Source organism: Talpa occidentalis, unplaced genomic scaffold (genome assembly GCF_014898055.3).
Source record: "Talpa occidentalis isolate TD23 unplaced genomic scaffold, MPIMG_talOcc4v2.1 talOcc4.8, whole genome shotgun sequence".
In the NCBI taxonomy this organism is placed as follows: domain Eukaryota; kingdom Metazoa; phylum Chordata; class Mammalia; order Eulipotyphla; family Talpidae; genus Talpa; species Talpa occidentalis.
Genome location: NW_023605194.1, coordinates 117,306,673 through 117,378,761, shown reverse-complemented (window position 1 = coordinate 117,378,761; position 72,089 = coordinate 117,306,673).

The following is a 72,089-nucleotide window of genomic DNA, read 5'->3' as shown; positions in this document are numbered from 1 at the left end:
AGGATGAGAGAATTCACCAGAGTCAGAGCGGGGAGCAGAGCAGGCAGACTGAAGAAACACACTGCTGAGGGGATCAGCGGGTGGCAGGAGAGGTCTGCGTGCCATGTGGGACCCTCACCCGGTGGCCGGGGATCGAACCGACACTGCAGAGGCTGCGGGCAGCTTCGCAACCCAGCGCTCAACTGCTGCGCCACCGGGGAGGCCCACATGGACATTTCTTAAGGACACGGGTGGCTTGTGAAATTTCCATTCTGAAGCAACAGAATAGCCACTAAGTCTGGGGATGGAATATTTAAGCAAGAATTCAGGTAATTTGTCAAAGTAAATTCTAGTGAGTATCAATTAATATTCACTTCTTTCCCCAGCCCCCAGTTTTTATCCTAAGACCTAAGCATTGTCACTGCTGAGATGTTAGGATCTAGATCGCTTTAAAGGAGTGAGTATGAAGGAGATAATTGCATGTGGGTGAGACCGTTACATCTGGAGACGGATTACCGAAGCCAGGAGATGTTGATACAGACAGGACGGGGTTGGAAGGGAGGCAGACCCACACACGTCGACCGAGTCCTCTGCTTCTCTTTGGCCTCCACAATAATGGCCTCAGGCACCTTGGTGGCGGGCGGGGTGTTGTAGCAGCATCCACGGGAAGAGTTAGGATCCTGCAGTTCTGAATCATAAACAGGGCGTCTGCCAGAGCTGCCTCAATGCAAACTGCAATCAAAGCCAATACACACAATTATGTACTTCGCCGGGATCATTTTAGTCTTCTGTCTTGGAACTCTCTTACTAATCAGAACATTGATTTCCAATGTTTCAAAGACCAGCTCGGTGCTCAGGTCACACCGATGCCTTTCCCCGGATGTCTGAGTCCTCTGCTTTAGTCTTTCGAGAATGAAGTCTTTTGCGACTGCATCCCCAGCCATGCACTTCACGTCCCATGAGCATCCTTTTGTTATGAGGGTGTTTTCAGACTTCTCAGCCCCATCCAACTTGAAATCCTTCCTGTGCTGTCAGACACTGTCTCTAGATAAATACAATTAATAGACGCTGGTAATAAGATGTTCTTAACAAAATAGTTCTAAAAAATAGTCACTCATTTTCACTTCAGACTGGATTTGTCAATAGCAAGAATATACGGAGTTAGAAATAGCAACCCGGGTACTAAAGTTAGATCTGGCGTGCTCAGCCCCTGCTCCATCCAGAACGTCATTTTCAAAACAATGTTAAAAAGATGTGAAAAAAATAATTTCTCGATGTATTTGATAAACTGGTAAAATTTACTTACACGCGAACACACTTCTGTCTTTAATAATCAGGTGTGATGGTGAAACTCAGCTCGCGGCTCTGTGGGGTCAAGTGGCGAAACGCTGCCCCAGGTAGGTGCGCAGGTAGATGGATCGCTCCAGAAACCGGTCAGCACCACCGACTTGCTCGTCTGCACCGGCCGGCCTGTCCCGTCCCAGGCCCTGGGGCAGAGTCTGGACTCTGTAAAGGTTTAACTTAATGAATGAGAGGCGAAGTGTTTCCATGGTTTATCTGATACGATTTAAACTCGTGCACTACAAAAAGGTTTTTGGTTTTTCTTTTGAATATTTTCCTAATTGTTTCACTATCTGTTATTTGCATTCCAAATTTAATAATCAATTATTACCAGAATCTAGTTCCTTAGATGAAAAGCTTGCCGGAGGAAAACTTGAGGCAATGGGAAAAGAGAAAATAATAACCTGTTTGCGTCTCTGCTGACTCTCATCAAACAAGACCGTGTCGCTAACGGGATTGGCGTGTCCTCCTGGTTATTATGGATTAAATCTGAGCAGCACAGCAGCGCTTGTAAGCCCCAGCACGCAGTGCTTTTGATTCTTAAAGGGGAAAAAAAAGAAAGAATGCAGGAAGAAAAGTGAGTAAAACATTGGTAATTTGTTTAGCTGGTGGTGCAGACTGTTCTCCGATCAAATTTCGGTTCCCAGTGGAAGGCATCAGTTTTAAATTACACAGCAAGCAGGCAAGGGGAAGGAAGCAAACAATCAAAACCTTCCCAGGAGGGAAAGAATAAGGCGAGAGCTCCAGAGATCCCATTTAATAAATAAACACCTTCATTTCTGTAAGTTAATTTCGCCACAGGAAATAAGTTTAGTTTTAATTATATTGCCTGGTGTCATGTTTTATAAAAGGTGCTCTCGGGTGCATTGACTTCTCTTATTAAAGCTTTGGCTGTTTCCAAAAATGTTGCATGTAGATCAAAGCTCCGAGGAATAGTAGCATGATGCACAATTACTGGGAATGCGATACGTTCATCTTGTCCCATGTTAGTGACAATTAGATGGAAACAGCGTGCTGCATTTCATGTGCATTGAGAGAGTGGTTTGCCTTGAGTTCTGCACGCGAGACGGAGGGGTAGCACTGTTTGCACTATGGGCTCAAATGATGTGGCCAAGTTTGAGGAAAGGCATGTTTAGCCATTTCATGGTTAATTTTCATGACGTAGATGCCATGTCTTTAAAATTATATGTAGATTTAATTTATTAAAATGACAGGTAGCTTTAATTTAAATGGGATATGAACAGGAAGGGAGTATTTTCATGATTTTTTTACAGTGAGGGCCTTTGCAGCAAAGAAACCAGAACCTTTCAGACAAGTCTTGGACCTTAAAGGATGAGAGACTAGACAATGAGGAGCTTCCAGAAAGATTGTAGTATTTATCTTAAAATATGTTTATGTTTCTTTTTTTAAAAAAGATTTATTTATTTACGCATACAAGAGCTGGGGTGCAGGCTGGAGGAGCAGGGTGTAGGAGGATTCACAGAGACAGAGCGGGGAGCAGAACAGGCGGAGCCACTGAAATCCACTGCCGAGGGGAGCAGTGGGTGAGACAGGTGAGGTCTGCTGTGCCGTGTGGGTATCTCCCTGGCCAGGAATTGAACTCCTGCTGCTGCAGCTGTGGACAGCTTCATAGTGCTGAGACTTACCCCCTTGTGCCACCAGGCAGGCCCTGTTTATGTTTCTAAGTGGAGTGGAATCACTCACGGCTCCTGGAGCAGGTAGTTTGCATCCAAAGATAAGACACGAGGGAGTAGACGCCCCACCCACATCTCTCTGGCCCCTCTCCTGGGGTGTATGCCGGCCTCCTGCCTGTCGGGGCTCCCCCGAACTCTCAAAGCACCGTTCTGAAGCCGGGGCTCTGAGGGGGCAGGTGTTGCTGTGTGTCATAGTGATGCATGGCTGACCCAGAACGTGTGTGTCTGCTTTCAGGATAATGCGAATAAAAACCGATGGGGCCTTATCAAACGTTCGGATCTGTACTTAAAACACGCCTTCTATGAGCAATTTTAAAGGTAAAAGATCTTGTCTCTGCTCTGGCAGAACACTCTATTCTACAGTCTGATTTGTTGTCTTATTTTTGCTCTCGAGATCAATGCTAGGAAGGTTAAGGAAAACCCCAGAGCCAAACACAGACGTTCATCCCCAGCTCACGCGGTTTTCGTGATTGTATGACGAGTCTCGCTCCTTTTAGCCTCATAACTAAACAGCAACAGCGAGTAAAGGAAAAGAAACCGTTGACTACGGAAGATACAGGGCAACCATCAGAATAAGCAGAATATGGTCTATACTCACATTTTGGTTCTTGGGAAACAACTTTCATGTGAAATGTTTCACTGTCATGAGAACCCTCTGGGAGGAGGTAAATATCAAACATCTGTGTCCAAACTCACATTTATTAAAATCTCGGTGCGTGGAGCATCTGGAGGACTTCTGAGAGGAGTAATGCGCGTCGTCCCCTGAAATCGCTCGGGGTGGGCTGGGCGGGTGTGAAATGGGAGCCGGAAGATTCCCCTGGGATGTGGACCAGACAAAACTAAACCAATAGAAAGGCGAGAAGTCTGACCGCGCAGCTGAGGCCCCCCGGGTGCCGGGTGTGAGGGAAAGTGTGTGGAGGGACCCGGTGGAGCGTGGTGAGGACTGTGGGTGCTTCGGGGGTGTGTGTGTAGTGACATACTGCTGAAGAGGCGTGACCCTGTACCCCTAAACCATAGTGCTGTAATTCAGCATTTCCTCAATTAAAAATAATACAAGTAAAATCCGAACAAACAAGGTTGCTGAAGCCGGGCTGGGCATGTGACAGGGGCCTCCCTGCGCGTTACTGGTCCTTCTGTAAGGGGGGCCCTGGAAGTGTCTCTTTTTCCGGTAACCTCTGTCACGCTCACCTAGGCCAGCTCTGGGGCTTGGGGATGTGTCTCTCCAGTGATATTGCCACTGTAGTAACTGGAAACATGGGGTGGGTGCCAGCCCCCCAAGATTCTCCCTGTGTCTGAAGCCAGAGGGAGCCCCCGTCCCAGCGCACAGCAGACACCTGCAGTAGCTCTCTGAGCTCCTGGCTGACATCCCAGCTAAGTGACGGGTCTCACTGATTTACCAACAGCCCCCGGTTCTGGGCCAGCCCCTCTGAGTCCCACGGACAAGCTTTCCTGTCTTGTAATGACAGCACCGTCCACTCACCCTCGGACCATGGCGGCCCCACAGAAGGCACGTGCCCGCAGTTCCTCCCCTGTTCCTTCTCTAGGGGAGTGAACACACGTTTTCTTCTCCCTGCTGAGTCCTCAGGGCAGCCCCGTCACAAAACACAGGCGATGTGGACACTCAGCGGCTGGCTGGCTTGTGTGCCTCGTGTATTCTGGGCGACGCAGGAGCAGCGCACAGCTCCCGGGGTGGCTGAGACTTCAGGTTTAAACACCATCTTAGTGGGGCGTAGGGGGGGCGCAGGCCCTGTGCAGTGGAAGTGGTGGCGGCAATGATGACTGCGCCCCTAGAATATATGGGAGGGCGATAACTTGTAAGCGTTTGCCTGCCTGGGTGTGGCCTTGACTTCCTGGCCCCTCACCTGGATAAAGTCAATCTCCCTGGTGGATGAAACGCCAGGAGAGAGATTTTCAACACCTGAACTCCTTCCAGAGGCGCTGCCTTCAAGCAGAAGGAGGGAGTGCAGAGAAAGTCTCTCCCTGCGCTTGCTCTCCCGGCACCTCCCACAGGTCAGGGTAATCAGGGCACAGATGAGGTGCAATTCAGGCGTGGGCTTCCTCAAGTCCCACACTTGTATTTTGGGTGATGCGTCCTGCCGCCCTCCTTTAAAAAACAAAGCAAACCCTCTACATGATTGAACCGAGTCAAGTATCATTTTGATGATACTATTATTCTGCCCGATGTACCCGCGGTAGCAATGACATAGTCTAGATCACTGAAAAGACTCGCAAGAAGACAAGCATTATCTCTCCACAGCACCCCTTAAGGGAAACAAAGGACACCTAGAAAGAAGCTCAGAAAAGCCGAGACTAGGCTAAGGGAGGCCCTCCCAGCACTTCTCAGCCTCACTGGGCTCTGACAGGCCTTCGTGTCTCAGGTTAACCAGCTGGAACCAGGCCGCCCCGTCACTGTCGACTGTCCATAGAAACCGTGATGATATAAACTCAAGCCACACGTTTTCTAAAGACAATGTTGAAAATCTGCCGGCTTTACTCCTTCTAGCACAGGTTCTAGCACAGAAGACCCATAAACGTTAGCAGGACCAGTTTCAACACTGTGTCCCAGGGACACGCAATGATGCATCCGGCGTGCGGAGGTTAATCTTGTCCTTACAGTTTTCCTGTTAGCGTTGCTCTGGCTGTGTTCCACACGTTTCAACATTTTTGCACTTTCACTATTATGTTCTTTAAAATAGACCTAAAATCCATTCTGGCTACCTAATTGGAAAGTGGGCTCTTGTTTTTCTGAAACATAGTTTTTTTGTTTTGGACATTTCTTAATTTCCAAATACATAGCAATGTTCTAATTAATTGTATGTTTAGTTCTAAATAATGATTTAGATCTAAATAATGACTTTAATAAAATAATTTCAATACATTAATGTTTAATTTGTCTCATGGTTGTCCTAGAGATTAGCACACACATTTCAATTATTGTTGCTAACATTTAGATGCTGTTTTTATCTTCTTCCTATAAAAGCAAGAAATTTATAACTTTTCAACTGTGTCTGAACTAATGGTGTCAGTACGTTAGATATCTACGCAAGTAATTAAATTCAACTCATACTTCACACAATAGGAAATACTTAAATGATAATGACTCACATACCTAAGTAAATTTAAAACCAGCTATTTTCTAGAAGAGAACATAGCAGAAAATCTCTGTAACCACAGGTAGCACAAAACTTATTTAAATAAAACAACAAAATTCACAATCCATACAAGAAAAGATAAATTGACCTACATTTAAATTCAAAATTCCAGCTTTTGAAAAGACACTATTAAGACAATAAAGACTCATAGGCCAGGAGAAAATATTTGCAAATCATATATGAAAAGGAGCTGTGTCTATAATATATGAAGGCACTCAAGGATCCACAATAAAAACTTCAAATTAAATGTGAAAAAGATTTAAAGTGACACTTCAGCAGAGAAAGGTTAGAAGGGACACACCAGTCGTTGAAAAGATGATGAACCTATTTAATAATTAGAGACGTACAAATGAAAGTCACAATGAGAGACCATCGCACTCTCATTAGAATGATTACCACTTTAAAGATTTACCACACTGTGTTAATGAGCATGAGAAGAACCTGAAACTTGTGCACTGATGATGAGGATGCAAAATATTGCAGCCATTTTGGAAATCGATGTGACATTTTCATGCAAAACTAGTCACCCTCCCAGCCTACAACCCCGTCATCACACTCCTGCTTTTATTCGAGATAAATGCCAGCAGATTTCCATCTACAATCCTATACAGCATACGTCCAACGACTGCACGTTACTTTATCTCCTACAAGTTGTCAGGTTATGGCAACCCAGTGTCCATGGGCGCCATTTTCCCCAGTAGCATGTGCTTAATTGTGTCTCCAGCTCACATTTTGGCAATTCTTGCAAAGTCTCAGAATTTTTAACAATCACAATAGCTGTGGTGGTCTGCGAGCTGTGGCCTCTGATGTTACCGTTGTGCTATTTCATGCCTGTCAGCACAGTTTCACTTTGGACATGTGTACGGTCAGGAATGGGCACAGGGCAGGTTTTCTAGGATCCAGCAGGCCGGGTAAAGGAGGAGTCCTGGAGCCCTCTGGGGTTTTGGCAGGTCTTTTATTGGGGTTCACCAGGCATATGGCAGGCAGGGGTTCTGGGGGGCTGGGAGGCCCAGCAGGTCTTCACTCTGGGCTCTCCGGCCTTCTCTCAGCTTCTGCTTCTCCACGGCTTCTCTTTTGGCTTCTGCTCGTTCTTGGCTTCTGCTGGCGTCCCCGTGACGCTGCCCTTAAAAGCCCAGTCTCAGCCCAGGTGAATCCCATCTACCTAGGCCCACACCCTGCTCCAGGTGCCTCCATCAGGCCTGCACTCAGGACCGCAAGGATCCATCATCTACCCTGATGGCGGGAGGGCAGAAAAGCCTGACATTTTTCCTTACCCTACAACCTGCCACTGACAAGTGCAGTTCAGTGCAGCTGGCCTATGTGAAGGCCCTGGTGCCGCCGGCCTGGTGACCGTGAGGCCCTTGTCCTTGCTCTGTTTGTCCTGCTTCTGTTTCTTTTCTTGAAGAATGAGAAAAACCAGGTGAAACTAGCTGAGACCAAGATGGAGATGGAAGACAGCCGGGCTAAGTCACAGCCTCCTTACTGTGGTAAGAAGCAACCTCCCCAGCGCCATGTCCATCTAGTCAAGACCAAATTTGGAGCAAAAAGTGGGAGTGAAGGCAGCTTCTGGAAACCTCCGCCCATTTTTCTGACCTAGACCCTTTAACCTCTGCCCTCCTCAGTGCGCCCACGCGAGGTCCATTACCCTTGGGGTCAGCATAAGACGTTTCTGCAGGAATAGTCAGTACGTGCCTGCAGGCTCATGTCTGCAGGTGCGATGCCCCGTCTCACCCCCTGAGGCGGGAGGGTGAGCGGCTGGCGCGTCCATGGCCTCACTGCTGCCATCACGGGGCCCTGTGTTTTAGCCACACATCCGAGCCCCATGCGCTTCTTCTGGCTGGGTATTTGGGGATAATTCATTTGCATGCCTGACATAGACCTGAAATGATGTGAGATGATTTTTATTGTCTGCATTTTTCCTACAGTTGGAGCCACATCCGCCGAGGGCTATTGTAGGGCAAAGGAAAAATGTCAGGCTTTTCTGCCCTCCCATCGGGATGGATGAGGGGACCCTGTGATCCCGAATGCATGCCTGGTGGCGGCACCTGGAGTGGGTGCACCGGGGCTAAGACTGTGCTTTTTTTTAAGGACGGCGCCACGGGGACCCCAAGAGAAGCCGAAAGAGAAGCTGAGAAAGAAGCAGCAGAAGCCGAGAGAGCAGCAGAGAAGGCGGAGAGCCCAGACAGAGTGGGGACCTGCTGGGGGCTGGGCGGCCTGCCAGCCTGCGGCCCCCCAGTACCCCCGCCAGCCGTGAACCTGGAACCCCAATAAAAATCTGCAAAACCCACTGAGGACTCTGCCTCCTCCTTGACCCGCCTGCTGGGATCAGGAAACCCGCCCCGCGTCCAGTCCTGCCCCTGCGGGTGTGGACTGTTCCCGTGGGGCCAGCCTGGATTTTTTTTTGTTGTTGTTCTCTTTTTATTTATTTTTTTTATTAAATAATAAATTTTATTTTTATATTCCCCATACAACTGCACATGCCCCATTCTGACCCCAATCCCTCCCCTCCCGCCCCCCGCCCCCCAAAAAGTGTCTCTGGTTCGTAGTTTTTTGTTGATTTTGATTTTCACTTTCTTATAGTTATTCATTTTCCTGGTCCCTTATTTAAGTTTTCTAGATTCCTGCTATGAGTGAGACCATCCGGTATTTTTCTTTTTCTTTTTGGCTTATTTCGCTGAGCATGATCCCTTCCAGCGCCATCCATGTTGCTGCAAATTGCAAATTGCTGGATTTTGAAGGACGAGCTCATCAAAGAGCTGCGGGCCGTGGCCCGCCGTGACCCTCAGCGACCGTCTCTGCTCCTCGCTGCTCCCCGGGGCCCCCCACAGGACGCGGGCGCCGCCTCTGCGCTCCTGCTCCTGCTCCAGACCGCTCGGAACCACCCGGGCAGGTCGTCGCGTCGCGTCTGCGGCGGTCTAGGGTTCTGGGGTCACTGGAGGCGGCTGCCGAGGAGCGGGCGGCCCCGCGGCTCCCCTGGAGGGTCCTCGGGACTGGCGCGTGGGAGAGTCTCTTTGGATGACACCTGGGGGGACAGGGGGACGGAGGAATGTGGGAGCATTTGCTGTCCCCGCCGCTCGCGGGCCGAGGGAAGGGGCGCGGCCCGAGGGCCCCAGGGCTCGGGCTCGGGGTGCCCCCCCCCGCTGTCACACCCGCCCCCGCGAGCCCGGCAGCTCCCCCCCGCCCCCCGAGGCCGGCGGGGCGCCCCCTCCGGGCCGGGGCGCCGGGGCAGCCCGACGGGCAGCGACCCCGGGTGGAGCCTGGGCGGGTCCCCGAGGCCCGCGTCTCTTGGGGCGGGGCGGGAGTCGCTCTGCCTCGGGGTCTGAGTCCCAGTTCCTATTTACCTGTTGTCACAGGTCTCAGCCTATGATACGGCAAAAGATGTAGTCCAATAAATCCATATTAATCTATGCAAGTAAAATATAAAAATAAATATAATGAGATAAAATAATCAAATTAATATCATTTAAAGGTTTGGATGACTTTAATAAAATGTAAGCCTGATCTTTTATCATGCACCAAATAGTCAGGACAAGCATTTAATACCCATGCAATCAAAAATAAATTATATATGGTAGCATATGCCAATTGTGTTTTAAATAATTACCATAAAGGCACTTGTAAGTGACATTTTAATTGCAAAACTACAAAACTGTACTTTGAATATTTAAATTATTTTAAGTACATTATGTATTACTATGATTTAATAATAATCCATGGAAGGTTCCTATCAGTGTTCAAATAATAATAGTGCTAGTAATACAGACTCGGGATTATAAAGGCTGTAGTAGTCATTTAATCGCTGCTGGTGAATTTGGGAACTAGATCCTACATACTATTTGCTGATTCTAAAGTCTTTGTGCCTTCCGCATACCATAAACTGCCTCCCTTTAAGACCACGCTGTTTAACTTTGATTTTACAGAAAAAGATAAATAACAACAGGTATTTTTAGGACCCTAAGACATAGGGGAATTAATAGATGCTAAATTAAATAATTAAATGACCACATCACTGAAAACAATAAAATAGTTAGTGAATTTGCATTCCATTTCATCTTTCCCTTCTCCTAAATAAAGATAACCAATAGACAAATACAAAGGATTTAGAAACTGAATGGCATTTATGGCCGATGGCATGAAAGTTTGTCAAAACAGATACCACTTTTTAATTAACTTCTCCTTTATAAAAGTTGGACACGAACGTTTCCAGGTACATGAACACCTAAATAAGTAATTTACTAAGTAAACCAATTGTGAGCCCATTGGAGGGACAGGTTCTCATCTTGTAAGTGTTTCCACTTAAACCTGAAAGACATATTAGCAATAAATCAATGTGGACACAGTGCAACTCATTGTAGAGTCAATGTCATAATTTGGCAAGATGGACATGTTTCAGTGTTTCATTGATTGTTTCATTCATTTGTAGAATGTTAACTCTCTGCCAGAAGCTAAATCTTATACTATTACAAAGAGATTCTGGGTAGATTCAGAAGTGCGTCAGGGAACCTGGGGTTGAGATGGTACCGACTCGGGCCTAATCTGAACTAATCTCACAGATCGTGCCAGGAAGAAACTACACACTCTCAAAACATCTCGCCCTGTATTGGGCTCAAACGTAAGTTCTGATTATGTCCAGAAGGGACTGTCGTTGCTGTTTTACTTCTACCTCTAAAACAGCCAGAAAATAGCTCACCAAGATCAGCTATACTGGTAAAGAAGCAATTTCAGAATATGTGGCAAGTTCTGCTGGGAATGAAACATCGCGGTCTTTTGCTTCCAGGTCTTGGTGTTTCCTAACAGATAAAACACATCAGAAATGAGGGAATGTCCCGTGCGCAATAATTAAGGGCAGTGGTATTTTCTGATTTTGTTCAATATGGGATTTTAAGGAATGAAGGAATTCCTGAACACTTACAATGGACAGATTTCCCCTCACAGTTTCAAAACCATTCTTTGGATAATTTGGTTCATCATGTATGGCGTAGTCCAACATGTAAACCTAGAATTGAACCAAATTGAAGACCTTAAACCCCAAAACTGGAATACATGATATACAGTTTAGTATTTTTAAAAATGATAATCAGGGAATAAAACTACTTAGTAACTGTTTATCTAGTAAATTCAGTGATGTGATGAAACAGTTGAGACAAAATTAATTCACACTTGTAAATCGCTAATTTTGTTTGCTCTGCAAAAGCATATAAAATCAACTTTTTTGCTCTGAAAAATATCGCATTGAAGACTCCAAGCTTAGAGGATGGGATGGCAGGAGAGCAAAATAATCTGTCACTGTTCCTTTCTTTGGCATGTCATTCTCTCAGTTAATAAAGTTATTTCACTTAAGCAACTAAAAAGCAACTTCTATGTTGTTCATGCTGTGAGGCCAAAAATAGCTATCCCTCCCTGTGCTTCTTTTGACAGAATTAAATTGCATTTCTGATGTGTCAAACTGGAGAATATCTCCTTGGTTTCTGACAAGGTGCAACACAAATATATGTATAAAGTAAATCCCAAAGTGACAAATTACAAGTGTGTTCTTTTTAATATTAAATACTAGCTATCAATTCACACATTTGTCCAGCAATAGCTTGGATTTTTAAAAAGTGGCAAGTGGGAAATATCCTAAGTGATATATGCTCACATCAAGTGTGAGGAAGTCATTTTTTTAACCTGTCTTATCTTTCAAAAATCCAAAACCTCTTTTAAATTATTTTATAATTTTAGAGCTATTCACAACCTAGCATTTCTATGGGGCTTTATAATTTTCATAGTGTCATACTGAGCTCTACATGGTATAGATCATCATTATAGCATAGTGACAGGTATAGAAATTTAAACAAATTCCTTTGGCCTCGACAGTCTTCAAATTTAAAATAAACAAGGCAGAGATTATCATTCTATATCATACTTATTTTCTAAACCATGAAGTTAAATAATATATGCGTGTCTATCGAGGGAATGTGCCTGAGAAGATGGTTAAAGTAGAAAGAGCCAAGTTAGGCCTGGGGTGGAAGGGAGGCAGGAGGGCAGAGAGGGCGATTGAGAGGAGAAACAGCTGACGCACCTGCTGTTGGAAGCAGCCAGCAGACAGTTCTTGGATCACTGTGAGGTAGTAGGTCTCCTGAGAAGAATATCCCGTTTGTACTTTATAAGAGGTCTCGTCTAGTCTATGCTGTCATTTACCCTGATGGCTCTCAGCGAGCCAGATGTCTAAGCTGAAGCTAGCGACCGCCGTCCTTCTTGTGAGCCTGGACAAGGTACAGAACTTCCTTTCATCATCTCTAAGATAAGGAAAACACAATTAACTTCTAATTAATTTTTATTAAGGACAAATGAAGATAATCTCTCTAAAATTTTTAACTTATGATAATATATAAAAGCCTTCAAAATTACTTACCAACTAATGGATCACATCAGACTCTTCTTTAGAAAAACATTATTGACATCGCTTGGGTCCATAACATAGGTTTCAGGTCTCTGTTATATGTTAACATCTGAACATAGTGCGTGATGACCATCACCCAAAGTCTGGGCGCGTCCACCACCCACTGACTCCCTTTGCTGAATCTACTGCCTCCCTTCAGACTCTTCCTGATGACAGAGTAGACACAGAAGACTCACAAAGGTGTGATCATTGACAGCAGAGTGAGTGACACAGAGGTTGACAAACACACGCTTAGGACTTCATAAAGGAAATAGCAAGAAAATAGAAACCATGAAGTAGAAATCATAATATCTTAAATCTGTGAGCTGGAAGAGCGTAAGTTACACAAACTACATAAACGCTGATGGTCTGTCACTGGGGCTGTTACTGCCGCCATCACTATCCCTGTGAAAGACTGTGACTCCCCCAGCTCTTATGACAGAAAATTGTTTCAAGTACCGAGTGTGACCAGACCTGGGGACAGTGATGAGCGGGACAGAGACGAGCAGTTGTAAGATGATCAAGTGAGGAGTTTCTGGTGAAATTGCAGTGATGATCCACTTCCCTAACACACGGGGTTTACTTGCACAGCTACTGATTCATGCCCCCCACCCCCCACCTCCATTTATCCTCGTAAACTAAAACCCTTACTGATTGAAGGCCTGGAAGCATAGTTGCGTTTTTTGCATTCCAGAGAAGTCTAATTTAACACTCTCCTTAATCTGTGACAGCCTCAGTGTAGACAATAAGAGAATCTGTTTGCAGGCAAAGGAGAGAAGTCTCCAGAAATAGACTGAATGTTGAGACAGAAGGATGCAGTGCAGGTCATCACAAGTAGAGTGACGGTTCTTGCTGTCCCCTTGCCACTGTCATTTCCCTGGACGGCTCTCACTTTCTGTAATATTCATTCATTTATTCAATCAATCAATCCATCAGCAAGTGATTACCAAGTGCCTGCAGTTCGTACTATTTTGTGTGTACAACCTCCTGCAATTCCCACAAAGCATCTATGCAGTAGCTACTTTTCCAAACTCCATTTCACAAATGAGAAAGCTCAGGCACATAAAAGCCAAATGAATTTTGCAAGATAACACAGTTTGTAAGTGAAAGGGCTGGATTTTCTGCCCAGGGGATCTGACTTCTGCATCTTTGCGTTTAACCTCAACATAACTTTGCTCCGTGCTATGAGGAAAACCTGCTCATTTTGAAGCCACTCTTAGATTTTCTGATCTATTCAGGTGAAAGAATACATCTCTAGCAGATGCGTTTTTTTTTTAATTTGTGCATTAAATCATTAGTGTCTTACGACATTTACTTTAACGTCATAGTTAAAAATACCTCCCCAATGCCCAGACTCAATCTTTACATCCAGTGCTTTTAAAATTCTCTTTTGAAAATGACATTATTTTGGAATCCATTTTGTGAAAATATGAAAAGGGAGACTGAAATTCTTTTATTGGAACCAGTGGACCTAATGATAATGAAATTTAACCCAATTAGAAAATGTGATCTTATGATGTATTAGATAACCTCATCACCACGTCAGTTTTCAAGTTTTTCAGTTTTTGTTTCTTTTCTCTTTTCTTTTCACTTCAACAAAGTAGAGTACATAATTGCAAAACAAACAAACAAACACATGTTTAATTACAATACCTAATTGTCATGGCTTTGACTGAAAGTATCTAATAAAGCTGTTCCTGTTTATGTCAATGCCAGAGAGTTTATTAGTGTTCGCCCCTGGTTATTCTCACAAATATGTCAGTGAAAAGGCTACACATACACACAAACACACACACACATTTTATAAGGTCACATGAAGTGTCTATCTTTTTTTTTAAGATTTATTTATTTATTTATCCAAGCACCGGGTACAGTCAGATGAGCGGGAGGGTGAGAGAATTCACCAGAGCCAGAGCGGGGAACGGAACAGGCAGACTGACGAAGTACACTGCTGAGGGGAGCAGTGGGCACGGCAGGAGAGGTCTGCGTGCCATGGGGGACCCTCGCCGGTGGCCGGGAATTGAACCAGTGCTGCAGAATCTGCGGGCAGCTTCACAACCGAGCGTTCAACCGCTGCGCCACCAGGGGAGGCCCTGAAGTGTCTATCTTGATGCTTTTATGCTAATCATCATTTAATGCCTTTAGTGCTATTTAGTCTCTACTCAAAGAAAAATCTTAACAATGAATAACTTTTTAATTCTTCCTTTTCAATACTGATGTCTCTATTTTTCATTAAATTTGTGACTAGAAATTTTAATCTTTCGTTTTTAATCTTACAGATAATCTTTTATTTCATTTTTTTCATACTGGCCATTGTTTATACAGGCAGACATTTGTTTTAGAATATTAATTTGCAAGACTCAGCAATCAAATGAATTCTCTTTCAGCTGATCAGTGTCTTTATTAGGCTTTCTGGCATTAAATATATACTTTCAAGTAATAAATGTTTTACGCTCTCCTTCTCAATTCTGATACTTTTCCTTTTCTCCTTTGTAATTGTGGCAACTACCCTTTGCTGAATGTAAATATTGACGAGGGTGGGAATCCTTTGCGATTCTGACTTGAAAGGGACAATTTATCTACCTTTTCATACTCTGAAGATGACATGTTGGTTAATATATTGATACTTGTCTATGTATCCTAGCAATTTAGAAATTATCCAATTTATTCCAAACTTTTTAGTATTCAATAAATATATTTTCTCTTTTTAGGGCCTCCCCTGGTGGCACAGGCAGTTGAGCGCTGCACTGTGAAGCTGTTGGCAGCCTCTGCAGTGTGGGTTCGATCCCAGCCGGCTGGAGAGATACCCACATGATGCAGCAGACCTCTCCTGTCTTGCCTGCTGCTCCCCTCAGCAGTGTAACACAGTCAGTCTGCCTGTGCTGCTCCCCACTCTGTCTCTGGTGAATCATCTCACCCTCCCATGAATCTGGCCTATACCCTAGCACTTGTATAAATAAAATCAATCTTTAAAAGAATATATATTTTCTCATTTTAGCATATGCTCTTGAGCATTTACAGCAAAAAAATCATATATTTTAATCTAATGATAGACTTAATCGCAGCAATTCATACTCCTTGAATCCTTGCATAGTCTCCACTCGTGCACTGTGCCATATTACTTTTTAAATTAATGTAGATAAATATGGTGCTGTTTTACTGAGGATGGCAGTCAAAATTGAGATTAGTTTAACTGATGATATCAATTTTTGGTAACCTGGTGTGGAGCCAGAACTATAGATATACTACCTTGTAAAAAAAGGGAAACATTTCGGTTATTTTTCCCATACAATTCCCACCCCTCTTAAAAAAGGGAAACATTTCTTCCACTATTCTTGTTCGCCTTTGCTGCTTATTTTCATCACCAGAAATTTATTGCATAGAATTTTAAACTAAACTGGAACATAGACATAATTGTATATACGTGTATGTAAAGTGTTCTGCTAACAGCTATCAATTAAGCCATCTAAAATAGGTGATTATTAACCACACAAGGTCTCCTGTAATAGACATTCTGGCATCGTGGGGTGCACTGTCCTGGCACCCTCAGTTCGTTGCATAGTGCCATCACTGTCATGTCTGGGTTCTGTAATTTCCGCTGGCCTGGAGAGGATTTCCTTAGTTCCCTTGTGTTTTCTCCCACACACCTTTTCAAATGGAATCATGTGCACTGATTAAAAAAAAAAAAAAAAAAAAAAAACAAAAACATTATCTGATGTTTCTAAAGAAAGAACTCTTGAAATTTATTTATTATTCCCATTATCTGCATTTCCATTTTTCAGTGCTTCCTTTTGAAATTTTATTGCAAACAAAATGACTGCAGATGTCAATAAAATAGTCAGCACGCATTTTGGGGGTTTGTTTGTCGCTTCATTTTGGTTGAGCATATTGTGATTTAAGATAGTGAAAGCTACAAAAGGCATTTTACTAATGCCTGAGTAATCCATTTGCTCAAATTATATTAATTTAATGTTCAGTCATAAAATAAATGGAAATCATTAGCATGATCAGCATGTTGGTATTGTTTACAGACTGAAGTATAATTTGCCTAAGAAAACAAGAGCTGCAGGAAAGAATACTATACATTCTGGATTTAATTGGCAGCTACTGGTTATTTGAATTCCAGAGGCGGTTTTTAATGCTTCAATTTACATAACTTCATGTGATTCCATGCTCATAAAAAGCTAGAAATTGGCAGCCTGGGAGAACAGTATCTCCAACCTGACCACTGAGTCACCCTACAGTCAGCTTCCAGCGAGCTTGCTTGTGCTGGGGCCAGCGTGGTCCAGCACAAAGTGTCCTGAGCCAGCCCGCGCCTCTCTGGTCTGAGACTTCAGCCTCCAGAGCCCTGGGAAATGAAGCTCTGTTGTTTATAAGTCAGGCATCCACCTTATTTTGCAAGAGCAGTTCTAAGGGACTAAGACAAATACATTATTATTGGAGTCTGAGACATCTTTAAATATGTTACAGTTGTTTAACCAAGGCATCTAAAAAAGTAATTACTTTTTTGCCAGAGGAACTCTTCAATCTCCACTCAAGTACAAGATATTGAACAATGAACAGATTAAACAAAAATAAGCTTTTGAACTATAAGACCCATTATTGGTTACCAGGACGGAAGTGAGAAGGGGTAGTAAGTGAATTGGGAAAAAGGAGAAAATTGTACCGTGAGGGACAGAATTGGAATTTAGTGGTGAACTTATTATAGAGTATACACTTACTGATGCTCAAGATGACACCTGGAACTTACACACTATTACTTAAAAAAAGGATACAGATATTAAAATAAGGCTAACAGTAAAAAAATTAGTGATATCTTAAATATATTTCCTGCAGTATCACGGAATAATTAAATAGAACACCCCTAGGTCCACTTTCAAAATAAATCTAATCTTTGGTAAATTAATTCATTTAAAAATATAACTTGGGAAGTAAATTTAAAATATTGGCATTTATTCAATAAATTCCTGAAGATGTGAAGTCACGATGATATATTTCCTTCCAAACCAGTAACCGTGTCTATTGTTAGCCATTGTGGTTTACAACGCGAGTCAAAAATCAAACCACCCAAATTAATAAGTGAGCAAGTAACTTACACCTGTCTCAAAAAGCAAACAGACAAACCGCTGACAAGCTCCCAGATGGGCCCTCACTGTCACCCTCACCAGGGACTTGCACGTCCGTGCATGACTGTGTCTGCACTTCTCCCTCATGAAGCTGAGGCCTGGCCAGGAGGGATGGTTGCAAAGGGAGTTTTCTGGGTGGTGCGACCCACGGAACCAGAACCAGAGCCTAAAGAGCCTAAAGAGCCCTGTTCCCAGAGTCCTTGAAAGGCCGTGGTGAGGAGGCCACGCAGGGTCAGCTGGTCCAGCCCTAGAGCAGTGGCCAGTTTCCACCCCGGGGTTGCCTTTGTTCCTGAGCTGGGCCCGATGGCCTAGATGACATCCGTGAGGCTCAGTGCTGGGGCCTCCCTGGGGCGCAGGGGTTAAGTCTCAGCACCTTCAAGCTATCCCCAGCCACTGAGCCCTGAGTGTGATTCCCCCTCCCCAGGGAGCTACCCACGTGGCACGGCAGACCTCTCTTGTCTCCCTGCTGCTCCCCTCAGCAGTGGATTTCAGTGGATCCGCCTGTTCTGCTCCCCGCTCTGTCTCTGGTGAATCCTCTCACCTCCACACCTCTGGCCTGTACCCGAGTTCTTCTATGCATAAGTAAATAAATCTTTAAAAAAAGAATAAGTTAGTATTGTTGATTTAATGAAAGCAACTCGCTTTTCTGAGTTCTCAACTTTAAGGGATAATAAAAGCACAGAATTTGATCCCACTTGGATGTGTTTTTTTACTTATTCCAGGTACTGAGCAAATATACTCACAATATTTTTATGGAATACTTATGATTGTGAAAACTATAAATTAATTTTTAACCAAATTGAATCATGGTTCTGACACAGTTTATCCCGGTGGGGAGTGAGGGTGGGGACTAGCCAGGATGTAATAAGCAACAGGACTTAGAGCTTTCTGCTCCTTAATACCCACCGGGTGGGAACAGGGACATGTTTAGGAGCTGACATTGTACAGCATCAGACATTTCACCCACTGCTCATTGTCTCGCTGAGATCCCGCCACGCCACATCACAGCTTCTCTATAGGCACGGAAAACTGCGTGTGGCCTCACGGGTCCGAAGTGTGCCAACGCGCGAATACAAGTTTCCCTTTTGGTGGATATTAAGGTTGTTTTAAAATTTTGTTTTTGTAACAGCCAGTCTGGTTTACTCCCATTCATGTGCACCTGCTGACAGCTTGTCCTGCTGGCCTGTGTCACGTTTTGTTTATGATTTCTCATTTTAGCGGTGGTTTTATTTTCTTAATTTCCAGAGTGCTTTAGTTTGCTCTGTTGAAAATACTGTCTCCTCTGTCCTTGATGTTTTACTTGGCTTACAGTATCTTTTGTTAAATTTGAATTCCACATTATATGTCCTCAAACATGTGGGCTCTTTTTTATAAATCCTGATATTTTCCTTTGACCTGGCAAAATCTTTAAAAAAATTATTTATCTATGCATGCAAGAACTGGGGTACAGGCCAGAGGTGTGGGGGTGAGGATTAGCCAGAGAGAGTGGGAAAGAACAGGCGGATCTACTGAAACACACTGCTGAGGGGAGCAGCGAGGAGACAGGAGAGGTCTGCTGCGCCCTGTGGGCTGTTCCCAGGCTGGCTGGGGATCCAACTCACGCTGCAGTGGCTGCGGGTAGCCTGATAGTGCTGCTTTGACCCCTGCGCCACCAGGGATGCCCCAACCTGGCAAAATCTTTCCCAGATCTGCGACATCCAAAATGATTTTAAAAATAGTCTCATTTTTTTTTCTTCCCTATAATTATGTGTTTCTTCAACTTTACAGTAGAAGAGGGTTTCGTGCAGTTTGAGTATAATGTTAGGTCGGGTCTTTCCCCCCCCCAGAATGGATACAACTGAGCTGCAAGTATTTACCAACCTGTCCCTCTTTCTCCATATCCAGAATATCAGATACTCAGATGCTGACTTTGCTCTTCCTGGTTTACGTCTGTTTCTCGTTGATACATTCGTCTATCCCTAAGCTGATACTGTAGTGCTCTAATTGTGATGGAGGCACAGGATTTTGATGTCAAGTTGCTGGAGTCACTCCATGGCTGTTCTCCAGCTGTTTGCCAATGATACTTTTATTACAGAATTTTCCAAACTTGTAAAATCACATAAAAACCATAGCATCATATTCAGAAAATGTCGTCTTCAAAAATGAAAAGAAAAAGATTGGTGAGGTTTGTACGTGCTTTTTCCACAAGAAATCTGTTTGGAGACCCACATCCTGCTTTGGGAGGTGCTTTAATATCGAAGGTCAGGACTGAATTTACTTGTAAACACAACTTTCTGGGTCTACACGGTCACTTTATGCTTTGGCTTCTTCCAATTCAATGAAGGCCATTTCTAAAAGCTTCCCCTTTGTTCCCAGGAATGAACATTTTCAACTGTAAAATAAAGTGATGTTTTAAAGTCTGACTGTAAGCGTCAGGAATGTGTGTACACATTTATATACATGCACATATGGCAAAGTATAGAAATATTTCTGTAATGTCTATGTTCTTTGCCATAATGAAGCATACATCATCATTTTGGGGAGAAAAGTTGCTGGTGTTATCAAATTACATTCAACTAATTGCTTTGCCAGTTAAGCTCTATTTAAAGCAAGATTGTGCAAAATTTCGTTTGTACCCTAAGTCATCTATGGATTCAGTTTGAGGCATAGATGGAAGTATTGTTTCTGACATTGGAATCAGCAAAGGGTAACAGATAATAACATGGTTGATTACTAAAGTAGAAGATGTAAATTCTGCTACATTTCTATGCATTAAAAGCCTCAGATTCCTGAATTTTAATATAAAATACAATGAAGTGTATCTAATGAGATTCCCCTACCTAGCCCAGTAATAATGTGGTTAAATCACAATGTGAACACTTTAAAGGGCAAAAAAATGGCTTTCAAAAGCCTTTGCCTCACTAACTTTTGAGAATATCTCATTTTATTTCAAAATCTTACTGAACTTTCCGATACTCTCTTCCATGACCGACTTTTACAGTATTAGTGTCTTGGTTGTTGTCTCCCCTAAAACACCAAAGACAAGAATGGTGGTGAGTCTACACTAAGATATAATCTGGTTATCGCAGGCAATGAAGCTGAAGATACAGAAGGGTGTGAAAAAAAGGGATGATGATGTATTTCTAGTATGACGTGGTATCTGCGAGCCACGCCCTGTTCACAGGCACAAGAGGCAGTGACGCTCAGATGGCAGAAGCTCTTAGAAATACAAGACCATAACCTTTCATTTGCCTCTGAAGGGAGTTCTACTGAAAATGAAGCTCCGATTTCTCTAATAAATGGTGAAATTCAGATATTATTGTACCTGTGAGACCTAACTTGATTAAGACATAAAATTTCATCAGCCAGATTTAAGCAGGAAGAGATGGCTGAGTATCCTTATTTTTCTTTCAGGGATTTAAGTGAGCATGGTGTGTGGAACTACTGTATGTGAAAAATACACAGAATTCCTTTGGAATGAATGGAATTGAGAGGAAACACAGCATGATTTGGGGCTTTCCAGACAGACTCTGGAACCCAAGGCCTCACCCCAGGGCTCACAGCCGGTGTCACTCTGAAAATTCCTAAGTCCATCCCCTCAATAGCAACGTAGCGACGAGACTAGTAACTCCCTCCCAGGACTGTTATAATGATGACGTGCAACGTATAAGGAACTTAGAGAAATGTTTACTTTGTGCATGGACAGCGATTAGACTATCTTAATGGGGAGAAGACATGGCGATTATAAGTTTAAAAATATCTATGCTCACTGTTTTATGGGGAATGCATTATGGGCGGGGGGCAGCAAAGAAGAATGTGTGACACGAGGTAACTGAGTTACCCGAATTTTGAAAGCTGGTGTTTTGAAGCAAAGCACCTGCAGGAAAGATGGGGGTACGTCTTCTGCAGAAGATGGAGAGAATTCCCGGTAGCAAGCGGGCATGACACAGGCATGCACAGTTGGAATGGACACGTCTGTGCTTCTCCCCAGGGCCATCTAGAAGACTGGTTTGGCACTTGGACAAAGAGAATGTCAGCTAAATAACTAACACATGGTTCGTGCTATTTTTTTGTTTGAATTCCCTGGACCCACACATGGATGGGTTTAGTTTTTGTTAGTGACTTTCTGCTGATTGGTTAGACCACTTAGTTTAGCTAAATGACCTAAGAGGTCTATATAAGCCCAGCGGGACTCTTTCCTTGAACCGTCCTGAAATCATCTTGACACAGCAATCCAGAAGAAGAACAATAAGAAAAACACGCACTCTTGTGCGCCTAGAAGAACCCAAATGGGGCTGCTGCATCTGGACAGAATAAGGCTCCTGGTCCATCACACCGCGACCGGCACAGGTACAGATGTGCTCGCAGGCGGATTACAGGGAAGGTCATGGCAAGGTGAGCACGTTCTGGATTGTTTGCTGCTGTTTCTCAATGGCCTGAGCAAGAGCAAATGACAAAGGAAGGTGACAAGGAAAGCACAGCGGCAGGTATGAGGCGGAATCACGGCCATTTCAAGGGGGATGACTCGGGAGGAAGACAAACACTGGATGGGATGACTTCACGCACCGTGGAATGTGAAGAAACACAAGAATAGACAAAACTAAATCAGAACAAACCTAGAAATCAGGCGCTGAAGCTACCAGTAGGGGGGCGCGGGGTGGGGAGCAGTGGGAGGGGGGTCATGCACTGGGGCGAGGGGGTGCACCCTCGGTGGCGCTTGAGGTCACGCGCACCAGAAAGGCGAGAACCTGTACTCTGTGTCACCAACAGCGTGGTCCACCAGCATCGCCTCCAAAAAAGTAAATACTTGAAATAAAAGGAAAGCTTGAGCTATTTAAGTTTGCTCCTTTGGTAAGAGTTCCCAAGCTGCTCGCCAATCGCCCGAGCCATTGTGATGGATGCCGATGAATTAAGGCCCACATTCTTGATCTTCATATGAGTGTTTGCAAATATTAACCACAGATTATACCTCCATTGCTACCAAGATCATATGTATTCTAGAAATGAGGAAAAATCTGGACGATTAGAAAAACAACACAATTTTCTCTGGTGGAATTTCCATACGGAAGATAGGATGGCGATTTTTATAGATGATAAAATCTCTGTAAAAGCATTTGAATTACTTCTGAAATGTTTATACAGATGTCTATATATTTGCATATGTGTCTCTTTCGCCTTAATCAGCTGCCTATAAATTGCTTTGAGATGAACAGACTTACTTTCTCTCAATTTCTTCAACTTTCTAAATTTTCTTATAACACTTTCTGAAGTAATAGGAACATGGATACTGCTTTAACCCTGCTTGATTTTTCCTGCAAGTCATAGATTATTTCAATTAGACGTGTCTTCCCTGGATGTGCGCACTATTGTAATTGGTATTTCTTTTGTGTGCCTTTCCATGTTTTCCTCCAAAGACGAGCTGTTCAGATTCGAAGCATGCACAGCCGTTGCACTCTGTCTGTTTACCTAGCTCTGTACATATCCCTAACAGCTCTGGGGATATTTGCTACTAATGCAATTGGGTGTTTATATACTAAGTGTTTGTTTATTCATGACAGTCCCCAAATGTTTGGAATGTGATAAAAGAAATCAATAATCCTGCGTCATTGAGATGCTCCCCAAATTCCTATTTAAGTGATATTTATATTCTCAGCACCCATGAGCCCTGGCAGGAGTGCACTACAATTCCCGTTCAAGGGACCTAGAAATACTCTCGCCACAACAACGGCTCTTAAACTAGCAGCCGCAGGAGTGAGCAGTGGCCCTCTGACCAGTGTGGGGTTGAGACTGCAGCCACCTCGGCATCCATTCTCCTTGCTTTCCCCCTAAAATGCACACGAGCCTGCATGCCCGTGCATTCCGATGCCTCACGATGCAGACGCCTTTGCTATGTATTTTCTCTATCAGCTCTGCAATTGTATCACCGTGGAGACAATGGATTTAATATTATTTTCTCAAAAAGGTTATTTTAGTAATGGGTTATGTGCACTAAGTGGATGGAGTCATCAATTAGTCTTTTCTCACTGTTGTCTTAGCAAATTTCTTCAATTCTCGATCACTGTACTCATGTCCTGTGTCTGCAAAACACATCATGGCGATTTTGAGTTTGAAGAATAGAAATGACTGTGTCGCGGTTCTGGGGACACTTAGACACTGAGGCCAGGGTGAGCACGGGCTGCACGCCCCAAGGACGCAGAGAAGGACCCACGTCCTGACTCAGGCCACGACCCTGCCTTCTCTGCCCCCCATTCTTCAATCCTTCCCCTTGCCCCCTTTTATAGGGACACTTTTCGGTGACCCCGACAATCCAGGCAAGGCCCTCAGGACCCTTAATTTAATCATGTTCTCAGGGGCCCGAGACCAGGGCCTGCACCTCTGTTTGAGGAAGCTGCTGTTGAATCCCCCACTCCTTGTCCATCATGGCTGGGGTTCTGGTTTATGCAGGTTATGCTTTAATGAGGAGGAAACCTCAGTTGGTGGACAGTGGCCCGGGAAGGCCTCCCAGACTCGGTGCCGTGTGGACACCAGCTGGTTCCCCGCACCCGGCCCCCTCATCTTTGGTGTCTTCGTCTGACTCTCTACTTTGGTAAATGTGAGACATCAAGATCACCCCAAGGTGAAACAATGTGTCATCTAGTTTTGTAAAATAAAATCTAAATCACATTTTGTTAATAAAATGTTGACACAGAGACATAGATAATGGACAAATTCATCAACAGTTATTTGTGTCCATAAATTACAGGAATGTTACAAATCAATACACCAGAAACTGAGCTCTAATGGTCACTGCTATTCTAGCTTTCCCATGTTCCTGTACCCACAGCACTCGCCGGCAGCCAGGAGGGAGAAGGAAACCGAAATAAAGCATGAAATCTGATATGTATTTGGGCCTCCTTGGTGGCCTCTCACCACCGTTCACTCTGGTGAGAGAAGCCTGGGGCTTAGTCTTGCTTATCACCGAGTTTTGTGAGAGAAAGAAGACTCTCAGCCACAGGTTGACGCTCCAAAAAATGGTTTTGAAGAAAGAATAAAATAGAATCATCCCACATCCAAAGTGATGGTGGCTTCCAAGTACTGACATTCAGCTCACACACATTCTCTTCACTTCTCAGGAAAATTGCAGAGGTGAGAAAGTTGAGCTTCAGGGAGTTGGAACTTGCTGAAGTTCATCCAACTATTAAATGGATGAGCTGGGGTTCGGATTAAACTTGGGCTGAATCCAAAGTTCGTGACTTCGCTGGTAGGACAAAATTTTTTTGACGGTGTCTTAAAGGGACACCAGTTAAACTAGCAAAGACTTCCAAAAGTGCGCTAATTTTACTCAAATTATAGCTAAGAACCTAGCATATTAGCTTTGGTAATAGTATTAAATCATAGTGATTTAAATCATAGTGGTTATAATGATAATTATTTGGAAGGGATTAGATAATGTATCTTTAGGCTAAAAATCTCTCAAACTATCCCAAGATGATTAACCGTGTCATCTCTTTGAGACAAATAAAGAAGTGTTTGAGCATGTCCCCTTAAATCTTTCTTTTCAGAACAAATTCAATACAAAAGGTTGAATATACTTATTTCTCTTGCATGCTTCCAGCCAGAAAAATAGAACGTGACCTCGAACGCCCTGGTGTCTTTGAAAGTGCTTCCTATTTCTACTCCTCTGGTGGTGGTTACTTCCTTTCTACTAGAAGCTAATGGTAGAGCAAATGAAAAAAAAAAAAAAGTGGTTTTTCCACATTAGTCAATATATTAAAATGCCGAGTCTATTTCCTTTTCAGAGAAGTGTGGTATAGTTTCACACCCATGTAGTTTGTTTCTCCATGAGAACACAAACAAATCCAGCAGCACGATACTGACAGAAGTCATAGCGTTAACCCAAGGTCATCTGGAGTCTTTAGAATCAACCTCCCCAAGTTATCCTTAAAATACTTTCAATAATCCTGTCAGCACTATAATCATTAAGCTTAGCTTTCATATGAAAAACCAAGAAAAAGCAGAAACAGCTTAGCCGGATTTAGCTAAGTCTCAGAATACCCAATGGGTAAATATTGCTTCTGATTCGACAAAGGTGGTGTTTTAGTTTCTCCACGTACATTTTCTATACCCTCACTCTTCACAAATGCAGCTTAGTCCTGCCTCTGGCTTCTGGTTCTCCTTGTGAAGTCACGCGAGGGCGAATCTACCAGTAACCAGAGGAGAGTAGCTCCCTCTTCTCAGACCTCAGTTTGCTCTTATAGGCAAATGAGTGAAGGTGTCACAAGGTAATAGGCCCCAACTGAGAAAATGAGCATTGACATCCTTGTGTGAGCCTCTCATTAATTCCCCACCTGTATGCCATAAACTGCGAAGACCATGAACTAAGTAAGACATTATGCATTTCAGGTACATCCTGAAGTCACGTGACTCAAACCAGATGTTCCACTACAAGCAAACTGCCTATTTCCAGTGTCTCGCAGAGTGAAGTGTAGAGAAGTTATGAAAAAATAATAATAGAGGGCCTCCCCGGTGGCGCAGCGGTTGAGCGCCGGCCTGTAAAGCTGCCCGCAGCCTCTGCAGCACCGGTTCGATCACCGGGCGAGGGTCCCACATGGTGTGCAGACCTCTCCTGCCGCACTGGCTGCTCCCCTCAGCAGTGTATTTCATCAATCTGCCTGTTCTGTTCCCTGCTCTGGCTCTGGTGAATTCTGTTACCCTCTGGCACTTCTGACTGTACCCAGTGCTTGTATAAATAAATAAATAAATCTTAAAAAGTAAATAAGTAAATAAATAAATAAAACAGGAGTCATAATAAAAAATTAAAAATAATAATAATAATAATAGAGTTGCACGAGATCAGAGCATTTTGCACGACTCTCTCAATGTCTGTTGGACTGGAGAGCCCCACGAGCTGCGTCGGAGACTGTGTGCTGGACACATGCACGCGTTACTCTCCAGCTAATTACTTTTGTTAGGAAAGGTGGTGAAGCGTTGTGCGCATGCAGGGAGAGCAGGTGTCATTGCCAAACACAGCCAGTTCATGAAGGAGCCAGGACAGCGCGCGCAAGCAGGAGACTGGGGAGCAGGGGGTGTAGGGGAGAAGGCAAAGAACACAGTAAAATGTAAATCACTGTTTTGGACGCCAGGCCTCGGGGCAGGAGCGGCGCCGGCGCCTGCAGGACGCGGTCAGCGGGGGAGAAACGTGGTCCCGGCCCCGCGAAGCCCCCGTCCCGACGGCCCCGCGGGGCGGACATCCCGCTCCCATGCGCCCTCGGCGTGTGCCACCCCCGGGCGCGATTCATCGCCGAGTCCCCGTGTCCCCATCACGGCAGGACAGAGGGGAAGAGTCGCTCGCCCGGGGAAGCACGCGCTCGGGCACAGCCTGCGCCGCCCCGACGGCCCCTCAGCCCCGACGGCCCCTCAGCCCCGACGGCCCCTCAGCCCCGCTGGCCTCTCAGCCCCGAGGGCCCCTCACCCCTGCGCGCTCGTCTCTGCGAAGCCCAGCGCTCCCCCCAACCCCGTAGGTCTCCATCGACGACGTCTTTTGGTCATCTTGAGAATTCTCTGTCTGCTGACGGGGGAGGTGCAGACACGCCGCCCCTCACCCCCAGGATGGAGAGGCCCGCCCGGCGCCGGCACCTGGCGGGCAGCTCCGGGCGGGCACCTGGCGGCGCCGGGACCACGGCTCTGCTCAGGCTTCAGGATGCGCGCCTGCTGCGATGCAGATGCCCTTGGCGATCCCGAGCGCAAGGTCGTGGCTCCTTCAACCCACGCCGGTGTCTGGGGACCACTCGCAAAGGCGGGGCTGAGGAAGGCCCGCTCTCCAGCAGGAGCGTCTGGTCTCGGTGTGGACACTGACTCACCTGCCGGCCCTTGCTGTGGCCTCCATACTGCAACCCTTGGCTAGTGCAGCTTGCCCCAGGCAGAAGGGGGGTGTCGCCCACTTACCCTGCGGGTGCGGGGGTTCCTTAGCCGCCACGCCCTCTCTCATGGGGCACCCCAAGACCCCAGGGCCAGGGCGGGGGAAGCCTCAGTCACGACGTGCCAGGAGGCGCGGCTCCTCACCTTTGGGAACTGCGCTGCCCACTAGGTTGAGCCCACAGCTGGCTCTCCTGGGGAGGCAGAACCAGCTGAGGCATTTACCTGTCTTTACTGCCCCAGCACCTGTAATAGCAAAGATTTCACTTTAAATATTTGAATAGGATAAGAGGAGAGAAAAATTCTCTGAGGGGTAAATCTTCTCTCATTGCCCAAGCACAGGTGTTGCTTGTCCTCTTTGGGAAACTGTGGCTCCCGGCTCCTGGGGCGACAGGTGCCTCTCATCCTAATCTAATATGCAAAGTAAGAAAGAAAAGAAAGTGGGTAAGCCTGCTTTTTTGCTATATTATACACACACGTCCTTTTCAAACTCTTTCTCTAGTCAATTTGCTAAAATCTCGTTTAACTTTTTAAAATGTGCTTTTTAACATCCTTAATAACATGTTAAGCCCCAAAATAACAATATTTTGATGCATAAACATAGATTCAGTTAATACAGTAAGTCTTACAAATTGCTGACGGCTCGTCAGCAATAATCTACACATCCACATCATTCAGCAGATCTGATGGGATGAGTCAACTCATGGATAAACCTTTTCCATATTAAAAGGAAAAGTTAATAGTGCATTATAAATAATTCCGAATGCCGTGTATTTATCATACAAAGCAGGCATTTTCCAAAACACCCGATTTTCTAGAGACATTTTCTAATAAAAATGTGCCTTCTTCGCCATATAACCTGTAAAAGACATTTGCATTGTCAACAGATGGCAGCAGAACTCTTCAGCAGTTCCCGGGAAGTTCACAGTTTAAGATCACAGCCATTAGCATGCCGAAAATGGTAATCTGGGGAGAGCTTTCTCATTGCATTTTCCTTAATACTTCCTTGCACTCATGCTACATATTTCCAAAAGGGAAACTGAAAAAATAGGTAAGCCATAAATACTTTATGGTCCAGTTTTCCTCTTCCTTTTTTCTAAGGTTCTATAAATTTGGTACTAGGTCTGTGGGCTAAAGAAAAGATATCCCTCTTGGCACAACACACGAATCTTTCACTTCACGAAGAGACTTGGATATTGTCGTTTGACATATGTCATGTGAACTTTTAATAAGTGATCCATCATCTCTCTATATGAAGGGCATTTTAACCAAATCTGTCAAGAAATTTCTGAAAAATATCTGACCATCAATATTTCCTAGGAATATGAGAATTTGAACTGTAGTTAGAATCTCTTTAAATGTTGGGTTGGCTCTGCATTTGAGGAAGGAAAACAAACTGAAATTTCAACTCCTTCCCTGTGAATTACATGGGGATCAGATTTTTAAGAAAAGCAAGGTCATGCAGAGGCTGCTTGAATTGCACTTGGGTAGCTCAAGGTGCCTCAAAATTGAAGTGGCTAGAGCTGCCCTGAGAGAGGTCAGCATTGCCCATGAAGGCAGAAAGGGCTGGCCCTGGAGGGGAACCCACACAGGAGTGAGTTTCCATAGTCAATGCTTCTGCCCTGGGGTGAGCACACCAGCTGGAAAGGATTATCCATCAATAGTGCAAAGACAAAGGTTATAACTATAATCAGTTTCAATAATTTTGAGCAACAAAATTATCATTACTTTATTCATGTTAATGAAATATTCAGACTTGAAGAGACATTACTGAAAATTTTCAAATCCAGTGTTTTTTAAATAATTTTTATCACAGTAACATAACATTTGTGTGCTAACACTGTATATTATTTAGCGGTAAAGGATCACCCCCTTCAGGTATTGTCACCCCATCACACCCACCACTCAGACACCCATAGTCTCCCACTGAAGTATATTTTTCTGCTTCCCCACTTTGATCTCTTCCTTCCTTCTCTGGTAGCCTCAATTCCACAGTCAGATTTCTAGGGTCTGTTACTGATTTTTATTGATTTGGCTTTACCTGATATCTTGCTTTTTTTTCTTCTTTTACTACATTCTACATCTAAGTGACATCATCTAGTATTCATATTTCCAACCATACTCTTAAATGTCAAACATTTTGCTTGTTTGTTTTCAGCTGAGTAGTATTCCATGGTGTATCTAGCCCACATCTTCCCAATCCACTCATTTGTCTTTGGGCACCTAGTCCCAGTGTTTACGTTGTCTCTTGTTTCTTTTATTTTTGGAGATGAATCCACAAAGTCATCACTAAAGCCCAAGTCATGAAGAAATTTACCTATGTTTTCTTCTTTGTATTTTATGATTTCAGGTCTCAACTCCAAGTCTTTAATCAACTTTGAGTTAATTTTTGTGTGTGGTGTGAGATAGTGATCTACTTTAACAACTTTTTTTTGCATGTGGCTGCCCAGTTTTCCCAACCCATTTATTGAAGAGGCTTTCCTTTGGCCAATATATACTCTTGATTCATTCTGTCATAGATTAATCAGATAGCTGTGGGTTTATATATGGGGTCTCAGTCTATTTTCTATTCCATTGGTCTGTGTGTCTATTTTTTATCTGATGCCATGTTATTTTTATTATTATAACTTTGTGGTATAGTTTGGAGTCTGGACATACGATGTTGCCCTTCTTGACCCTTTTTTTTTTTTTTTTTGGTCTGGATTGTGTTGACTATGCTGGGTCTTTTATGTTTTAATATTTTTTTTCTTATATTTTCACAATTAATTTCCAAATACAGGAATAACCTAATTTCCATGATAGTTATTCTGTTTAACTAAGTCTGCCACATATATATTATTATAAAAGGTATCCTTGCCCATACAAAGAGTTTTAATTATAAAGAGCTTTGAGGGAGAAAGTAAAGGATAGCATGGTGAGCACTGTCACCCCATCTCCAAAGTGGTAAAGCTTTTCTATTTTAAAATCCTTCCTTAATAACCGTTTTCAAAAAAAAAAAAACAAAAAAACAAGCATTCTCTTTAGTAGACTTCTCTAAGCAAATCATTTTGTTTATGCATTCATTTAACATTGATTTATTCACTTACCAGATCTTTAAATGAATGTCTACTATGGCTGAGTCACGGTGCTAGACATTATATTTTCATAGATCTCTGCTATTATGTTATACCTGTAGAAAATCAGAATACATGAAGAGATGTTGTTATAGTTATGGGGACATGTACAAGAAGTGAGTTACTATTCTGACCTACACATGACCTTGTCCCAATAACATCACAAATTTGTGATTTTTTTTGTATAACAAAAGGCCATATTGGATGTGCTGCTTTCAAGGACACTCAACTAGTTTACTTGAATGGTTATTAACAGTCTGTTGCCTTTGTTCCAAGTCCTATGTATGCCAGTCACACCTGATATTCTGTAGTTTGATTGCTGAAAAAGATAGAAGTACAACATAGTTGCTTCTCTTTGAATACTAAATCAAAAACTAAATTTTAGACACTAAAAATATGAATTTGTTATAAAATATGTATCTTATTGGCTAGAAATGGCTATGCCAACTCTAAAATCTTTTGAAGTGAAAGAAATACAATGATTTAATAAAGAAAAAATCTACAAAAATTTAAAAATATACTTTCTTTTGTTTATAGTCTACATTCTTACTGTACTTCAAAGAAGTGGAAGCTGTGTTTACAACATTTATTTATGGTATTTCATGCGGGAAAGCTAATGGTGAATGCCAAGAAGCTGACCCTTACTTAAAGTAAGTGTCTGACTGATGTTAAAGAATGAAATTTGTAAATAAATGAAATTTGTACTTTATCATTTGTAAATGAATGCAATGAATGAGTTATTATATTGTATGAGTTTGCTCAAGTAATAACAAATTACCAAATGCTGGGTGAATTATAGCACCAGAAATGTAGTCTTTCACAATTCTGGAGGCAAGTCCAAAGTCAAAATGCTCCCAGAGCTGGGAGAATCTGATCAGACCTGTCCTCAATTCTGATGGTCGCCTGCAATCCCAGTGGCATTCCTGGGCTCCTTGACACATCACCACAACTCTGCCTCTTCGTGGCCTATTGTGTGTCTACAAATGTCCAAATGTCCCTCTTCCTGTAAGGACACCTCATCCTTGATTAAGGGGCCCAGTCCTAGCCTGGTATGAGCTCATTGTAACTGGAATGTGTCTTCAAAGCTAGTATTTTCAAATAAGGTGACATGCCCAAATTCTGAGTGGACATGCATACAAATAAGTGTATTTTAGTTTAAAATGTTTAAGGACTGTGTATATCACTTTTATGAACCCTTCTTTTAACCATTCCTTTAAGCTTCTCCTGATGTTGAGGGATGGAAGGCCAACCCCACTGTTATGAAAATGGAAGACAGTAAACCTTGTCTGCCCTTGTCAGGGAAGAAAGTCATACCACGGAGGGAAATGATTTTCTATTTAATGTATTTTTTTTTCCTGAAACAAACACATTTATATACAAAACCAAGAGAATGGGAAAATAAATCTAAAACTCTATTTCTAGTCCATTCCAAACCATTTCCACTCTTATTTATTTATTTTTTTTTAAGAAATCATATGCTTTAAAAACAGTTCACTTACAAAACCAAAGCTGCTACTGAAGATAAAGATAATACTTAGAAGTTCTAGAATGCTAACACTTTATCCAGGGCAGCTCTTTGACATTGAAGATATCTGATATTTAGTAAAGTACAGTTAATAGCTCAGGAATTATAGGTAATCTCCTAGGATAAGTGGACTTAGATCTGATATCCTTCACTGATGTATTCCTCTTTTAGTTTGTTCAGTTAAATATGCTTTGTCTACAAGGTATCAGCTCTCGGCCTGTACATAAGTAACGGTGATGCCTTCTCATGTGATGGTAATTAGTGAAAATGTACAGAAAATGTATTTGTTAACGAGCAAACATTTGTTTGGTGAGCAAAATGTTAATAGTCCCTGACCTCATGATAATTGCATGCTACAAAGGGAGATAAAACATGAAATAAATACTCAGAGAAATCATAATCTCAAAATTGCCATGAAGTTGATTCAAATATCTGATCTGCTATTTACCCTATCATTTGTCTTTTTTGGGGGGGACTTTTATATATTTCAAATTGTGTGATTTGATTTTAGGGATACCTCATGTCTGAGAATTTAATACATCTTGGCGTATCTGAGAATTTAATAAATCACGTGGGGGGAAGGGCCAAAATGCCCGCCTTCCTCCAAGCTAATCTTTAGAGGCATTTGTTTTCATTAACTTTGCCTATTTATCGGGTCAGTGACATCTGCATCCCTTCTGACTGTGACAAAGTATAGAAAATGACACCAATTGTCTTGGAATAAGTGCCTGGTAATTTAGGCAAACCTAAATATTTCAGTCACTGATTTACACTTTTTCATTAATAGAAAGCAAAATAAATTTGAAAGATATATTTTAGTTTGCAATAACAGCAACCTGCTACATAACGTCGTTAGCTTACATATGTATTTGACATGTTGATATTTAAAAATATTTTTGGTACAATTAAAATTAAACTTGGGACAACATAAACATTACATAGTTAGGAACAAATATCGATTTTTTGAACTGCCTATAATCGGACACTTCTCGCTTGTCTACATCAAGATGAAGGAGAAGAAGAGAAAGAAGGACAGAAAACCCACGGGGAAAGCCAGGCAAGGCAAGAGGCACTCGCATAATCATTATTCTCTCACTGTGAAACTGGGGAAAGTTTTTACAATGGTCGTGAAGAGTCTTGGCTTTTTAGAAGTTTAGGTTTACAGAAACACTGAGCACAAGGTCTATTGAGTTCTCTTTGTCCGCCCCCCACCCCACCTACTCTCCACACTTTGTCCTCCGTAACGAACATATTGCTCTATTACTGACATCTGCCAGAGCTGATGGGCCAGTCCCGACCTGGCAGCGTGGACTACAGCCAACTGTTTGCGTCTGGGGTCAGTCTTGGTGCTGGGTTGTGTGCATTTGACCAGTGCGTGCCGCCAGAAGTCTACCATGGCTGAGTCCTAAAGAAGCGTTGTAGCTTCTGTGTTTTTCTTTTCTCCTTAGATTTCAGTTTGGGGAATTTCTACTGACCTAGTCTCAAGTTCACGGACTCTTTCCTTGGCCATTTCTAGTCTGCTGATGAGTCCCTCACAGGCACTATTTGTCCCTCCACCCACACTGCCCATTGCCTCCCTGTCCTCTTAAAGTGTTCATTGTAGTCATTTTAAATCCCTTGTTTGTTAATTCCCAAATCCTTGTCATATCCGAGTCTGCTTTGGATACTTGCTTCACTTCTTGGGACTGTTTTTTTTTTTCTTTCTTGCCTTTAGCATGCCTGGCAAGCTCTGATTGAAAGCCACCAGGGTAGGCGTCTCAGAGGGTATGTCCTCTGCTCCAAGAAACACATTTTTCCTGTGCTACTTAGAGTCCTACTGCAGTTCTCTGTCTAAAGGAGCAAATGCTAAAGCAAAGAGGAAAGAAGCAAGCCAAGTGCCCAAGTTGATTCTGTCATAAAAGGGAATATTAAATAAATGTGATAGTAAAACTGATAGGTGAAGCTACAGCCACAGTAAGGTAGTGATTGTTCACTCTGTGTCAGGTATGATAATACCTTATTTTAATGATCCAATTAAAGATTCATATTTTTGAATCTTTTAGAAATGGTTACAGTATTTATATTTATTTATTTATTTGTGCAAGCACTGGGTACAGTTAGAAGTGCAGGAGGGTGAGAGGATTCACCAGAGCCAGAGCAGGTAACAGAACAGGCAGACTGACGAAATACACTGCTGAGGGGAGCAGTGGGTGGCAGGAGAGGTCTGCGCGCCATGCAGGACCCTCGCCCGGTGGCCGGGGATCGAACCGGCACTGCAGAGGCTGTGGGCAGCTTCTCAGCCCAGCGCTCAACTGCTGCACCACCAGGGAGGCCTTAGAAATGGTTACAGTATTTTGATAGACATTACATATGTCGTGAAATGACCACCTCATTTAGCTGCATGCAAAATCATTCCCTGGGATGGCTCAAACAGGCCATACGCTTCTGTCACAACTACTGGAATTTAGACCTAAACTGGCTACAAGCCTGACCAATGACCAGCATTCAGGAAGAAACACAGTCTTGCTTAAACCCTGTTCTGGAAAGTTCAGTCTTCCTCCTAGGTTTCGAGCCGTAAAATTATCTTTTCGAACCCTGTCCATTTACACGTGAATTATTCTGGTGAGGATCTGAGTCCACACTTTCCCCTGCAGTGGCTGCTTCTCCAGGACTGTCAGGAGTCTTTCAGCCCTAATCATAGCTGAGCCAATTCACAAAGACCATAACAGCAGCTTTTTGAAATATCTCCTTGCATAACATTTATACCTAACTGACAAAAGCGAGCTGCCTCTAATTTTACAATATTAATTGTCTCCATTTCTCAAATAATTGATTTGAATTATATTGGTTAATTAGCACCTCATTGCCTTTGACGAGCTTCCTCCTCACCTGGCATATAAAGTCTCAAAGTCATGTCTTTTTTGTTTAAATTGAACTCTATATATTTCCCACGGCACTGAAATCACAGAGTAGACTTGCCCAGCCACCACTTACTCCTTCATCCATTCATTCCCTCATTGCTCATTCATTCCTTCGTTCTGCAGCCTGCAGTTTCTAATAGAATCACATTACGGTCAACGGCAGTGGCACTAACAAGATGCCGTATATACATTTTTCTTACTGTTTTGTACATTCTCTGTGTTGGGACACTGCAGCAGCAAATAAAACTACCTGGTCAGTCTGACTCTTGTGTTCCAAGAGGTGTCAAGGATGTGGTGGGTGAAGGTGGTTGCAGCGCAGATGTCCAGGCGTTGACTGATGAGGACGCAGCGTGCATCCTCACCCCGACCGCAGTCAAGACTGCCGAGTGGCGTTCACGAATGTTGGCGAGGCAGTACATGCTGGGAGTCCCCACCCCAGGGGAGCAAGGGGTGCATTTTTTTCTCTTTTTGTTGCTGCATGAGATGATGGATGCTATAGTTTTGATCTAAACATGATCATTGCATGATCCATGAAGTCAGCCATGACTTGTGGCCTCCATGTACCACAAGTACGCTGGGGACATCTTAGTAAACCTGGGGCAAGAGCTGCTCCAGTAAAGACAGCTCCAGAGCTTCCATCTACTCTGGAGATGTAATCACAGCTTGTCATTACACGGAGGTGTGTACAACAGTGAGTGTCTTCCTCCTAATTGTAGTAATAAAGGAAAAAATTCAATACCAAAATAATATGCTGGATAAAGATGAGACATCAATTCTGAGTGAACAGCAATGTAAAAATGGCATGAATCATTTATGTGTAAATAGTCTTAGACTTTTGTTCAGAACTAGGAAAAGTCTGAGTTTTTAAGAATCAAAACGTACAAGCTAGCCAGCTAGTGTCACAGTTGCACTAACGGACACTGGCAGGAGGTTGAGATTCCTGGGGCAGAGACAGGCTCCTTCTTACTCTTAACCAAGCAGGCAGCAGGAGCTTCAAGCTGATCCTTAACCTCTCAGCCCCCAAGTTCCTGAGGTAATGACAAGTGACCCCAACTGCACATGACTGAGGACCCCGAAGATTAGGGACTGTTGACCTTGTAAGGTGGCTGGCAATAACCCTGCCCAACCTCCTCTGTTTCTGTGTAGGGCTACCCCATTAAACAGTGTTGAGAGGGCCTCCCCGGTGGCGCAGCGGTTGAGCGCTGGGTGGCGAAGCTGCCCTCGGCCTCTGTGGCGCTGGTTCGATCCCCGGCTGCTCCCCGGCCACCAGAGGAGGGTCCCGCATGGTGCGCAGACCTCTCCTGCCGCCCGCTGCTCCCTCAGCCGTGTCTGGCTCTGGTGAATTCTCTCACCCTCCCGCGCTTCTGACTGTACCCAGTGCATGTATAAATAAATAAAATAAATCTTAAAAAAAAAAAAAGTGTTGAGAGAACATTCTAGAGCAAATATTTTCAATGTCTCTTAGAACAGAAACACCGAAGTCCCCTGGAGAATTGTCTCTTAAGAAGTTTATTACCAGCCAAAAAACACCATGAATCATAAGAACTTTAGTCAATTCAGTGCATTTCCCTGTCACCCATGCCTAGTTCAATGCCTTTGAAAGTCAAAAGGACTTTTCTAACTGTCCTAGCTAAAAATGAAATGCTAAAAATAGGGCAAATAGAGAGATCAACATAGAAGATTTCAATGAAGTAGATGCAATTTGTTGCTGTGTTTCTGTATATGTAATTTAAACCACCAACAACTTCCATATAAATTTACAATTTATATTGATGTAATGATAAAAGTACACTAACACACAATGAGATAGTGGCAGGTCTTTGGGAAACACTGGCACCTCCACTGCAAATGGGAAGAAGTGATGGGGCAAGACTTACAAGTATTCAATTTTTAGTTGCCACCAAATAAGTGGAGGAAAGTTAGAATTATTACAGAGTTTAGATGAGAAAATGACCTGAGAATAAAATTTCTTTTTTCTGCTTTCCTTTTATTTAACTTGCATAAAACCTGCTGTTCCACTCATTCTACAGTGCTTGGCCCAGACAGCATGCAAAGGGGTGTTTTCCATTTCTATTTATAAGGATTTACTTTGCAAGACAGTGTTGATGAATGTGGCTTTTAAATGTTTGCACTTACTGTGGTGAGAATAAAGACAACAGGATAAAATACAAAAAAAAGGTAGCCGAGCGGCTAGGAGGTTAACCAGTGCTCTTGGGCAGGGTTCGATGTTAAATAAAGTGGCATTTCCCCTCCTCAGAGTCGTCCTATGGAGTCTCCAGCCCCAAAATATTCATTTTTGTACTTTAAAAGATTGGCTTTACATTAGTCTGTGGCTATTGCATGATGGCATTTTCCCAGTAACACATTCATTTTAAAACCAGTTCTCCACGCACGCTAGATTAAAAGCTTCCCTCAATCATTGAAAACATAATTTCATACATAAAGGAATTTACTTACATTAGAAAGATATTTTATTAACGTGTTTGAATATTTCAAAAGTAAGTGTTCTTTATTGAAATTTGATGTGTATTTACTAAAAATCTTTCATAAATACTGGTGGCTTTAAAGCCATTTAGTCTATTTTTCTTTAAATCACTAAGAAAAAAGAGGGAGTCTTACTAAGAGAGAAAATGTATAAAATATCTAAACCCGTTATTAAATATTCCCCTGCAACAGCATTGGTAAATATAAAGAAACTGGAAGCTATGAATAGAAATGTACGTCTAAAAACTGCTAACTTTTCAAATTTATTCTTCTTTGTTCCTGACAAACTAATGTCCTAGGGAATTTTCTGCAGCAAAGGAAATCTTACCCTCTCCAGTGAGTGCCTGTAATAAACATGATGCATAACACACCTTATATAATTCACGAGGTGGTCCGGCACCATTATTGGGGGTGAAAACATTTTGAATATCTATGTAAGGCTCCAACGCACACCTCCGTTATTAAAAGAAACGGCACCAAATGTAGCCTGGTATCATGTTGTCATCACAAATTATGCGTGTTATGAACGATACACATTTCACATGGGCGACTCTTCCTCTGTGCTGGGCAGAGGTCAGGGAGCAGAGCGGCCGTTTATCGGGAAAACTCAGTTTCTTGTCAATAGTTCAGAGAGCTGCTCTGAGAGGCAAACGACACCAAGTGGATGACACTCTCGAGGAACCCGCATAGACACCCTGAAAACGCGCGCCGGGAAGGGCTGCAGGTAGAGCTGCTGTGACACTTACCTGGAAGGACAGTCGGTCAGGAAATGCGGCCCCTTCTCTCTTCTCCCGGCCCCGGCTGTGGCTCCCTGGAGTCTCTCCCCAAGCTCCATGATCTCTTCACTCAGCTTTTCCTGTCTCAGGGTTTCCTATCCTGAGAAAAAAAGTCTTAGTTTATTCCATAAAGTGGTTGGTTACTCTTCATCTCTTCTCTGCCCGTCCGTGCCCAGCTCCGAGACTCACGCTCCGAAGTGAAAAATGATGATAATTGTAATGACAGCGCGGGCAATAAAGGCGCTTCGTCACATGCACGCACTTCTTTCCTCAAAAAAACCCACGGGTGGTCTTGAAGTTCACTTTTTTCTGCAGTTTGGCAGCTGCCGATTTCCTTTTTAAAAATGATATTTGTCACTCAAGTTCTGTAGAAAAGACATGAATGTGACGTGTGCTTTCAGGAAATGGCTAATTCATATCATTTAACACTGTAGATGGACGTGATCGGGAGCCGGATGCTGAGTGTGTGTGTGTGTGTGTGTGTGTGTGTGTTTAATAACACCTGTGAACAGCAACACCTGAGTAAGCATGTATATGTGTGTGGCCGTGTGTGTGTTTTGGGAATTATGTGTGTCGATGTGTGTCTGGGAAAGCGCAGACCTTAAGACACAATGAAGACACTTTATTAAGATGAAAAAGTGCAAAATCTCCGCGGGGCAGGACTGAGTCCCCAAGTTCTCATCTCTGACACATTTCTCAGATGCGACTCAGTTCTAAGATGTCGGATCCTTAAATAAACAGCAGTTTGATGCATCCAGTGGGGAGCTGACTGACATAAAACCACAAACATGCACATTTGTCTTCCTCTGTGGTAGCTTGAGGACGTTCAAGGGAGTATTCTGGAACTGAGGAAAAAGAATAAAAGTCCAGACATTGGGGAACGGATACTGGGTACTGGCCTTCTGGAGGTGTGGGTGGGGTTCTGAGTTAATTAATTCCTGAAGATGCAAGAAGGCTTTGTGCTGGACACTGAGACAGGTGGTGAAAGGAACTAGACCAGGGAGCATCTCCACAGCTCAGGGGGTCTGGGAAACATCTGGTACTGGCCTCATCGTCCAATTCCTGTGACTGTGGCGGGAATAGACAATACCTGGAGCTCCCCAACGTCACACTTACAGTGGAGCAAGAAGAAGAATCCAGGTCACTGACAAATGCTCTCTCATACGGTCCACTTCCAACTGCCCAGACCTGACAGGGCATAGGGCTTCTATGGCACATCCTAATGGAAAAATTCACATTTACTGCAGCAGACACATCACTGCAGGAATCCACAGCTCCCCTTTGATTGGCAGGGAAACAATTACATTTGAAAAATGACGCTTGTCTTAGCTGGTCCTCGGCCAAGCCAGTGTGATCTGCCTGGACCCTCCCCAGTGTTGGATGAACCTCACAGAACTGTTGTCAGAGAAGGGGGTATATTTAGCAGTGGGCGTGACATGACTAACAATAAAAGAAGCTCACCTGGGCAGATGTTGCAGAGTTTAACCCCCTCCAGCACAGCATTGTCCCGGCAGAAGAGTATCACTCAAGGGAATTCTGAGAAAAGAGAAATGGACAGTCTACAGTCTACAGGGGCTGCCATTTTGAGAAACAACACAAACTCCTTGTCAGCGTTCCAGAAAGGGGGGTGACCTGATACATGTAGGGAAAGGTTAACTGGCGGTCTTAAAGTATTTTGGAATGGTAGGTTGGATTACACTGACTAACCTGTCCATTAGCCAGGTTGTCATTATTATGGGCTTCCAGAAGCCATCATGTACGACAATACATGGACAAATCTAAGCTAATTCATACTCCTCCACAATCTCTTCCTCTTGATTATTGTCCTTGTTTTAGCAGACTATTATTTTCTCAAGAGGATTTACAAGTAGAATTCACTGGCCATGACAAACCTTCAATTAACTGGCTTTCTCACAGTATGTATTATTATCTCATTATCAAGTTGTCTTTTTGTTCTTATGGTTTTTTTTTTTCACTCTTTCAAGTTATTTATTTATTGTGATTGGCCCACACAAAATTTCCTTAATTATTTTAATGACACTTTTGTTTGCATTAACACATTTTTTCATGAAATTACTCTTGGAAAAAAAAGATTGATAAACCAATTTAAATGTGCTCTTCAATACCTTAGTTTCAAAGAGACACGTCCTGCCATGGGGTTGACAATAGGTTCTAGTTCTGTTCACACAAATGTACATCTTAGAGTTTTAGTTTCTTTATCTGTAAAATTGCAGAGTTGTTCTGGAAGGTTTTAAGCTCTATGATACTGAATATTTCTGTTTGATCATGCTATTATAGAATGGAAACAGTAAATGACATAAAAACTAAGATTTCTGCTCGCTGTGAATTCTTGTAAAATAATAGTTCCTACAGATATTAACGTCTTCATCTTGAAGATGGATGGAATCGCTGTTTCTAAGTCCTGATTCTCATCCTTCAGCAGGCGTGCTGGAGGGCCGGCCATGACCATACCGACTGTAACTTATTTCAGGTCCCAGACATAAAAGATTTTCCTGACCGCTTTGTGAATGTCATTTTCATGCAGCAAAATCCTCAACATAGGTAGGTCCCCATGCCCTCCACTTAACGGAACGTGTGCTTGATGGCTGAGTTCTCCTTGCGCACTGACTGTGCATCAGGTCATCTCCAAACTGAGTTCCATGAAAGCATGAGGAGGCCAGCCAGAAAATATTTTAGAAATGAATTTCTAAAATGCATGACTAAATGCAAAATACTTACAGTGTACTAAGGTGCTGACCAGGCCATTTTCCAGAGAGAGGGAGATAAGAGCTGGACCAGATTTTGGAGCGGCCTTGACCTGAGGGATTCAGAATCAGCTGAGGGCAGAGAATGGGTGAGTGGCGGCTGGTGTAGATTAGAGCCCCATTTCGAAGTTTCATAGATGTAGACATAGAACAGAGTAGATCTAGAGGCAGGTGCAGGTAGACACAGCTGTAGAGGTATTCCCCCATGCAACAATTTTCTCCCTGGTTCTTAATCTCTTTATCACTTTACTTCTCATGTTTCTGCATTTAAGTTTCCTTTGGCAGAGATCAAAAGCCACGTTCTCTCTGAATCATCTCAGCTAAACTCAGTTTAAAAATATATATGAAACAAGAATAAAACCAAAATTATTATTCCCATTTGGCACGTGAAAATAGTATAAAGATTAATTGATTTGAAGTCACATAAAGTATTGGAGAATTTTCATATCGCAGCAAGAACCATCTACTGAAACAATCTTCTTCGAGAGAGTGTTTGGCGCAGATAGTTTAGCCACTAGGGAAGAACTGAAAGTTATGCAGGTGACGGGTTATGGCAGCGGGGGTGGGGTGGAGAGTCAGCTCAGCAGATCCTTCTGACTGCAGTTTACCCTTGTAGACCAGAGAACACTCCCTCTGTGGCTGCAGTCTTGCAGCGCAGAGTAAATACACCTACCTGCCAACTTTTCATTTGAAAATTCCTTTGGCTTGCCATGAGGTAGAGTGTCTACAGAAGCGGATCAGGCGCACTGAGGTTAGATATGTGTCCTGGTAGCGACGTCGGAGCAGCCCGCGGCCCCTGGCCCAAGGAGAACCACCAGGCTGACTGTGACTGGAGCCAGGTGCAGTGACCGCCCCAGATCAAGCTGCCCTGGAGGGAAGCTGGGGACCAAGTGAGGGGCCCCTGGGCAGTGCCCAGCCATGGTTCTGGTGCCACAGGCATCCAGAGGTGCGAACTTGTACCCTTAGACCGTGTGCAGAGTTAGACACCAGTGTTACCTTAATGTATATTACAATGGAAAATAAAACTATCTTAAAGAGACTGAAATGCTCAGAGATCATAGCTACTGGTATTGATGTAACACTAAAGTAAATTGGTTTAAATGTATCAAAGTAAATTTATGGATAGGGAGCCCGGCAGAGCTACAATGGCTTTGTCCAATTCTTTTACCTCTTTTCCTCCAAATCTGCACACTTAGCAGATGATTGGCCTCAAGCAGAGGGAAAAAATGAGGTTGATACAACTGATCTCTAATTACACACGTATCGCAGGTGATCCTACCGGGTCTCTTTCTGCCCGCCCCCTGGTGACTGCTGTGCCTGGGGCCTAATGATTTATTTATGTGAATATCGATCCATCTCTATCATGGTTCTTTTTAATAGCGTGTCTCAATTCAACTCCATGTTCCCATAGTGCCATCGACTCTGTCTTTGTGTTTCCACCCTTCCCCTTCTACCCTCCTTGGGATGCACAAAAGGACCCTTGTCAGCTCTGCGCCTCCTGAGAATCACCTTATTTCTTTAGATTCAAGTACTTTCACGAGAGTCCCCACTCACACCCAATTCATTCTCGTCCGCTCGCTCTTAACACGCAGCAAACTGCTTTCCATGGAAAGAAATCCATGGGCAAATGACACCGGGTCCCCTTCATTTCTTTCACTGAATTCTTTCTTTTCAGGATTTTTTTTGTGTTTGTTTGGCAGCTTTGTAGAATCAAGTGCTTTTAACTATAGAGCTGTAGACACAGACTAGATCAGACACCAGCAGATGCACCTAGAGAGACAGACACAGAGATGCAGAGGCGTTTCCCCCATGAAATAATCTTCTCTCTGGTTCTTTCTTTCCTCCTGTCTCTCTGTCTCTCTGTCTGTCTGTCTGTCTCTCTTTCACATGTATGTTACATCATTCTTCCTTTTTGTCCAACGCAGGCTTTCTCCTCTCATGTGCAGTTCCTGTAAAATTCCCACCACTGATTCACCTGCCCTGTCGCCTGGTTCTTTCTCTGACACTTTCTTCTCATGTTTCTACATTTCAGTTTCCTTTGGCGGAGACCTGGAGCCACATTCTCACTGAACCACTCCCATGCTCTGCTGCCTCCAACCGCCACGTGACGATAACTCGTTAACATAACCACCTGCCAGCGGCTTCTGTAAGACTGGACTTCCAGCTCGTCTGCTTAGTGGACCCTCGCTCTGTCTGTGGAGTAGGATCTGCTGTGTTCTCTTCAGAGATAAGAACACTGAGGCTCGAAGAGGTGAAACAATTCAGTAACAACAGGAGCGATTTGTTTTCAGGGACGTCTCCACTCACGACCAAGCCTTTGGTCTCAACACATTCAGCACTTTGCTGCTCCCTCCAGCCGGCGCCGACTGGCCGTCCTCAACTAGAGCCCCCCAACCCCCACCTCTCTAGGCCGCAATGGCAGCATTAAGTCAGCCTCAGATTCCAAGTCCCATAATTCTCAGCCCCCTAGGGACCCTCCCCAAGGGAAGGGCACACCTGAGTCTCGACTCGGCCTTTGAATTTATCCAGAAAACCATGTTTTCCGTCCTCTGATTCGTCTCTTGGTGAAGCCCAGTTGCCCACGTCCCCACTGTTCTGTGCCTTCTTCCTTGCCAATCACTGTCTCTCCTCCCCTTCAGGTTGCTGAGGATGCCCTGGGCCTCTCCTTGCTCGGTGTGTCTGCTCCCGCTGTGGAGGCGAGCCCGCAGTCACCTCTCACGTGTACAGTGCATTCTTCTCCCAGGAGTTCCCCTTACTGTCCCATTCCATCTGCTGTGTAGATGCCCGAATAGACCTTCATCCTTGATGAAAATGTTTATCTCTTTTCCTAAAATTCAACGATGCGTTGTCCTACATTCTTAAGACTCTTTGGATGCTTTCTGTAGCGTCTGCCTGATAAAACCCACTCTCCCCAGCACAGCAGGCTCTGTGTTGGTATGGCCCCTGCCTCTGGCTCCAACCTGACTCTCCTGCAGCACCTGACACCACCTCCAGGCCTGCGCCGAGCTGTGTAGAGTAATGGGCTTCCCTGCCTGTTTTGCATCCCTGTCTTTCCTGAGCTGACTTGCTGGTTCTCAGATGCCCTTTCTTTCCCTGGGCCACACGCTGCGGCCGTGCCACCTCCCCGATCACCGGCTGAAGGTCCCACTTCAAACTCAGCACCAGGCTACCCGAGGTGAACCCTCTTCTGAGCCACGAAGGAGGGACACGCCAAACCTGCTAAGGTGCCCTCTCTGTTCCGGTATCTGTCAACCAGCTACTGCATTGTTCTCACTTGCTTCGGTGTCTCCTTTGTCTAGGAGGAAGCTCCTTACGCATTTACAGGAGTCTCAAGTTGTCTTCATTTACATCAGCCTCATTGGGAGAGGCAGGGCTGATATCCCTCCAATGCTGCAGAATTCAAACTTTGATTTACATGAAAGAATGTTTATTGAGTAGCCAGGTTTACAAATAAAATTGGACTAAGATTATGCCTTTTCACAGTTCGAAATGCAATTCAGATTATTTAAACTGTTCCTTTAAACATATGCAACTGACTTTTTGAAATTTAAAAAAAAAAACAGAATTGCAGTGCTTAGCTTATTCTTTAAAAAAATACACTTCCAACTAAGTACCCATATAATGTACAAATGAGAAATTAATATTATAAATCCAAATTTAAAAAAATGTACAGGTAATAATACCGGAAGATGGGGGAGGGGGGTTCCTATGGTCTTGCAATAGAAACAACGATGCAAATCCACACTCTCTTGATGCAAAATTAAACCATAAAGAACATCAAACAATTCCCATCAATACACTTGGAAATTCAGAGTTAAGAATTTACTCAAAGACAAGGATTTGGCTGCTTCTAACGACGGTCCAGTTCTAATTATTTTAGCTAATTTCAGAATCTTCTTAGTGAGGATACAGACTGTCCTAATTATAAATTATGACTTCTAATTACTTTTAGCTGAATAACAAGGGATTAAAACTTTTTTGAGAAACATTTCCAAATAATTTCTCCCTGGTTTTCTTTCAACAACGTTTCCTGACCCTCAGCTGCTTCACATTCTCCATGCAACAAAGCAGACCTGCTTGGGGCCGGCCAGACGATCATTTCTCTTTGAAAGGATATTTACGCTCATTGTGCGAGAACTTTTGTGGTTGCGTGTTGAGGTCTCTGCAGAGGTTGGGGCTGCGCCTCCCGGGCAGCCTCGGAGAACAGGACTGACAGAAGCGTCGGGGAGGGCGGCGAGGGCAGCCCGGAGTCCTCCACGTCCCCGCCAGCCTCCACCGCTGCGGAGCGCAACAATCTCTTATTTTTATAAATTTCCTAATTAATTTTGTGTAAAGAAGAAAAGAGTTTAACCAAACACGGTCTCCCAAGCTGCGAGAGTCTTTCCAGAAAAATCGCGCATCTGTGGCCGAGGCGGGAAACGCCTAAAACAGCGGACCCTGCAGGGGCCTCCCGGGGCGCCGCGGCGGCCGGCACAACCTCGGGCTTGACGGGGCAACCTCGGGCCGCGCCGCCCTGGCTCCCCTCGGCCCCGCGGGCGCGGGCGAGGCAGGACCCGCCTCGGGGAGGTTCTGGCGGTAACGGGGCGCGAGGCCCGGGATGGACCCGGACACTCCCCGGGCGCAGCCCGCGCCGTAGCCGCGACGCGATGGGAACGTTGAGTGTGGTCGGAGATGCGCAGGGACGCGCGGACTCGGGCTGAGTTTTACCTCCGAGCGCGCGGCGGGCGCCTGTCCCCGCTGCGGGTGTGGCCCGGCCCGGCCGCGCGTCTCGGCCCGCAGGTCCCGGACAAACGCGCCGTGGAGCCCCGCGCTGCCCCGGCGGCGTCTCGTCTCCACGACCCGTTTTATTTCTGCAGTTTCAAAAGGAACTGCGGAGTCGCGTGCCGGTGCTCGACGGTCTCTCCGGCTCGCACTGAACGGCGGGCGTCGCGGCCCCTCCAGCGCCCGGGGCGCAGGGCTCGCCTGAGGGGGCGCGTCCTCCGGCCCGTGAGCCGCGGGGACCCGAACCTCGCCCCACGCGGAGCCCGCGCGGCAGGGGGTGACGCGGCCCCGGGGCCGCCGCGAGCGCGGGTGTGAGTCCGCAGGTGCGAGAAACAGTCACCAAACTCCGGTAAACGAGGGCGTCGTGTCCGCTTTTCCTTTTTTAATTTTTTTTGAAGATTTATTTATTTATTTATGCACACAAGAGCTGGGGCGCAGGCCAAAGATGCGGGGGGTGAGAGGACTCCCCAGAGACAGAGTGGGGAGCAGGACAGGCGGATCCACTGAAATCCACTGCTGAGGGGAGCCGCGGGAGCCAGGAGAGGTCTGCTGCGCCCTGTGGGTAGCCCCTGGCCGGCCGGGCATCGAACTCGTGATGCAGAGGCCCGGACAGCTTCATCGAGCCGTGCTGAACCCCTTGCGCCCCCAGGGAGGCCCAGTTTTTCCTTTTAAAGATTTATTTATTTATTTATTTATTTATACAAGCACTGGGTCCAGTCAGAAGCGCGGGAGGGCGAGAGAATTCACCAGAGCCAGAGCGGGGAGCAGAGCAGGCAGAGGGACCGAAGTACATGCTGAGGGGAGCAGCGGGCGGCAGGAGAGGTCTGCGCGCCATGTGGGATCCTTGCCTGGTGGCCGGGGATCGAACCGGCGCTGGAGAGGCTGCAGGCAGCTTTGCAACTCAGCGCTCAACCGCTGCTCCACCATGGAGGCCCCCCAGTTTTTCCTTTTAAAGAAGAACTTACTGATTTTTTTTTTTTGACAGGGACAGGGAGCCGCTACGAGCCGTTTCAAATCCTAATGTCCGCGTCCTGCTGTCCTCGCGCGCCACGGAGGAGCTCGCGGGGGCCACACAGCCCTTCCCGCCGCCTGCGCCGCGCGCCGCCCCGGAAAATGCCCGTGTGTGTGCGTGTGCGCACGTGTGTGCAGTGTGTGTGGAGTGTGTGCGCGCGCGTGTGTGCAGTGTGTGTGGAGTGTGTGTGCGCGTGTGCTGTGCGGCCACGCAGCAGGCTGGAAGCGCCCAGCGAGAGCTCGAGCCGCTGCCTCAGGGGAGCCCCAGGGCCGGCGGGAAATCCAAGGCGGGAGGGAGAAGAGCGTCCCGCACCCGGGCCAGGAAGGCGGCGGCAGGGAAGGCGCGGCCCGAAGGGTGCCCCGGCCGCAGAGCTGCCCTCACCACCCCCGGCGGGACGCAGGCGCCCAAGGGCAGAGGCGCCCAAGGGCAGAGGCGCCCAAGGACAGAGGCGCCCAAGGGCGCAGCGCGGGTTCCAGCGGCCTCAGAGCGCACGGGCAGAGCCGGCCAGGTCTGGAAGGGGACGTGGGGCGCGCGGGTGGCGGCTGGGAGCCCCCCAAGCCTCCCAGGCCCCCGAGGCTCTGGGAGGTGCGCCGAGCTCAGCGTCCACGCTGCAGGGTCTGCCAACCTCGCCCGCCTCTGGGCAGGTGCCCTCGGGTCCTCAGCCGGGGCCAAGCTGGGGCGCCCGCGGGGCGCTGGCGGGGGTGGGTGTGATGGGGCGGCCGAGCTCACTTGGGGCGCGGGGGTGCTGGTGACAGGCCGTGCGCCGCGGGCTCGGATGTTAAGTTGCGAAAGCAAAACTGTCATTCCCAGGGAAACCCGGGCTTCGAGTCCAGCTCCGGGGCCGAGAGCCTCGGCCTTGCGCCCAGCGCGCTCTCGGGGCTGCAGCGAGGGAAGCTCAGGTTTCACTCAGGGAACGAGACTGGTGAAGCAAGTGACTTTCTGAGTTATTAGAAATTATGGGTAAATCTTTAAACGTTGATACATTGTCCACGGAGGAGGCGGCCTGTCCAATGAGTCTGTAAAGTACTATCTCCATGTTCAAGAGTCGAAATTTCGCATTTTTACACAAGGTTCTTTGAAAATTTCAGTGAGACTCGTCAGCCATGGATCGAAGCAGCTCCACGGGCAGCGCGTGTTTACCTGGGCGCTTGGAACAAACACTCACTAAACTTCTTCCTTCGCTTCAATTTTAAACACAAAAATCGCGTAAAAACGCGTGTGTGGAGCCGATGCTGGGCCCATGGAAGAGACGTGGTGCGCGGGGCTGTGGAAAGGAGAAAAGAGCTGCTGCTTCTCCTAGAACCAGGCGCGGCGCTGGCCCGAACAGGGACCCCAGACGGAGAGGGTGACCCCCCAGGCGCCGCGGGGGTCACGCCTCCTGCGCCCACAGAGCAAGACCCAGTGTGCCAGAGATTTTGAATCAGTGAGAGGTTCAAAGGCAGAAGAGAGGAGGGGCGCGGGGAGAGAGGATTTTCAAAGCCCCCCAGCTCTGGGGGCGCGCGCGGCGCGGGACAGGGGCGCAGACCCCCGACGGCGCGGCCCGGCCCCGGGGACAGGCAGCCGCGGGCCCGCCGCTCCTCCGGGGTGATGGAGACGCGCGCCTGAGTCTCGGGGTGACCTGACGCGCCGCGTGGACACCTGAGCCTCGCAGGGAGGAGGGGCTGGGGGTGTGGGGGGTGCGGGGGGCTCGGCAGGGGGGCTGCTGAGGTGGAGTAAGGCGCACCTTGGGGTTGGGGACCGCGCGGGGCGGGACGCAGGGCTCTCCCGCCTTCCCGGGCCCGGCCGTGGCCCGCAGGCCTGTGCGTCCAGGGGCATCATTTTCCTGAGTGATTTTATTTGTCTTTTGGTAACATTATTTAAAAATAATTTTAGATTTTGTATCGTCATCAACCTATAATGATCAGCGATGAGAGAACAGCAGTAAGATATCAAATCTATGCGACAGTCGTGAAATATAAGGACCGGGACTTTCGGTTTTGTTTTAAACCATAGACTCTCATTCTGCTCTGATTTTCAGCTCTTGGCAACGTGTATTTGTGATGCAGGAAACTGAAATTGAGTTGAGCTATGGAAAGGAACTAAATCCAGAAACTGAATGATGTTAATTTTTCTTAAGAAAAAGCATCCTAGGAAAAATGCTATGCTAGTTTTCCTTCGAGTATCAAAACCTGAAACACAAGGCCTAATTATTCAGAAAGGCTGGGTGAACAGACTTGTGATTTAAAAAAAAAATTCAGTGAATAAAATTGAATATATCTATCTGAAGAGTAATTGGTTAGTTAAAGAAATATGTAAATATCCTTGTCTTAGACTGGTTGATAAATCCCTGAGCTATAATGCAGTTGCCAAAAATCTAAATAAACTTCATTACTACATAATATAACAGCTCAGCTTTCAAATTGGTCAGTTTATTGATTTTGGTGGCAAGGGATTTGAATGTATTTTCTTTGTTTGCTGTTAATTTCTTGTTTCTAAAACCAATCTGTTACTGCCAATAGAGAATTAAGCATGCAGATATTATTATAATCAGACATAAAATGAAGTGTGGGCTCTTGGGGTGTTCATGATAAATTACAAAGCCCAGGTCTTCATTATCATTTTCAAGTGCAGATACTGGTGTGGGCTGTTTTCAAACTTTTTTGACGTTTGGAAATACATTTTCCATCAAAATTAGTGAATTTTAATTCATTCATGCATTTCAGTTTAAAACTCATTGGTTCAATTTTCTTATGTTCTTCAAGTTTGTATGTTAAATGGATCAAAATAAATTGATATATTATTTTACAAGAAACATTCCTCTGTGTTATCCTGTGGCTTCCTCCTCTTGAATTACAATATCCTCTCCATGACCTGTTTTAATTTCTTCGTCATAGCTCCAGATAGACCCTGTACAGCCCAGATGCTACTCTATGAACTGAATTCTCTCCACTGTGGGCCTCACGCAACTTGCTATATTAAGGTGTTTAATATTAGATTTTATGTTGGGGGAAAGTGTCACGGCGCACGGGAGGTAGACCACACCTTACCTCCCGGCATTGGGTATTTGTGAGCAGAGGGTGAGGATCCTATATGTCAGTTTCCATTCTTATTCTCATTGGCATGCAAAGTCACAATCAGTATCTGTTTTGAAATTACTAAAAAAAGCAGAATCCTATTTTTAGGCTCTACATTAAAGCACTTTGTTCAGGTAATCTTCCCTCTAACACTTGAGACAGGGAACAAAAGGCCCCACTTGAACATCCAGTCATATATCAACTCAGTATGATTTCTCGCTATTTTCAAATGCTGAGGCATTTTCCTTTGACAACATCTATTTTGCAATTATTCTTGAGTTTTTAATGGACACACTTTTGTTTAACATTTCCTGCATTCCCTACTCTTTTCCTGCCTGCCCCCATAACCCAGTGTCTGCTGGGTATCTATCAGGACATAATTCAAAGGAGAAATGAATGAATGTTGATACATTCATTTTGTTTTCAAAGATCAAGATTCGTGAATTAGACAGAAAAACCTCGTTGCTAAAGTAAACTGTAAATTCATGAAATCTCCCTAATCAACTTCCTTACTTTGTAAATATTTTATAGATTCCATTTTTTAAACAAGATTAAAATTTAATAGTTCAAAGATTGAGTTTTGAGAAAGCAATGGAATAATGTACAGAAATTGCACATTTATAGGAAATGTAATTGTTATAGTGATTTTAATGCAAATATTCTTATCTCATATTAGATACAAAAGAGTATTAGATAAATTAGATTTTCTTAGATTAATTGCCAAAGTAAATATTCCCAGTTTTCAAAAGAAATGCAGCTGGTAGTTTCATTAATAGTTATTATAGTCTTGTTATCAAAATAACTTTAAAATCAATTAGAATCTCTATCTTTACGACAACTTTTTTTAGCGAGTTGTTACATTTAAAATTTCCAGGACAGGTATGTTTGTGTGTTACCATCAATTTTGCTTTGGCTTTAATTGCAAAGTCATAATTTCTAACTAATATTTGTAAAACCCAAGTAATTAAGTAAAAAGGATTAAGTAATTAGAGTTATAATAAATGTACAGTTAATAATCATTTAAGTTCACTATGACTCTAAGGAGGAAGAATCAGATTTCTTTGGAGAATTTTAATATGTATGCTTTTTGCAGTTTGATTTTTTTGACATTAGAATTAAGATCATTGATATATAAATTTGCATTTTAATGCATGTTCTTATGGTCGTCAAGGAGACAGAATTTCTTAAATTTCATGGGTTTATACATTTATCATAGGCATTTTAAAATTCATATTTGAAGACAATACAAGAATGTGATCATATCAAAATGAGTAATACAATTCTACATATATGTGCGGTCTATGAGATCGCTCCATATCAATTTAATTTTTTAAGTATTTTTCTATTATTTCAAAGCACTCATCTCCTCAGAGAACGGACAGGGGTTCTGATACCTTCAGAAGTTAGTTTTTGTAGTCAGATATCTCCTCCATTCCCTGTGTCTGTGTCTCATGCCCAGTAGGAATTACCTTACCTACCTAAGAACGATGACACGTTACAGCTCTGGAATAGTCTAGTGTTTAACACCTACAGCTTGCACTAGGTCAAGGCCCTGGTACTTCCAATAGGAAACCATCTTGGACTATCAGATGGCAAGTGTACTGGGCTCCAGCAAATTTGTGTTTGTGTTTCAAAAATAAGAATCTGAGATGGTGATGGTGAGCATGGGAAGGATGAGGCTGGCATGTCCCTGAGGCTGGAAAACTGGTCTGGGCTGTGACCTGTAGATGTTGTGTTTGTATTGTTTGTATTTATTTTTATGAAAAAATAAATACATAAGGTTTTTGAGAATTACTAATGAAAAATTTAGAAGAACTACATTTGACTTACTACAATTTTTAAAAATTTGCCATTTTAAAAATTTATTTGAACCACTTTTCACTCAGGAAAAATGTAAAATTGTAAAACTATCACAGGAAAAACAGACCACTGATACAAACTTGAGTTTTAGCTAAACACAAGAAAATCCACAAATAAAATATGTCTAAGAAAACATTCATTAAAATCGAAACTTTGCTATGGCATAGATACTGTTAAAAAAATGAAACAAATATTTGAAACAGTAGAAACTATTTTAAAATAATATATCTGATAAAGAATGTGTATCCAAAAATACACAAACACTTCCCATGCAAACATAAGAAAATTGTCCAATTAAAAAAAAATTGGCAATGATCGGAACAGAAACCTCACCAAGAAAATAAACAGATGGCAAATAAACATGAGAAAAGATGTTCATCACTTTCCATTAGAGAAATGCAAATTGCAGCAGCATAGAGATCCCAGCCCACATCATTGGAATGCCTAGGAGTCAAAGAAAAAGCCCAAATCTGACACTGTCACTTACCAGTGAGGATGTGTACCGAAGAGAACTTGTGTTTATAACTAGTGGGGGTGTTGTCTCATCACTAAACACAGTCACCATGTGATCCAGCCAGCGTGGCCCTGGGGATGCCCAACTGATTTGCAAACAAAAACCTGCCTGTAAATGATCATAGGAGATTTCCTTTCATCCACCAGTGGATGGAGCCACGCTGTCGCTCAGCAGGTGGGTGGACAGCACACTGTGGTACATCCATTCAACAGGATATTTTTTAGCAGTAAAAAGCAGTGAGGTACCAAGTCATGCAAATAAATGGATGAATTGCAATAGCATCATGGTTAGGTAAAGAAGACCTTCTGGAAAAGCCTGCTCATGTACTAGGTGATTCCATTACATATTTCAAAAAGGCACAATTGGAAAGCTGGTAAATTGATGTGGGATGCCTGGAGTGTGGCAAGGCAGATGCTAGTTGTTAACACCCTGTGTTTTACGACCATCAGTGCATTCTGTGTGGTCACTAGACCCAGTTTACAAACCAATACAACCTACAACACAAAGGAAATCTTGATTGTGAATTTTCATGAAAATTCTTTAGAAAGCCTCTACTCATCCATCAGCTTTTCTATGTTTCTAGTAGTAAATTTTTGAAGTGCCCTTCAAAGAAGTACATTCCTTAGATATTAATGCAGATCACTGATAAAATAAATGAGATCCATTTTTCATATTGTTACTTCTTCCACGGTTTTTATAATGTACTGTATTTAAAAAAATGCCTTTATTATAACACATCCCTACACTGTTTAATTACTGAATAACTCTATAGTTGATTCTTCTGAATGATCTATAATTATATAATTTGGTAGTATAAATAATTTGCCTGCATGCTTATTGATACAAGAGTTGCTTTATAGCTAAAACCTTTGAAATGCTCAAGAAAGAATAAAATTAAACACATTTATTTTCATCACCCACAGGTATTAAGTTTAAAAACCTACATGTAACGTGTAGGTGCTTTAAGAGCATGATTTGTTCAAAATCCATTACAAATTTTAGTATTATCTGATGAACTATCAACTGATTTGACAATATCAGTGGAGAGCTGTCTGAATTTCTTTACCTACTTTATCTAGAATATTTTGAGGGAATTCTATTTGCATGTTGTTTTCTAATATACGTGTCAAGCCCCTTTATCATGTAGTAATTAAATTTCATTTGTCAACATTAAGGAGTAAAGTGCTTCTTAACATTTTTACCCACCCTATCTGCCCATACAAGAATAAACTTATTTTGAGAGAACACAGTTGGGGTAGAGGTGGGGAATTCCTAGATTTCAAATCTGCCTTCTTTTTGACTTCTGCTTAAAATAAAATTTGTGGGAGTTTGTTTGAGACCTCAACAGTAGCTATTACGATGAAGCTGGCTGAAGCCTTTCTTTTATAGCTTTTCATACTTTATGACTGCTCCGCTCCCTACAGCGTATCTGTGAAGTGCAGAAAAAGTTCACAGCAGATGATTATACTAAGGCACCAAAGCCACTGGAGTGTGAGATAATCTTCTGAGCTGAGAATTAGTGTCTCAGGCAACCAAGCAGGAAACCAAAGGGGAGTTATTCCTTCAGTCAAGTTTAACGTCTAAGACACACCTGAAGCCATAGCTCTTTGTTATTGCTCAAATCCATACTTTTGATCATTTGGTTACGTGTTAGTAAGGTTATATTTTTCTCTCTCACAGTACTCCTTGCTCAGTTAGCAAAGTGCTCATTCCCAAGACAACATGTTGAACAGTTCGTCAAAATAATGTAGTTTTCAACATTTGCAATTTCATGCAAAGATTTAAGCAAACAAGATGATTGTTTTTTAAGCCTTTGAAGTACGGAGGTAGGAACCCAATTGGCTTGGATTTTTTTTTCATGTTTCTGGAAAAAGATGCCATTAAGGAAATAGGCATTTCACATGCAGAGAGATACTGCAGGGCTGGAAGAACATTATAGAACAAGAAAGGACACGTTTGCATAGGGTTCATGTTTTTTATCAGAAGATGATGTTGGCAGAGGATCATTTACTTAATCAGGGGCAGAGTTCAAAGCTAAGTTTGTTCTTGGCATGGAGAAGAGTGTCACGAGTTGTTTAAAGGGTAGGATGTCTTAGGCCTATTGATGGACTCCTTTAAATTACTATTTCATATTCACTGTAACTTCTTAACTGACCCACAGTGAACACAATCAAGGGGTCATGACTTGCTACTCTGCGAGCATCTCGATTAGTATATACATATGTTTGTGAAGTTATTATAACTTTATCACTCGGATGTCTAAACCAACCCTAGTAAGTAGGTCCACAACCCATGACTAAGTAATTTGCCAAGATAAAATTCTACATTATGAAAGTTGACCTGAACCAAATTGGTTGGAAAGGATTCAACTTGAAGTTTGTAATAACTTCCTCCACAGAGACAGAACCACCGAATAGTTTACAGCTAAGCATTATATAATTTGCCATGACAATGCTCATTGACTGGCTGAATAACACTTTATACGCATACATTATCTAGAATCTGGTGTAGGTGATCACCTCTAGCCAGCATTTTGGGATATGATAGAGGAATCTTTCCAACAATACATTTCTAGCCCCACACAGGACCCCACTCCTGTACACTCACTTAAACTAAATAAAATGAAAATAAACCTCTATACTATCAGATTAATGAGAAGGGAAGATGGGGGAGTTGGGGAATTGGGGTGACGGGGACAAGCTCATGGCAGATGTTGCTAAAACTGGGGATCCAGCATGACCTTTATACACAAATTGACCTTTAACGAGGCACACCTGAACCTTACATACCGCAGGTGCTACCTGCCTTTAAAAAAAGGGGAAAAAACTACGTTAAAATGCAAAATGGAAATGTTCTTTATAAACTGATTAAATTTAAAAGGAGAGAAACTAAGCCCCGCGAGGAGAGGGCCAGCACCCACCAGGCCTCCCAGACCGAGCCAAGACAACCCCCATCACCGGGCACGTCCAGCTCCCGGCGTGGAGACTGAGCGCGCGGCCGGGACCTCCGCGAACCAGACGGAACATGGTTTGGTCAGAAATCAGACATTGGAAACTGAGCTCTTTGCTCCATTCATTATGGGATTCCCCAGTTTGGTCCTCTTGCTATACAATCATTGTCCACGAATGTCATTTAGAGACACTCTGGCCTTTTTTCACTGTTTTCTGCCTCCTTTGCAAATACGCTCCTACCTTTTAATATTGCGCCGGCGCTTCCACAGCAGGGATTGTCAGGAGACGCGGCTTCGGGCGCGGACGCGCAGCCACCTGCCAGCCGAGGTGCGGAGACAGCAGACGGGGCGCGCTGGGCGCGGACGGGGCCCTGTGATCAGGTGCCGCCGACTCCAGAGTTCCCGAGGCTGCCGGGGTGAAGAACTCAGCGCTGACTGGTCTCCTACAAACCGCCGAGGGGTAACAGGGGTGATTGAAGGGGGCGCGAGAACAATTCTCCATGCCCGTGAGCGCTCAGGTTTACAAGGTTGGAGGGATTCCAAGGACAGGAATGCCCTGCCCAGCAGGGGCGGGCGCGGTCGCGTCCGTCCAGGGCCTGAGGCTGGACCCCCAACCTTACGGTGTCGTCAGACAATGTGACCTCCTAAAAAGGGGTTAAGCACCGCACCATGAAGCCATCCGCAGCCTCTGCAGCACTAAGTTCGATCCCCGGCCAGGGAGCTACCCACAGGGCGCAGCAGACCTCTCCTGCCTCCCCACTGCTCCCCTCAGCCGTGGATTTCAGTGGATCCGCCTGTGCTGCTCCCCACTCTGTCTCTGGTGGATCCTGTCACCCCCCACACCTCTGGCCTGTACCCCAGTTCTTGTATGCATAAATAAATCTTTAAAAAAAGAGTAAAATTAATTACTTAAAAAAAAAGCACAGGCGCAGATATCCCTGGAAGCTGACATCTGTCTGTGCCAAAATTACTCATTTTCATGAGGGAAAATTGAGAAGGAATATAAAAAGTCAATTAATAGTGGGAAAAATAACTTGGGGATAGAATATTTAAAAAATAGATGGCCATAAATCAATCATACAAACCCTTCCCCGAGGCAAAGTCGGTGGTTTCCAGGCGCCCGGGGCCCACAGGACGACCCCGGGGCTGCACGTGCCTCGGGGACCCCCGGGCCTTGGCCGGGCAGAGCGTCCCGGGAGACCCCTGCGAGCGCCACACGAGATCGTGACATTATTACACAGTGAATTCCAGACTCCACGACGACCGACTGACTGGATATTTTCTGAAGACGCGAGAGCTTTCCAGCTTACACTGGAAAACAAAACAAAAAAAAAAAACAAAACAAACGCGCTGGATTTCTACCGAGGTTCTTTCATGTCTGCTGCTGGGGCTGGAGCAGTAGCTTGAAGAGACAAAAATACCCCCCAGGACACATGCGTTTAGAGCTTCTCTCCTAAAATGCTGACTCGTGCTTTAATACAGAATGTCTGAAAATTTTCCTTATTTCTATTTCATAATTTCTATAAAAGTAATTTTATAGTCATGACTTCTATAGTAAAAAATTCTACGTCTACTTTTAAATAGGAACACTATTCTGTTTTCTCCTATTCTAAGCCTTCCTACACCCTACCACAAAGATGTAGAAATAATGCATTAAAAATGAGACAGGATTTTAACTTGTTTCAAATCATTGACATGTATCTGGTGCATTTATTTAGAAACACAGGAAACAAAAAGGACGAAGAAAAAGCAGCCTTTCCTGAATCAGTAGCCACCATTAATTTCACGACATTTAGATACAGTCAAGATTCGGAGCTGAGCAAAGAAATGAGCATCTGAAGATCCGGGCAGATGTGAGGTTGTCCACATGTCACCAGGCGGGTCTCTGTTTTGCAAAGTAAAGTTTGGGAAGGAGTTTGCTCACCCGACAGAGGCCGGGACAGCACAACCTCTCCGTGGGCCAGGCTCTGGGCTGGTGAGGCGGCCTGGGTGGAAGGGGCAGCCGCCATCTAACAGCCGGAAGGGGAAGCAAATAAAGCAATTGCCTCTCCCCAGAAATCAAATAGGAAACTCAGCCCAGCGCTGGGAGGGCGCGAGGTGCCATCCAGGACTCCCCCCAGCCAGATAGCGGAGCAAGACGCAGAGCTTTGAAAAATGAAAGTTCTGAGAAAATTTCCTATGTTGGCATCACAGACCAGACCTTTGCTCCTTTATGTGACCCTCATTCCAAACCCAAGTCCATTCTCAAGTGACATGAGTGGCTCAGGCATCTAGGGAAGGATTTCTACCCACAAAAAAATGAAAAAATAAGGTGAGAAACGGAAGGTGCTGAAACTGTACAATGTAAAAGGATCCTATCAACAAATTAAAAATAAGGAACAGCAGCTCCAACCAGACGTATTGCATATTCCACCCGATGGCTTTTCATCGGGGTTCTTTCCCTTAAGTGCCATATACTCAGGGATCTTGGTTTCAAGGGGGATGAACACATCGGGTCCAGCTGAAGTGAAGATGGACTCACAGGACAGATGCTGGTGCATCAGAGTCTGTTTAGGGCTGGCAGAGTTTGCTCAGACAAAAGTCAGAGAGGGAAACAGTGTGGTTGTAACAAAGAATGAAATGTGCTCAGGATTTAATATAACTCGTTAGGAGAGGTTGTCCAGGCCAGCCCCAGACACTGCAGCTGCCTCTGCTGGCAAAGGTGCTTGTCCCCCTGGAACCTTTACACAGCAACTGCAAGAACAGATCGTCCCGTCTGTCCTTAGTTGTTCGGCTCACCCCACGTCTGAGCCATAAGGCAGCACTTTATGTTTGGACGGGAGGCAGGTGCTGCATTTCCCGTGAAGCTGAAATTGAAGTATTCGGGATATTCATCGTTCATCATGAGGGAGAGAAATGCCTCCCACCAGCCTACAGACAATATCACCTCCAAAAATGGGAAAGTGGGTGTTGGATGAAGAGCCGAAAGGAACAGACAATCCTTTGGGTCCCCGACATCCACACTCCGCTTCCTCCCAGAGTTACACACCCAGCACTATTCCGCCTGCATGAAAGCAACTCTCCTTTTTAAGGTTTCAAAAAGGGCTCCCCGACTTTCCCAAAGGATCACCCCAGTGTCCCTTCATACTGCATGTGCCTCAGGTGCTGCAACATCTGGGGATATTTATTCCACTTTTAACTATGTTTTAATCCTGATACATTTGGATCAGGAGCAAATGAAACATTTTAAAAACATATTGTCACTAACAAGGCTTACTGTCTGACAAAAACGAAAAGGGAAACACCTGGGAACACATAGGAAAACTAACAGGCAAAGGGTACGGAGTCAGAAATGAGCGAGAATGTGCTTACACACTCGTTATGGAAAAAAACAAACAAACTAACTAACAACAGCTGTAATATTTTCATCATCTGGTTATCAGTTGGCAAACCATTTGGAGAGCAACTTGGTCATATCTGTAAATATTAAAGGGTACAAATCCTTTCATTTCAGTGACTTACTTTGCAGCGTTTTATCATATAAATATACTTAGCAGTAGATGAAATCATGGAAATACAGACCGATTCCTGAATGGTGCTGAAGAGCGAACACTCTGGAAGTCAGAGGACTGTCCTGGATCTTGATACCTGGAAGGCGGTGCATTTATTTGAGAGAAGCAGGTGAGTCTGCGGGGACTCTGCCGCCAGGGCCCTCGGAGGCTGCTCTGCAGGTGTGATGAGCGCAGACCCTCCTTGCAGAATATCCAGCAGTCACAGACTGAGAAGAACCCAGGATGAGGTTGTCAGCAGGACCCCGCGGCCCTGGACCCGCTCACGACATTGCAGACGCTGCTCAGGGACTTTCCCCCCCGGGCCCTGGGCAGCCTGCTCAGAAGCAGGGGCCACCCCTGGGCGCGTCAGGAGCCCTCAGGAGAGCGGCCAGGGGTCCGGCCGGGGTCGGGGTTCAGGAGACGTTCCCTGCACCCGCCAGGCCCGTCGCCTGAGCAGGCCCGAGCGTGGTCGGCACCTGCAGGCCCCAGACATGACATGGTGCAAGGCACACCTGGAAATCCATCCACTCTGTTACAGCACAATTGATATATTATTGATGAATTGGGACCTTCTGGGCAGATTAGATAGGCCGGGAGCAGGGCGGGGGCGCAGAAGAGGTTTTTTTGTTTCTTAATAGAAATGTGCACTTCGCTGTGTGAATCCTACTGATATGCCTTGGGATCTTGGAGGAAATAACACCATTTCTGCTCCCCATAGTTTAGGAGGTTACTCTTAGATTTAGATGACTCTGATCTTTTAAGAATAAAATTTACGAACTTAAGCATTTTTTGTGCAAGATGCTCCATGTAGATAAAACATAAAATGTCATTTAATTGAGTAACTGCGGGAAGCTAAGTGACTCAAAGCACATTACCTACTTTCCCACAAAAAAAGTTACAAAGGAATCCTTAACCTCTACTAAAAATATCCTACAGGAAGATTAGCTTCAGGGTCTAATATTAGATCAAAGCTTGAGGTTTTGGGAAATGAGTTTGCGCATAATGGACGCTCACCGCCCTTCCATTCTGCAAATTCTATCTCCAAGGTACTCTTTGCAATTATTCCAAGTAGAGATGTTTCTTTAAAAAGCAATTACAGCAGCCATTAGCAGCGCGCGGGCTGAGCTCCAAGCCAACAGTGGGCACTTCCCAGCAGTTAAGCTTGGAAGCTCCGTGGGATGGAGGAGCGCCTCAAGGCTCTGGCACGCTTCATGACAAAATCCCAGTGAAATGGAGCTGATCTTGAGAATTTAGAGTTTTCTGGTGACAACAGAAAAGTATGAAAAATTCACCAAAATATATTGAAATGAAAAATATTTACATCAGAATCAGAGATCTTTAACAGAGTTTAGAAAGCGTAAAGAAATAGAGATATTTTATGGATTTCTGCAAAATGAAATACGCATGGAAACCTACAAGTTGCAACAGTCGATCTGAGTTCAAATATTGGCTCTTCCTCCTCTGTGGAAGCAACTTTAGCCACGTGACAAACTTTCTCTAGGCATTTTCCTCCTCATCAATAAAATTGAATCACAATCAATTCTCACATAGAATCATAGAAATAAATAAGTTAATATGTCCCCAATTGTTGTATCAGGGACTGGCACACAGCAGCACCCTTGGGGGGGGGTGGCCTTGTGCCTGTTACTATTACTACCAGGACCGTCAGTGCCTCCCCTACATCATGGGTTGTTATGTGGACAGAAATTAAGGAATTGAGCAAAACAAAAAGTCCTTAGAATAGAACATTGATTCTGACTTGGACATTCAGGCCATCACACAGACAAGGACAGAGACTATCTTAAATTTTGCTGCCAATACTAAAAACATCTGTCTGTGAGAAAAAAAAGGAATATTTAAACCAATTCTAGCCATAAAAAGGATTTTAATCAGTGTACATGGAATAGTAGTAATTAAGTAAAATGCATTTTCATTAGACACAGTTTTTGTTTTGATTCTTTGAACTTCTAAACAAACAATTTTGGAAAGCATCTGTTGAGCATCTCATGATCCTCTCACACACTCACAGCCCACACACCACACACACACACACACCACATACACACCACAAACCACACACATACCCCACAACAAAATCACCTGCCTTGGTGTTCTTTGTAAGTAACGATCTATGTATGTACCTGCTCACATTGTCCCGTTAGTGTTCTTCCAACTGATTTTGCTTCCCATTGTTAATACTTTTATGGATCTCCAATATATCTATTTATGATGGAATTATATGCATTTGCATTTGTTGCTACTATAACGATGGGTTATGAGTCTGATAAATAAAAATAAGGTAAAAATGAGAACAATATGCAATGATTTTAATTATGGATTTTCTGATTTATTACCATAATAAGTGATTTGAGGATGCGATTTATTCTGTTTGTAAATCTTGATTTAACATTGTATGCGACATACTGTATTTTGAACATCTGGTTACCGAGCACGATTTTTTCTCACATATATTAGAGCATTTATTAGCTGCCAGGCACAGAAAAGGTAAAAGAAAAATCCCATCTTTGTCTTTTGAAGTCTTCTGACTACAGCTTGTTTGAACTTGACACTAAAGCAAACATGACAATATTTTAGAAGCAGCGTTCACGGACCCGGGATCCCCAGGAATTCAAAGCCAGATGCAGAACCGATTGCGGCCAGGGCGCCCCTGGAGTGCGCGGGGGGAAGGCCAGAAGGTCTCCAGCTCCCGGGCAGGGCCCAGCAGGTGCGGTGCTGATTCCTCCGGACGTCCCAGCTGGAAAAGGTATGACGTGTACACATATAAATATGTATTTTATTTTCCATCAAACAACTGGGTGAATTTTTACTTCTAATTCAGCAAAAATCTTGTTATGTTTTCTGCTATTAATCATTCCTTCTTACACAGCAGCGCGGCTGTATTCTCTATAAACATTGAGGCACACACTCGCCTAATGCGAGTCTGTTAGGAAATTCTGTTTCTTTTGTTTTAATGTGGGAGGAAGAGAGCTTGAATAGGTGACAGAGTCGCATAGGTTCAGGCAGTAACATTCCATAACAATGGAGATAGTCTCCCCATTAATTTTCTCTAGAAGCGGAGTAGCTTGGGAAAAAGTTACATTTTCATTAACTGTAAAAACACCATTTCGCTTTGAAGAGCAGATGAAATGGATGATCTCTTTTCAAGAGCAACTTGAAATGAAGGTAATGAAGAAATCACTGATATTGTTTCAGAAGGACATCTACCTATTGTCTTTGTGCAAAAGAAAAATGTAATGCATGCATAATTAATCTGTGCATTAGATCTCTTAAAAGTTTTTCCGTAATATAGTTAGTGAACTTTATATCAAGAATATATTCGTTTTATTATAAATTGGAAACGATACCACATGTCGAAATTGCCTTTTCATAAAATTAGCTGCAGAAGAGTTACAATTTGAGCGTGTCTCTGCTACCGTTGTCGGGCTAGTTACTCCTCAAGAAAACAAAAACAAAACATAGATTCATTCCTGAATCCGTTCCTTGTGTGACAAGCCCCAATCAGTAAGAAAGTTCTGCCGAAAGGCAGCCACGATTCAGAATCTTATCATGTCTCAGCCTCCATGATCGTGAGTCAAGCATTGCCTCTTGCGTGGGTCACTCCTAAAGTTTCTCCTTTTCTCTCCATTTCTTCTGAACTCAGTGTTCAACCCATAACTAGAGATCCTTTGAAAAATGGTGTCAGATGATGCTTCTCCGCTCAAGGGCCCTTCGCATGCCTGTCCTACTTAGAGTAAAGTCAGTTTGCAGGATTTCAGACCCGGAGACCCTCCCCACGGAGTCTCTTACCGAGCTCCTGCACGTCCTCAGACAAGCCCTGCCCGGATCGTCCATCTCTGTGACTCCCACGTCTCTGTCGGTCGGGGTCATCTGGACCCCTAGGGTCACCCCAGTGTTGCTACTAGAACAAAGCGGTGTTTCAATCCACATGGAGACAGCGACACCAGCAAAGGCAGAAGGAAGCAATCGTGGACTGTGGCTATTTCCAAGAAAAAGAAGGGGTCCAGATGTTGTGTGTGTTGACGACATAATGGCCTCGGCTGACAGAGACGCAGGAGTCACAAAAACGGAGCCACGAACGATCAATTACAAAGCCACCCCTTGTGTGGGGAGACGCCGATTCAACACAGGAGAGGCCAAGACAGATAAAAGCCGGGTGTGTCCAGAGACCACACTGGCAGGCGTTGCCCAGGAGGTGCTGCCCCCCCGAGAGCAGCAGAAACACACAAGTCGCGATGCTTCCCACGCGACTCCTGTCCTGCTCCCAAGCCCTCTCCGGATTTGGGGGGACGTCACTGGGGACTTCCTGCTCTGAGAAGCAGCCCTCTCCTCCCTGTGAACCGTCCTTCAAGGGGCGCTCTGCACCCCACCCGGCCTCTGTCACCCCCAGGGAGGTCTCTGCGTCTCATTCTTCACCAGTTTGCTGCCAGTGGCATTACATGCCTGTGTTGCTGTGACGTGGCTCCCAGCCCCGTTGAATTCATGCTGTGGTGGCTTTCATTTGGCTCCAGTTGCAAGTGAAACCTCTCGCCTCCGAGGAAGTGAGAGCTCTTGAGACCCACCCTCAGGGGCCAGTGCTCACCTTCCCTCCCGGGCCTCTGCTCTGCTGAGCCTCACCCTGTCCCTTCCCCATCACTCGTTTCTTAACTGCCACATCCCGTCTCCACACCAGCGGGGCCCTGGGGTAGGACTCCTCCAGGCTTCTCGTTCCTCGAGATGACGTTTCTAGGCATCAGTGCATCACTGCTCCTGTAAAGGACCAATTAATTCTTTTAACTGCTCTGTGGACTCCGTGGCCTTTTCCCAGAATTGTTAAGACCAGCAAAACGGCTCTGCCATCAGTGGAATTATATGGTCTTAAAAATATATTTAAATATAAGAGTGCTTTCAAAAGATATTAACTCAAGCTATCGGTCTAGTATATCTTTCTTCAGTGGCTCAAAATAGTACTTTTTAATACATTTCATCTCTGAAGCAGAATACTGTGAAAGCTACAACAGAAGATAGAGTAGAAACCTGTGTGCTCTCACGCAATTTCACAGCAACCTTCCCCCACTTGGAAATAGGTGATAAGCCATGTTTGTTTTTGGCTCTTCGGGGATGTTCTGCAAGCGTCTCTGCGGCGCCGCTCACAGAGGAATGCGCTGTATTTCGAACCCACATTGTTTCGTGTGTTTTATTTGAGTGATTTTACCATGGCAAGAAGAACAAGTGTCCCTTTCTTGGTTGGGTATTAAATAAGGTGCTTCAGAGGATCCATCTGAACCTTTACCAGGATGGATATTTTTACAGAATGTCATGTTGAACATGGACCGACTTGCTGAAAAGTAATTGTAGCATCTTCACAGGTTGGACACACTATTGAGGTGACAGGCTAATAATTACGGCTTAATGTTATCATCCCCTAAGCTCTCAAACAAGAGGGAGATGTGGGACCTGCTTCTATCAGTCACAACATAAATATGTATAAAATCTGTATTTAATAGTGTCTTATAATTTGAAACTCTTTCATCTGATCTCTTCAATTCTGTTAGATTTTTAATTTTTTTATCTTGCTATGTTGACATGTACTTTTACAAAGAAAAGGAAAAAAGTGTCAACTCTGCCACTTTCTTACTTTTGCTTCTGTTTGACTTCACATTTCCTTATCTGTATTTTTCTTTGCCAACAAACTTTAAGTCATTGTGTGAATGTTATTTTAGTTGAATGTAGTTACACAAAATAAGATACATTGGAATTCACTTAATCACAATTATGAAAGTTCTGTTTGTTTTACAATAGCCTAAAGCTGTGATGTGTTTGCTTATGTATTTGTCAACTACATACCCATGTTTTCTTTTAGGCTTACTAGCTTCTTGCATGTCGGAGGTGATCGTAGAACATCTAGACCAAATAAGAGTTCATCTGTGTGTCGAAATACTCACATCGGGCCTCCCTGGTGTGGCACAAAGGGTTAAGATGCAGCACTATGAAGCTGCCCACAGCCACTGCAGCACGAGTTCGATCCCCGGCCAGGGAGCTACCCACATGGCACAGCAGACCTCCCCTGTCTCCCTGCTGTTCCCCTCAACAGTGGATTTCAGTAGGTCCACCTGTTCTGCTCCCCACTCTGTCTCTGGTGACTCTTCTCCTCCTCCACACCTCTGGCCTGCACCCCAGCTCTTGTATGCACAAATAAATAAATCTTTAAAAAAAAAAACCACGAAGCAAAATACTAACAAGTTTTAATATTCTAGATTTGAGGCGTAAGACATAGTCTTGCAAACTACTTGACAAAGAATATTTTCCACCACGTGGACCAGCAGTATTGACTGCACCCTTCTGAGGACAAATCTCAATGTAACGTCCCTTTCCTGGATTGAGGGCACAGAGAGAAGACCTGGCTGGCAGGGTGCAGAAGTCTCCCATTCACAATTATTGGTTTAATAAAGACATTTAAGTATTGATGTTATACTTAAATGTTATAATATTTTACACAAGTTTATATGATATTATCAGCTTTATCAATTAAGAATTGAGTTTAAAAAGCAAAAAAGACCAAACAAAACAACAAAACAAAGCAAAACCCTGGAGTGCATACTGCCATTAGATTTCTCAAAGTCAGATGCTGCTCGACAGAGACAGGCATTGAACAGAGATGTCCGCTGGTCTCGATGCACTTGGCTGTATGTGTTTGTGCAACACGCTTGATTCTGTATCCCCAGCAGAATAAGGAGCATCCTTCACAGTGGACAAGATGTGGAAACAACCCAAGTGCCCATCAACAGATGACTGTCTGAAGAAACGTGATATGAGATATCATGTGGCCACACGAAGCTAGGAAATCCCGCCACAAGCAACACAGAGGCACTGGGACTGCAAGGCGGTCACAGGAGACAGGGCCATGGGGTGTCCTTTATCTGTGAAATCTTGAAAAGCAAAGTCATGGAAACGGATGTTAAAATGGGGGTTGGTGGGCACTGGGGCGGCGTGAGAACAGGGAGAGGCAGGCCAGGGCTTCACCCTTCCAGTTACGAGAAGCAACGTTGTGGGGACGGCACTGACCCTGGGCACGAGAGCGAGTAACGCTGTGCTGCGGGGAATTGCCACGAGAGTAGATCTCAGATGTCTCAACACACACGCACGCGCACACACACACACGTGTGTGAGCACAGACACACAGACGGTAATTACTGAGGTGATGGGAGTGTTCACTAACTCGATGTGGGATTCATTCTGCAGCACGTACATGGATCAAGCGCTCACGTTGCACACTCACCTGCCCTGCGCTGTGTGTGAATTACGCCTCCATGGCGCTGGAAGGAAAAGCATGGGCAGTTACTCTGCTGGCAACGCGCACAACTGGCATGGATATATTTCATTAAAGTAGAAAACTGTCTGAATTCAGTAAAAATTGTTAACAACCAATTAACTGACGAGGAATATTTAAAATGCCTGATTCTCGTAGGTGTTTCAGTTGAGAAAATATTTCATTTTTTATGAAAATAGAGAAATACATGATTAATCATTTCTAAAATGTCGCCTGCAATTTTATATATTCTTAGCTCTCTATAATTAGGGTTTTTTTTTTATATAATTCAAATACTTGAACCTCCTGAAATGTATAATCTGCACTGGCAGTTGAAGTCTTTTATTTATTGAACAGTAGGAAAAGGGCGACAGAGACAGAGTTTCCTGCCAATATACTTTACTGCTGATATTAAAAACACAGTGTGTAGGGAGAGGCGAGGGTTCCAGCATGGAACATCCCTTCGTGTTTGCCAAGTTCCTCCGAGGCCGCTAATCACTACCTGACAATGATTCAATGGAAAGTGAAGTCAGACCAGCAAACGGCTGCATGTGTCATCGTGGACCCAGCAGTTGCCAAGCGCTGAGCACCAGATGTCTTCATTGACCCAGGCTGCACACAAAGCAGAAAGGGAGCAGCACCCAATGGCTTGTGCAAATTTCCTAGACCAGCTTAGACCCAAACACAAATATATTCTAAAACTCTGCTAGACCCACAAACAAGATGCCACAACTCCTCGTCATCTGTTATCTAAAATTAAGATCCACAGAGATCAAATAGAGTTGTGTATACACACACACTAGTGACAGGTGTGTCTATGTTACCTACATACACAGCAGGAGTGCACAGCCATGGTCTTGTAAAGTGGACAACGCTTGCTAAGCACTGTTCTCACTGCTTCCTGCAAGGCCAGCAAACCCTTTATCCACTGACATTATAAGGACACGCGCATTGAATACCTAGAAAAAGATCTTTTTCACAAATGCCTCAAGATCCCACATCTGTGATGATTCTTAGCGGAAGGGATCATGGGCGCGCAGTAGAACCCAAAACACTCGTGCTTGTTTCCAGTTCTATTCATGGGAACATATTTTATGATATTAATAAAATAGAGCAAATCACTGGTCTGGCATTTGGCCAACAGGCGGGCTCCCCAGATTGTCAGTGCACCTGCAAATTCCCCCCCTCCCCATCACGGGTCCCCCGCCACCGCCTGGCCTCTGTGACCGCATAAACCCCACGTTCCTAACACAGGCATTGGCCAGAAATTATGGGTTTTTAATAGAGACAACCAAGATATTTTAAGCAGTGGAGAGCTATCTGGCAGGTGGAGTGATAGCTTTAATTCTGGTATTTCCTGTGGATTTGGCCTAATTTTCTTTCACAAACTCCTTGACGATTCTTCCGTCTCTTACTTCTTATTCTTTAAACTACGTATTTAATTGTCATTTTCCCTTTTATGCTTTTTCTGGTCTTATTTTAAATTGCTTTCAAGACTTGAAAATACCTTCCCTCTCCCAATCCCTACCCCTGACAGGTCTCCCCTCTCTCTGGCCTCTGTGGGGTGTGGGACAGAAGTCAGGTGACACCCGACTAAGCTAAACACTCCCCCAGCACCTCCATGTCCTCCCTGTGAGGTGGAGATGGTCACCACCCCGTCCCCTCCAGCATGCATGGGGACCGTGGTTACATGTTCTGTGCGGTCACATGTGCAAACGTACTGCAATAGTGTTGAGCACAGAGCAAGTGTCCTGGAAACTATTATCACGGAACGGTGACCATCAATCCTTTACTAACATCTGCTGACTCTGTCCAGTGGTTCTCAAGAGGGAAGTTTTGCTCCTGGGGACTCGTTAGGATGTCTGGAGACACTGGGGGGTGGCAGGATCCACATGTGGCAGAGAAGGTCGCGGTGTGAGAATATGAGACTATCTCTTCCAATAATCACAGCACAACTCCCCTCCCCCAATTAATTATCCTCCTAAAATGCTAATAGTGCCAAGATTAAGACACCTGGTCTGGTGCAATCTATGCATCAAATCATTAGGCCTGTCTAAGGAGCTTATGTGGTTTAGGAATGATCAAGTCACCATAGGAGAATGAGCTTTTGTCAATGAAAGTGGGAAAAGAAGCAATTTTGCTTTACATTTCTCCACAGGGCATTCGAACTCAAAACTCGGAGAGACGGACTCAGCGTCCTTTCTGCATGGGGAGGCGGCTTCCTCCCTGCAGAAGAGCCGCTCCCCGGGGGGGAAAGTTTGCAAAGACCTTTCGGGCAAGATCTGGCAGAAATCTCACGGGCTGTGAGCCTCTGACTCCACATGAAAGAACCATTCTAGGAAAAGGTAATTTCTTGTGCATTATTGGATTTAGCTGAAGAGTTATTTTGTTGCTTAAAATAGATATCCAAGAAATACATATTTTTTGGAGAATGCAGCATTCCAGTCCAGACACCTCGTGGAAGAGGGTCCTGAAAAGTCAATAGGTGAAGAGGAGCCAATGAAGCCTGGCGCGGGGATGGAGACTCCATCAGGATGACGCACGCGAGGAGGGTGGATCAGATCAACGGGTTGCGATGTCCTTGAGGGGACTCCACGGCTGAAGCGCAGTCAGTGCAGGAACAGCAGGGACAGATAACCTGGGGGTCCCCCGCGGGGCGGGGAGGGAGGGCCCCCCTCCTCTGGGCAGGGAGCGCCATGGAGCGCGGGGAGCAGCGCGCTCTCCTCTTGGCCCGGGGGTGAAGCAGGTGCAGGCCCAGCCAGGACGGACAGGGGACAGGGGACAGGGTCCGGCTGTGTGGCGGCCCCCGTGGGGTCGACGCCCCCATGATGCTGGGGACACCCCAGAGCCCCTCGCGCTGTGCCCCCGTGGCCTGACGTGTCCCTCCTGTAAGTCTCCAGCTCTGAACTGGGTTCTAAGTTGAAGGCAAGTGAAGATAAAAATCAGCAAGTTACAATGCTTTATTTTACTATATTCAACTTAGAATGTCTTAATATGATTCGAACTTAGAGGGAACCAGAACTAGGACACTAGCGGTTCTGCCTTTCCTTTTCCTGGATGAAGTGACAGAGCTTCATGACGCTGTACTAGTTTCCTGTGATGTCCCTCACATTATCAGTGCAGGGTGGCTGGTCACACAGATGCTGTCACACTCCCTTAAATATGCAAGCTACAGGAAATGAAACTTTTTTTATATGCAGACAATATGTTACACATTTGAAGTCAGCGAGTACATACGGTGCTGAAATTTAACTGTTAGCCATGAAAAATGTATCTTATTAAATCTAAAATTTGTAAAAGATCATAATAGCAATTCTCATATATTATGTCATATTGAAGTAAAAATGCATTGATCTATAAGAATCAAGCTTATGGTTTATGCTAAGTATTTATAGACACATAAACTTTTATTACATGCTATTAAAATCATTTAGTGTACTTATTTATTTACCATCAGAAGAGAATTATTACATTTCTTGCTATGTCATCCTACTCATGGCTTGCCACTGGCACAGTGAAAAAAATGCCCTTGAACTCATACACAATTCAAGTTCATTTATATAAATTCTTATCATTCATATTACTTACAATTTCCGAGATGTGACTTTATGGTAAAACACTTGTTCTCAAACTATGAAAATCGTATTTCAATATCATAATACTCACTGTTAGGGTATTTTGATTGTTCTAAGAATGCAGTCTATTTGAATATAATTTTATCAAATCCCTTGGAAGAAAAACTACTCAAATCAACAATCCATTGAAATGACCTTTGCACATTCATTAAAACTCATTATATGCACATACATATTAATTTGAAGAGCACAATTTCCATTTCAGTGTGCATTTTTAGGAGGTCTACAATTTGAATATTTTTAATGATCTAAGATGCTATGTATGCTATTGCTCTGATTAATAAAAAAAGGAGAGAATAATGGAAAGACCAAAATAACTCATTTTAAGATGAAATTATTAGTTGATTTAAGTGCATGCACAGTAAATAGTTTAAAATATTACTGCTGAAATATTTTAAGTGTAGAACCCAGGAGGAAGATGATCAGGGTAGCGATAGATTAAAGGGAAAATATCTCCAAACTCACAAAAAATTGAACACAGAGAATGAAAATTCACGGGGGGGATTTCCTGCTGAATGTTTTGTTGCAAACAAAACCCAAAGATTTTCTGCCATATATTGATATTTACATAAAATCAAAAGAGTTTAGTACTCATAAGTATTCACCTTTCTTTATTCAATGGTGTAGCAGATACTTTGGGACACTGTCCAGTTAACATTCCATTTGCTTGGAGCGCCCACGTCATTCCCTTTACATAATAGGAGTCAGGGTTAAAAAGGCAATGTATTGAGAGAAGGGGCTCTAAAATTTTACTTATTTAACCTCAGAAATAGAGTTGTTTGTCTGGAGGGTTGAAGACCCTCCAGACTGGGGGGACACCAAACTCTGCAATGTAGTCTGGGAATCGAGAGAAAATGCACAGCTCGCCCTTGTTATTTTCTTTTAAATAATCTCTGAGTCAGCACACACACACACACGCACAGACACGCCACGTGCACACACACACACACTCTCCTATCGCAAAACTTATGGGTATGTTCTCACAACACAACAGCAACTAAACAGTGTTAAAGAGAAAACTGTCGAGGAGCAACGAGTAGCTCCAATGAAATGTCCCCAGCGTCAGTTATTTTCACTTGCCCTGCAGCAGACCAAAGAGCAAACATGCGAAACTGTGTTTGGTGCCCACACTCCCTGCAATTAGCAGCTCCCCAACCAGGCGCAGTAACTCTCCCTGCTAATCGTTATAAAGAGAAAACAGAAAGAATTAACTATCACTTATTAAAGGGCTGCAGTCAAATTTTTAACACTGTCAGTTAGCTAATAAAATACCTAAGAGAACTTTACTAATTTTTGTAATATTTCCATTCAAATAAATAGACTTCCACACGTAAAAAGAGTCTGTCTCCTTGACCAGATCCCCTCAAATATTAACACATCCACATTTTATGACATTTTTCTCTATATGTACATGAGAGAGAGAGAGAGAGATTTGAATCGATTTTTCCCGCAGTCATCTGTATAAAAGTTGCAGCCATGTTCTAGACCTGTCTCCCAGGAAGATATTACAGTGCAATCATCCAAATCAGGAAATAAATGTTGGTGCAATACTGTGACCTAACTTAGAGATTACATATGATTTTTCCCTAGTGAAATCGATTAAGTTACTTATTGAGGTTGTTTTGTGGCTCTCTAAACATTGTTTGTCACGCAATTCACCCTTTAGTTTCATCTGTTAAAATTATTGACTCAAACATTAATATTTTCCTAACTGGCAAATTGTGATTTTTTTCTTCTGTCATTTCTTTTACTTCATTAAAATTATACTCTATGAAAGAGAAGATTTTCTGGTTTAATGTGATTATTTGTTTGTTTATGCCAACAGCACACTATGGATTCTTACGTTATTCTACGGGCTTTCTTTCTTTCTGAGATACTGGGTTTCCAGGTTATTTTGTTATTTCTCTTTCTCAGCCCTGAAATTAGGCAGAAAATATGAGATTGTTTACACAGAGAACTTGGAAGGGGGATGAGAACAATGGGAGAGAGAAAAACAAGAGAAATAAGAAAAATATAAATCTTTCTTATAGTTCTCCCTTCTAAAATCATGCAAATGCCTTACATATTTAAAAACAAAATCAGCAAAGACTGCAAACCAAAAAAATGAACCATTCTTTATTTCAAATGATTAACATAGCCACACTTAAGGAAAACTAAACAACAACAAAAATCCTACTAAATTTGGAATGCAGTATTTTGACTATACACAAACAGGCCATGGACAAAAAAAAAAGAATAAAACATCTATAAACAAACATAGAACTTCAGATAAGAGGCTTGTTTTTTACAGTGGTGTCAATTAGCAGTTCAGAAAGTACT